This window comes from Cannabis sativa, chromosome 4 (genome assembly GCF_029168945.1).
Source record: "Cannabis sativa cultivar Pink pepper isolate KNU-18-1 chromosome 4, ASM2916894v1, whole genome shotgun sequence".
Classification (NCBI taxonomy): Eukaryota; Viridiplantae; Streptophyta; class Magnoliopsida; order Rosales; family Cannabaceae; genus Cannabis; species Cannabis sativa.
The window spans coordinates 23625644-23697732 of NC_083604.1; the positions used below are offsets into that span (position 1 = coordinate 23625644).

Consider the following 72089-nt stretch of genomic DNA (forward strand, 5'->3'; position numbering starts at 1 on the left):
AACCCTACAAAAGTGGTCGGCCCTACATAGTGGATTTGGGCCTCATTTTTGCAATTTTGCAGTTTTATCTTTTCTGCATCTGATTTTCTCAAAAACGCCAATTTTCTAATTCAACCATTTAAATGCCAATTCTAACTATTTAATAACTATAAATAATTATTAAATAATATTGTCATTTATCATATTTATTAATTGAACCATACAAAGTATCATAATTAACAAATATGCCCCTAAAACTCTTTCTTTACAATTTCGCCCTTACTTAGTGAAAAATTCACAAATAGACCTAGTCTAATTTGAGAATTATAATTGATTAATCAAAACCAATTACATGAGTCTTACAAGCAATATTATCTCAACTAGTGGGGGTACCATGGGTCTATATAACCGAGCTTCCAATAAGTAGATCAAGAATTTAGCACTAAAATTCACTAACTTATTAATTCTTTGTTGAATCCACGCATAGAACTTAGAATTGCACTCTCAATATATAGAATGCTCTATATGTTCCACCATATAGAAACATCATTAGTTATCCATTGTTATAATCCTAATGTGATCAATGATCCTCTATATGAATGATCTACACTGTAAAGGGATTAGATTACCGTTACACCCTACAATGTATTTATTCCTTAAAACACTTGACCCCGTATAAATGATATTTCAGCTTATGTGAAATGAGTACTCCACCATTTATGTTCGTTTGGTCAAGCTCGAAGGAGATCATCCTTTGCTTACTATTCGCCAGATAGAAGCTATAGATTCCATGTTTATGATAGCGCTCCCACTCAATTGCACTACCGTGTTCCCAAAATGTACGTATCACCGTGACCTAAAAGTAGGCTTAACTAACAAATCAAAGAACACGAATAGCCTTTCAAGATTGAGCCTAATCATAACAGGATTAAGAACATTTGATCTAGGATCAACTAGGGGATATTGACTTGAATAGATATTACGGTAAGTTTAATAAATCTAAGTCAAAGTTTAATATCGGTCCCTTCCGATGCATACTCCATGCATCCAACCTGAGCTTTACTTTAACCAATGCTTTGGAAAGAACATAGCACTTCTCCAAATGCAAGTAAACTCTGTTGTAGATTATCATATCAGTAAAACCCTATTCTGATAAATCTAGGAAACTTTATTCACATATTCATGTTTACTTTCCAATGTGTTGACGGCACAATAAACAGGATCAAGTATGTGAAAAGGGTTTCAGATGAATTTATACATTATGTACATATAATCATGAAATAAATCATGTGAACCATGCAACATTAAATGTTATTTCTGATCTATATTAATAAATAAATCTGATTATATTGAAATGAGTTTTATTTAGGGCATAAAACCCAACACATTTCGTGATGCAGCAACAATGCGTGGTCTTCTCCAAACAGATAATACCTTAGAAGATTGTTTGCAAGAAGCATCAATATTCCAAATGCCTAACAGTTTGAGACGGTTATTTGCAACAATATTGGTCTTTTGTAATCCTAATAATCCAAGATATCTGTGGGAACGATTCGAAAAAGACATGTCAATGGATTACAAAACATCAGAAGATTCCACTTCAAACGTAAGACTCGAAGCACTAAAGTTAATTGCTTTAGCAATTGAGTCAATGGGGAAAGATATTAACACATTCAATCTCATAGACAACCACATCTCATTTGATGATGAAGAAATTCAGACAAGAGAAGTCAACGATGAACTAGGTGTCGAAGCCCCAGAAGAAGATAAAGCAGCATCAGAATACTTAAATACCGAACAAAAAGAAATTTGCGATGCTATCTTAGAAAAAGTATTTGACAATAAAAGTGCTGCTTTCTTTATAGATGGACCTGGTGGAACTGGAAAAACATTCTTATACAAGGCTCTTTTGGCTAAAATACGATCAACAAATTTAGTAGCTTTAGCAACTGCATCTTCAGGTATTGCTGCATCCATTCTTCTTGGTGGGAGAACTGCACATTCAAGGTTTAAACTTCCACTTCATACTGGAGATAAAAACACATGTACTGTGAGCAAACAAAGTGGTCTAGCAAACTTACTTCGCCAAGCAAAATTAATAATATGGGATGAAGCTCCAATGACAAGAAAACAACATTTAGAAGCATTTGACCAAATGCTAAAGGATATTACTGATTCAGATTTACCATTCGGAGGAAAAGTAGTTGTTTTTGGTGGAGATTTTAGACAAGTTTTACCAGTAGTTCGTAAAGGTACAAGAGAAAAACAAGTTCAATCAAGTTTGGTATATTCATATTTGTGGTCTACATTAACCAAAGTCCGATTAATAGAAAACATGCGAGCAAGATTAGATCCAGCATTCTCAAATTATGTATTAGAAGTTGGAAACAGAATGCCTCCAAACACAGTTAATGAAATGATAAAAATACCACACCAAATGCTTATTCCATATGTTGAAGAAAAGATTTCCGTTGATCAACTGATAGAAGATGTTTTCAACAACCTTACTGATTTTTCAAACAATATTTCAACTATGATGAATCGAGCAATATTAACACCGAAAAATGATTTTATAGATGAAATAAACACATTGTTAATTAATAGATTCCCTAGTGAAGCACAACGGTATTATAGTTATGACGAAACCATAGATGTATTTGAACAACCTGTAATGGAAGACTTCTTACACAAATTAACTCCTAATGGACTCCCGCCACATGAATTAATACTTAAGAAGAATTGTCCAATAATGCTACTCAGAAACATAAATGCTTCAGAAGGACTATGCAATGGAACCCGCCTAATTTGAAGAGGTTTTGATCGAAATATCATAGACGCAGAAATTGCAGTGGGACATTATATTGGAAAAAGAGTATTCATACCAAGGATTTCGTTCTTACCTAATGTTGATGAAAATACTGGATTTCCATTCAAAAGAACTCTATTCCCAATTAGATTAAGTTTTGCAATGACGATAAATAAGTCACAAGGACAAACACTGGATTATGTTGGTATTTATTTGACTCAACCAGTATTCTCACATGGCCAATTATATGTAGCTTTATCAAGGGCAAAAACATCATCTACAGTAAAAATTTTAATACGACCAGTATCATCTCAGAAACTTGCAAAAAATTACACAAAAAATATTGTATTTACTGAATTACTTGAATTGTCAAGATTAAGTTTATAAATTCCCAATGTACATTTATTTCCAAATCAGACATATTTATCTTATTAATCTAACATTATAAATTTAATATTTGGTGTGAAAAATACTTTTGATTTCAACTAAAGATAAAGAAAATATGAGCCGGTGAATCTATCAAATTACGGAAAAGTTAATAAATAAGATCAAGAAAAATATGAGTTCTCCAATGTATTTTTCAAATAAAAATGATACATGACATCCACCCATAAATAATATTCACTGAATCAGTTAAAGCAACAACAACAGACAATTCACATCATGTGCAGTCACATTCAAATAAAGATACACTAGATCAAAAACAACATTTTAAATTTTCATATTTTATTCCATCAGAAAAAGTATACCATCTATGTCTCAAATGACATATTAGAATGTAAAATTAATATGTCAATTGAGAAATTATCCTCCATGATTTCTGAAGTCGAAATAAAAAATGACTAAGAGAAACATTAAATATAATATATACATAATATTATAATATATTATGTAGTTTTCCATTACAGTTTTACTAAACTAAGGTATCTAGAGAATCAATTTAATTTGTCTATTTCTAAGTTTAAGAAAGAAAATAGTAATTGGCTGCTGAAATAGAACAAAAGATATTTTCATATTGTTTCATAAACCCAGAGTTCAACATCACTCAACATAGAAGTGAGAAAGAAAAGAAAAATAAAAAAAGCGCTAAACAAAATTTCATTTCCATGGATGTTGAACAAGGTTCATGTACAATCATGCTTCAATTAAAAGCATTGAGTGATCAACATCAGTAAAATATTTCTTCGTAAAAGAAAGGAAAAAAAGTTACATGTGTCGATTCCGCGACGAAGAGAATATAAATCTCATGAAAAAAAATCACAACCACAAAAGTCACTCCTACTAGTGCACAACAAGACTTTTAAGACAGCCTCAATGCCATTTCTTGAAGGAGAGCCCGCTTCTGTGAAGCATTGATAACACTGTTGGTCTCTGCATTGTCAAGGACATCTGTAATTATGGCTGCTGCATGACCAAGTGGTTCCTCCACAGCCCTCTTCAACATGAAAGCCTATTAAATTAAGGCGCAAAATTATTTAATTAGGAGACCAGATATTTACTGGTAATAATAATAATAATTATATATTTTTTTTAAAAAAAAAATAGAACTACCAAAACTAGCTGAGAAACCAGTAATAACCATTTTTCTCGAAGTGAAATAGGTCAACACTCTTGCAATAGACAAGCAATAATGGAATAACAACTAGATCAAGATAAAAGAAATTATTTAATGCCAGAGAGAGAGAGAAAGAGAACCTGGCCATGATGAGATATAGCCAATGTACATGATTGCTGAAACCAGGGTTCCCCATCAATTTGAACAGGAAATGAAGCAAATAGCTGTATCTTGATTGACTGACCTTGTGCAAGCCTTCGAGCCCGACAAAGTCCCACTTGTTATCATACCAAGATACCAGTTGAGAAACATATCCAAGGCATCTGAATCTGGATAACAGAAATCAAGCTGGACAGAACAAAAACTATCTAAACCAATTGGAATAATAAAAGATAATAAGCTACCAAAACTTAAGCCTTGAAGCATCAAACAATCTTTAAGTTCAGTTAGACATACTGTGAAAGAGAAAGTTCAATCACTATTACTTGGATTGAAAAAAAATGAATGTACAGCATTAGATGGCTATTTATAGTACAAATAGTAAGGCGAAAATCAAGCAGACCAGGGGTTATACAGGCAATTAAAGAATGAATAATGCTTTATCTTCTCCAATGTTGGAACACCGAATTTATGTACCTGAACAGTGCTAAGCAATTATACATGACGGAAAGAGAACTTCAGAATAAAACACATACACATCATATTATGTTTACTCTTCACCTTATACAATTTAACACAGATTTATATCATGTATGAAAACAGAAGCGGTGAATAATATATAGCAAAGTAACAGAACAAAGACGAAAAATTCAAAGTAATATAAAATTATCAAAATCAGAAAATTGAATGTACATTCATTTTAAAAAACTTAGTAATATGAATTATTAGCATTTATGCACAACTATTAATCCATCAAGTAATTCATAACAGAAATAGGGTGTAAATCTACAACTATTTATGCTGAAATAATAATAATAATAATAACAATAATAATAATAATAAATATTACTAAGTGTGTTTTAATAATAATAATAAACAAGTATTTCAGAAGAATACCTATATTGTAACACAACTATTGATAGGATTTCCGTATCAATACCAAAATAATGTCGAAAATTGCAACAAACCGAAAAGTAAAACAAAAAAAAAATCCAAAAAGTTGCAAAAAAAAAATAATAATAATAATAAATCACAAAAAGTTATGTCTTCTCATTACTCTGAATAATTCCAACCATTACAACAATCCTAAATGGCATGACCATTCAAATTATAAAGAATTTCAATATAAAAGTCAATAACATACACAATATTTTACAACAAATTTAATAATATAAACAGCAGAAGTGGTAATTTCATGGAAGCAATGTTGGAAATTATTTTACCAGGATCTTAGATCTACTCACAAGTATGTTGATTAACACCCTAAATATGAACTTTCTAAAACGATGAAATAAACACATATAAAGCTTAGTAAACCTTACATTGGGTGCAGCGGAATAATATGACTCCTTCCGTTCAGATCTCTAACTATTGTATCCTTTCTGTCGCAGAGTATTATCAAGATCTGAACCTGGATCTTTTTCTCTCCTTCTTTAATGCTGAAACTCCTTCTTGCTGAAAGTCTTTCTTCACGATCTTCCTCACTATGATTGAGGTATCACTTGCTGTGTGTGGGCACTACTCTAACACTAAGAATTTCGAAATTCAAGGAAGAAGAGAGAGAAGAAGTGGCGGCTAAAGATAGGGAGAGAGAGAGGCTCAGTTTTTTCTGAATGAAAAGTCAGAAGAAAAGTGTAATTTTCCTGAAGCCTTCACTATCTATTTATAGCATTCCACTAGGGTTAGGTTTGAATTATTTGGCATTAATATCAGAGGGAAAACCCTACAAAAATGGTCGGCCATACAATGTGGATTTGGGCCTCACTTTTTGCAATTTTGCAGTTTTATCTATTCTGCATCTGATTTTCTCAAAAACGCCAATTTTCTAATTCAACCATTTAAATGCCAATTCTAACTATTTAATAACTATAAATAATTATTAAATAATATTGTCATTTATCATATTTATTAATTGAACCATACAAAGTATCATAATTAGCAAATATGCCCCTAAAACTCTTTCTTTACAATTTCGCCCTTACTTAGTGAAAAATTCACAAATAGACATAGTCTAATTGAGAATTATAATTGATTAATCAAAACCAATTATATGAGTCTTACAAGCAATATTATCTCAACTAGTGGGGGGACCATGGGTCTATATAACCGAGCTTCCAATAAGTAGATCAAGAATTTATTACTTAAATTCACTGACTTATTAATTCTTCGTTGAATCCACGCATAGAACTTATAATTGCACTCTCAGTATATAGAATGCTCTATATGTTCCACCATATAGACACATCATTAGTTATCCATTGTTATAATCCTAATTTGATCAATGATCCTCTATATGAATGATCTACACTGTAAAGGGACTAGATTACCGTTACACCCTACTATGTATTTTATCCTTAAAACACTTGACCCCATATAAATGATATTTCAGCTTATGTGAAATGAGTACTCCACCATTTATTTTCGTTTGGTCAAGCTCGAAGGAGATCATCCTTTACTTACTATTCGCCAGATAGAAGCTATAGATTCCATGTTTATGTTAGCGCTCCCACTCAATTGCACTACCGTGTTCCCAAAATGTACGTATCACCCTGACCTGAAAGTAGGCTTAACTAACAAATCGAAGAACACGAATAGCCTCTTGAGATTGAGCCTAATCATAACAGGATTAAGATCATTTGATCTAGGATCAACTAGGCGATATTGACTTGAATAGATATTACGGTAAGTTTAATAAATCTAAATCAAAGTTCAATATCGGTCCCTTCCGATGCATACTCCATGCACCCAACCTGAGCTTTACTTTAACCAATATTTTGGAAAGAACATAGCATTTCTCCAAATGCAAGCAAACTCTTGTTGTAGATTATCATATCAGTAAAACCCTGTGTCTGATAAATCTAGGAAACTTTATTCACATAGTCATGTTTACTTTCTTAAGTGTTGACAACACAATAAACAGGATCAAGTATGTGAAAAGGGTTTCAGATGAATTTATAAATCAAATAGACAAGCAATGGATAAGGTGAACCAAAACATACACAAATGAATGAAAAATACTTCTGTTTCTTTATTGATGTTGAATAAAATAGATTACATTGAAATGGAGTTTTATTTAGGGCATAAAACCCAACAAACTCCCACTTGCACTAATATAAAACTAATCAGTACATATCAATTAATCCTAAATTCTGAGGGTGCTTTTCAAATGCAGTCACGGCCAAGACTTTGGTGAATGGATCAGCTAAGTTATCTTCTGTGTCCACTTTCTCAACTAGTACATCCCCTCTTGCCACATATTCTCTGATGATGTGATACTTCCTTTTCAATGTGTTTGCTTCTCTTATGGCTTCGAGGTTCCATACTGTTAGCTATCGCTCCATTATTATCACAAAGTAGGACCAGAGGCTTTTCCATTCCAGGTACGACACCGATACTGGTGAAGAACTTTCTTAGCCAGACAAGTTCTTTAGCAGCTTCGGCTGCAGCTATGTATTCAGCTTCCATAGTCGAGTCCGATATCGCGGTTTGCTTTGCACTTCTCCAAACCACTGCTCCACCCCCAAGAGTAAACACCATCCCAAATGTAGATTTCCTGTCTTCAAGACTTGCCTGGAAATCTGAATCAGTGTAGCCTATGGGATTTAAAGCACCACCCTTGTAGACTAACACAAGATTCCTTATACTCTTTAAGTATTTCAGAATATACTTAACTGCATTCCAATGTTCCTGTCCTGGATTAGACTGATACCTGCTCACGATTCCCACTGCATAGCAAATGTCAGGTCTAGTGCATAACTTTGCATACATTAGACTTCCAACTGCAGAAGCATAGGGAATTTTCGCCATGTCCTCTATCTCTTGAGGATCAGTAGGAGACTGTTCCTTAGATAGACGAATACAATATCTAGAAGGCATGTTTGCCCCATTGGTGTTGTTCATGGAGAATCTCTCTAAAACTTTGTCAATGTAGGTTGTTTGTGAGAGAGCAAGAGATCTGTTCTTCCAGTTTATGATAATCTGAACACCAAGAACATAGGCTGCTTCACCCAAATCTTTCATATCGAATTGAGTGTTGAGCCATTCCTTGATGTGAGTCATTTTCTTGATATTGTTTCCAATAATCAAAATGTCATCAACATAAAGGTCCAAGAATACTACTACTTGGTCTTCCTTGAGTTGGTAAACACAAGGTTCATCTTCATTCTGAAGAAAGCCGTAGGTCTTGATGATTTCATCAAACCTTTTGTTCCATGAGCGAGAAGCTTGCTTAAGTCCATAGATAGACCTATTTAATTTGCAAACTTTCTTTTCCTGCCCTGGAAGAACATAGCCTTCTGGTTGCTCCATATAGATGGTTTCTTCAAGTACCCCATTAAGGAAGGCAGTCTTGACATCCATTTGCCAGATTTCATAATCGAAAGCGGCGGCTATGGAGAGAAGAATTCGGATGGATTTGAGCATGGCAACAGGACTAAAAGTTTCCTCATAGTCCACGCCTTCTCTTTGGGTATAACCCTTGGCTACAAGTCTAGCTTTAAAAGTTTCGACTTCGCCTCCAGCTCCTCTTTTCTTCTTGTAAACCCACTTGCATCCTATCGGATGATAGTCGTCAGGTTCGTCTACATATTCCCAGACTTTGTTCTTTTTCATGGAATTCATTTCTAAATCCATGCCAGCCGACCATCGTTTCCGTTGCGGACTAGCCATTGCCTGTTTATAGGTTAATGGATCGTCTTCAATACCGTCACCAACGACCATATTGAGTTCACCATCCAAGCCATAACGAGCTGGTTTTGTTGAAACCCTCCCACTACGACGAGGAGCGGTGATCTTCTGAACAGATGCTTTGGTAATAGATTTCTCAGTTGGTTCGACTGAGGGAGTGGGATTGTCCTCTTCTTGAGTGGAAGAAGACGGAACATTGGAAGGAGTTATATCTGAAAGCATTTCCTCTAAAACAACTTTACTTTTCGGTTTGATGTCTTTAATATAGTTCTCTTCAAGAAAAGTAGCATTTGTAGAAACAAACACTTTGTTATCCTTGTGACTATAAAATAGTCCACCCCTAGTCTCTTTAAAATTTCCGACAAACATGCATACTTCGTTACGTGATTCAAGTTTGCCTTCTTTCTTTCTTAAGACATGAGCAGGGCACCCCCAAATTCTGTAGTGGCGTAAACTAGGTGTACGACCATTCCAAAGTTCGACGGGTGTCTTAGGGACTGCTTTAGATGGAACAACATTTAAAATGTCATTAGCCATCTGTATAGCATATCCCCAGAAGGCCGTAGACAAAGTTGAATAACTCAGCATAGACCTAATATTTCCAAAAGAGTGGGATTTCTTCTTTCTGCAACTCCATTTTGTTGTGGAGTGCCTGGGGCAGTGTATTGGGATTCAATTCCAAGTTCAATTAAATGATCTTTGAACTGCATATCCATATATTCTCCACCCCTATCAATTCGCAAGATCTTTAATGATTTACCTAATTGGTTTTGAGCCAAAGCATGAAACTCCTGAAACTTTTCAAACGTTTCAGATTTCTTTTGCATTAGGTAAAGAAAACTATATCTAGAGTAATCGTCAATGAAAGTGACAAAATACTCATAACCTCCTCGGGCTTTTACATTCAGAGGTCCACAAACATCAGAATGCACTAACCCTAGGGTGTATTTGGCACGCTCTCCCTTTGCAGAGAAAGAACGCTTAGTCATTTTTCCTTCTAGGCAGGACTCGCATACTGGCAATTCACCTAAGACGACATTTTTTAATGGACCGCCTTTGGTTAGCCTATTGAGTCTATCAAAGCCTATATGACCTAAACGTAAATGCCATAGATAAGTTTGATCATCATTATCAATCTCTTTTCTTTTGAGGTTTCTAGGTTTAGCTACATTGAAAAGTTCACTGTTTAGTGAGATTAGTGTATTCGGTCTTAAAACATAAAGCCCTTGTTCCATGGTAGCAACACATATTTGAAATCCATTACGAGAAATTGAACAATTAGTACTCGAAAAATTCAATATATAAGATTGTGTTTGCAAACATGAGACACTAATCAAGTTTCTACTAAAGTTTGGAATAAATAAAACATTTTCTAAAATTAAAAATCTTTGTTGAAACTTGATGCGGGCTTTTCCTCTAGCTTTGACCGACACTGACTCGCCATTACCAACTTTAAGCTTTAACTCTCCTGGAAGCAGATTTTCCCAAGTTTCAAGCAGCTGCAGTGAAGAACATACATGGTTAGTAGACCCAGAATCAACAATCCAAACAGATTTGTCGTTCTCTAAAACACATGATTTAAAGACAAAAGCATTACCTTCATTTGAATTGTTTAGAAGCCGGGGACATCGTTCTTCTTGATGTCCCTTTTCATTACAATTTGAACATAGAAGATTATGTCTAATAATTGTACTTGAAGAAGCAGCTTTGCTAGAGCCTTCATGCTTAATCCTTTTCCTCTGATTATGAATTGCAAACCCAGGGGGACCCATTGCAATCAGATTCCGTTCATGGGCTCGTAATTCTGATTCGAGCTTGTCCATGTCGGAGGAGTTGAAATTGTTGATCGTGTAAGAAACAACAAATTCATTATACTCCGGAGGAAGACTATTAAGAATGAATTGGACCCATTGTTCTCTTGATAAATCAATTCCTAGTAGATTTGCCTTTTGGAACTTCAGATCATCATCAACAGGTGCGAGTTTATGCAACTACCAGGATGCATTTTCACACTATAGAGTTCTTTTGCTAAGATATTAATTAGGAGAGGATCGGGGTGAGGGTTATTCATATTGGCACTACAACACATCAATAAAACAGAAGTAAGGTTTTGGTTCATAAATTCATACACATGTTCAGAAAATAACAAATAATCACATATGTTATAAAAATACTAAATCTAACATAGTTTATTTTCTAAGGTCTTTCAACAAACTGATACAGTGTCCCGTTTAGGCGAGAGTCAAAGCATCATCCATTGAATAGAGTTGTCAACTCATCTAAAATGATAATCATTCTAGCAACCTTTTATTCAATCAAGATTTGAATTCAGCGTTGTCCCGTTTAGGCGAGAGTCAAGGCTATTCTATCTTATGAGCTTCCACCATTGTTTCATAATTTGCAAGTCAAATATGGTCGCCACCATTAGGGTGATCCATACCATATAAAACACTTACAAACTACTTATCTTTTGAGATTAAACGGTGCGAAATTGCTAATGAACGTTCCTCCATAAGGGAGGATTACTCACTAAAACAAATGCGATGTAAAACCAACAATGGAGATCGAATGTCTCTTGATTAAAGCTCATTATTTTAAAATATGTATTTTGTATAATCTTTTATTCCATATTATAATAATGAAAAATTACAAATTAAAGTTGGTTTAAATAAAAAATCAACTTTAATTAATTTTCAATTATTATTTAAATTCGAAAAATAAATTCGAATAAATATCGAACAAATTTGAAAATATCTTGTTTAAGTTGTTTTAGAAGAATCTAAAAATCAACTTAAATATCTTTCAAATTAGACTTAATTAAATTAAAATTAAGTTGTAACCACTTAATTTGAAAATATTCCATTTTAAGTTGATATTTGAAAAAATATCAGCTTAAAAAATATCTAAAGAATCTTAATAACCAATGCCTAAAATTCCTCAACTTAATTTTGAAATTTTAAATCCAAAAGATATTCAGATTTAAGTTGATTAGTTAGAAATAACTAAATATCAACTTAAGTAGGAATATTTAATGAAAAAATTAAATTAAGCTTCAGAAAGAATCTAGATGGTTATAATTCTATATTTAATTAAATGCAAGAAAATACATATAGTTTAGCTTAGAATAAAAATTCTTTAAACTATGGTTTTCTTAAATTAATTTCAAAATAAATGAAATTAATTATGTTGCTAATCAATTTTATTAGGTTAAACTAATTTAACCTAGTACAGTTATTCAAATCAGGCAAATGGGCCTTCACAATTGGGGTGGTTCATGTGAGGGGGGGCTGGGTTCAGTATGTCGTACCCACTACTATGGCTTCCAACTCTCACACAAGGCCCAAAAGAGAGGAATTTAACCTTAAAATGAACAACTGTTATTAATTGAATAGGCCCAAAACTAAATGGGCCTAGATAAAATCTATCAAGAACTATGATATTTTATTTAGCAACAACAACCTATATGCATCTATAATGAAAATTAAACACATAGGCTCACACAGGCACACAATTTGGATGGATCCTATCATGCTGCTAGGTCATACACAGATGAAAGAAGATTGTAAATATACCTGTTACAAATTATTTACTTGACCAAGGGAGCCATGAGTTAAAATCAGATCATTGGATCTGTCAACAAGTTAACCATGGCTATTTGCAATCAAGCAATAATAGGTTTTAAAAACTTACAAACAAGCTAAGAACATACACTCCTGCAATAAGGTTAGCTGGATAGTTGGATGTAGGATTTATTTAATTTTAAATAAATAATTTCGAAAAATTAATTAAATAAAAAAAAATTATTTTCGAAAAAAAAATAACAAAATAAAATAAAATTTAAAAATTTTCGAAATTAATATAATAATATTTTAAATTAAACTTACAATTTTGAAAAATTAGGTTTCAACCAACCTAAATATCATTTCAAAATTTGCTAACTACTTTTAAAAAATTTAAAGTTATTTTATAAATAAAAATTAAAAAAAAGATAAATAAATATCTTTTTCAGATTTTATAATTTAATTTAAATAAATAAAATAACAAAATTTAAAAGTTAGCAAAATATCTTATATCTATTTAAAATTACATGATTATAGTTATCTTATTTTATATTTAAATAAGGTCAAATTATTTATAAAAAAAATTAAATTAAAAAATTTAATATCTGACCTTAAATTTAAAAAATAAGATAAGATATAATCAAATTTTAAAATAAGATAGATAATTAAGCAAAAAGATAGATATTTACTATTTTCAAATTTAAATTACACTATTATCATGAATTAAATTAAAAAAATATATTAATTAATTTAATTATGATAATTAGAATTGAATTAGGAATAGTAAATGTATAAATACAGAACTACACAAAAAATCGGAAATTAAATCTTGAAAAAACATGAAAAATCGAAGAAAAACAAAAAAAACCGAGCTGTACGCATACTGTCCGCGCGCGCTCTAAGGGTTGCATGGGCGAGGAAACACGACTGCATGATTTCCGCGCGCGCGCGTGGTGCAGTGACATATTTTCGAAACTTCAAAAAATCATAGCTAATTCAAATTAAATCAAAATTGAGTTCTGTAAAAAAGTAAATTGCTTAATTTTTTCCATACTATCCAATAAAATAATTCCAGAAACAGATATTCAATTATTTTTCACGAAAATTCATAAACATCAATCAATCATCAAACTGTTGGGTTTTATGCCCTAAATAAAACTCTTTACAATCTGATTAGTTATCAATATAAGAAATTTGAAGTGATTGATGTTTGCATGAATTTTACATGCTAGTGGTTTAATATGTTTATTACTTTTACACACAGAATCAGTTAAATCCAGATCATATGTTTATTCACAATTACAGTATCGTCAACACAATGGAATGTGATTGTGATCATATGAATCAAAAGACTTGGTCCCTGTTTCATCAGTGTTATTGGATTTACACTAATGTGATAATCAGCGATGATGTGTACTTACACTTGGAGTAAGTGTTATGTTCTTTCCAGGACATTAGTTAAGTATACTAGTTTTGAATGTATGGAGTATACATTGGACTGGACCGATATTGCAACTAAGTTAAGATATTACAAACTTACCGTTATATATATCTTTCCAAGTCAATATCAGTAGTTGATCTTAAGATTAACAGAATCTAAATCCTGATATGCTTAGGCTCAACTCAGGAGTGCTATTCATGTTCTTTGATTTATTAGTTAAGCCTACTTTTAGGTCAGGGTGATACGTATATTTTGGGAACATGATAGTATGATTGAGTGGGAGTGCTGAACATAAATATGGAATCTATAGCTTCTACTGGTGTATAGAAGTCAAGTGATAATTCCCTTCGAGCTTAGCAAATAGAAGTAAATGGATGAGCTCTTGTTTAACTGACTAATCATTAGATCACTAAACACCATTTACAGGTAGCTAAGTGTTTTAAGGGGCAAAATACATTGAGGGGTGAGAACGGTAGAGAAATCCCATCTCGATGTAGATCATCTATATAGAGGATCTTTAAATCACAATAAGATTATAACAATGGTTAAATGAGATAGCATATTGATATCGTGGAACATATGATATGCTCTATATAAGTCTGAGAGTGCAATTCTAAGTTCTAAGAGTGGATTCAACGAAGAATTAATAAGTAGGAATTTACTTGGTAAATTTGGTTCACTTATTGGAAGCTCAGCATATAGATCCATGGTCTCCATTCTAGTTGAAAACATTCTACTTGTAAGACTCATTAATTGATTCGTGATTGATCAATTATAATTCTAAAGTTAGACTATGTCTAATTTTACGAATTTTCACTAAGCAGGGGTGAAATTGTAAAGAAAAGAGATTCTAGGTTTATTTATTTATTAATGGACTTTATATGTCTAATTAATAATTAAATTAAATGACAATATTATTTAATAATGTATTTTAGTTATTAAATAATTAGTTTTGGCATTTAAAAGGTTAGAATTGGAAAATTGGCATTTTTGAGAAAATAGAAATAAAATTTGATAAAACTGCAAAATCAAGTGGGGCCCACTAACACACCATGGCCGGCCATTATTTGTGGAGTTTCAAATTGATTTTTTCATTATTTTAATGCCAAATAATTCCTAACCTAAACCTAGTAGTTTCCTATAAATAGAAAGTGATGGCTCAGTCAAATCACAAGTTTTCATAAGCCTTTCTGACAGAAATTTCTCTCTTCACAAAAACTGAGCCTTCCCCACTTTCTATACCTGGCCGAAACCATCCCTCTATTTTCCCTTCATCAATTTCGTGACCCTAGTGAAAGAGTAAGTGCCCACACACAGCAAGCAGGAACTCAATCATAGATTGGAAGACTGTGAAGGATCAAACTTGAAGAAGAAGGACATTCGGGCTCAGATCTTGATTATACTCTGCTACAGAAAGGATACAAGGGTTAGAGATCTGAGCGGAAGGAGACATTAATTCCGCTACATCAATGTAAGGTTTTCTTAACTTTATATGTGTTTGAATTATCATTTTTAGAAAGTTCATATTTAGGGTATTAAACAACATACTTGTGAGTAGATCTAAGATCCTGGTAAAATAAATTCCAACACAAACAACACTCAAAACAACATGATACCATCCAAAACACAAACAAATCGTTTTAAGTCCAAATTTCTTGCAAGCAAATCAATTACCATGGCTCTGAAGCCAGTTATTGGATATTATTTTACCAGGATCTTAGATCTACTCACAAGTATGTTGATTAACACCCTAAATATAAATTTTCTAAAACGATGAAATAAACACATATAAAGTTTAGTAAACCTTACATTGGGTGCAGCGAAATTAAATGACTCCTTCCGTTCAGATCTCTAACCCTTGTATCCTTTCTGTCGCAGAGTATTATCAAGATCTGAACCTGGATCTCTTTCTGTGATTCTTTAGTGCTGAAACTCCTTCTTGCTGAAAGTCTTTCTTCACGATCTTCCTCACTATGATTGAGGTATCACTTGCTGTGTGTGGGCACTACTCTAATCACTAAGTATTTCAAAATCTTAAGGAAGAAGAGAGAGAGAGAGAGAGAGAGAGAGAGAGTGTTAGGCCAAGAATAGAGAGAGAGGCTCAGGTTTTTCTGAATGAAAAAGTGTTAAAGTTAAGTGTAAATTTCCTAAAGCCTTCACTATCTATTTATAGCATTCCACTAGGGTTAGGTTTGAATGATTTGGCATTAAAATAATGAAAATATCAGAGGTAAAACCCTACAAAAGTGGCCGGCCCTATACATGTGGATTTGGGCCTCACTTTTTGCAATTTTGCAGTTTTATCTTTTCTGCATCTGATTTTCTCAAAAACGCCAATTTTCTAATTCAACCATTTAAATGCCAATTCTAACTATTTAATAACTATAAATAATTATTAAATAATATTTTCATTTATCATATTTATTAATTGAACCATACAAAGTATCATAATTAACAAATATGCCCCTAAAACTCTTTCTTTACAATTTCGCCCTTACTTAGTGAAAAATTCACAAATAGACATAGTCTTATTTGAGAATTATAATTGATTAATCAAAACCAATTATATGAGTCTTACAAGCAATATTATCTCAACTAGTGGGGGGACCATGGATCTATATAACCAAGCTTCCAATAAGCAGATCAAGAATTTATTACCTAAATTCACTGACTTATTAATTCTTCGTTGAATCCACGCATAGAACTTAGAATTGCACTCTCAGTATATAGAATGCTCTATATGTTCCACCATATCGACACATCATTAGTTATCCATTGTTATAATTCTAATTTGATCAATGATCCTCTATATGAATGATCTACACTGTAAAGGGATTAGATTACCGTTACACCCTACAATGTATTTAATCCTTAAAACACTTAACCCCGTATAAATGATATTTCAGCTTATGTGAAATGAGTACTCCACCATTTATTTTCGTTTGGTCAAGCTCGAAGGAGATCATCCTTTACTTACTATTCGCCAGATAGAAGTTATAGATTCCATGTTTATGTTAGCGCTCCCACTCAATTACACTACCGTGTTCCCAAAATGTACGTATCACCCTGACCTAAAAGTAGGCTTAACTAACAAATCAAAGAACACGAATAGCCTCTTGAGATTGAGCCTAATCATAACAGGATTAAGATCATTTGTTCTAGGATCAACTAGGCGATATTGACTTGAATAGATATTACGGTAAGTTTAATAAATCTAAGTCAAAGTTCAATATCTGTCCCTTCCGATGTATACTCCATGCATCCAACCTGAGCTTTACTTTAACCAATGCTCTGGAAAGAACATAGCTTTTCTCCAAATGCAAGTAAACTCTTGTTGTAGATTATCATATCAGTAAAACCCTATGTTTGATAAATCTAGGAAACTTTATTCACATAGTCATGTTTACTTTCCAAAGTGTTGACAACACAATAAACAGGATCAAGTATGTGAAAAGGGTTTCAGATGAATTCATACATTATGTACATATAATCATGAAATAAATCATGTGAACCATGCAACATTAAATGTTATTTCTGATCTATATTAATAAGTAAATCTGATTATATTGAAATGAGTTTTATTTAGGGCATAAAACCCAACATGAACGCGTGCTGTCCGAGAGACATCCCTCGTGCGCGCGCGCGTGTAGTTGCACGACTCCGATATTTTTCGAAACATCAAAAAATCATAACTAATACAAATTAAATCGAAATTGAGTTCTGTAAAAAAGTAAATTGCTTAATTTTTTCTATACTATCCAATAAAAATAATGTCAGAAACAGATATTCAATTATTTTTCACGAAAATTGACAAACATCAATCAATCATCAAACAACACTCAAAACAACATGATACCATCCAAAACATCAAACAATCGTTTTAAGTCCGAATTTCTTGCAAGCAAATCAATTACCATGGCTCTGAGGCCAGTTGTTGGAAATTATTTTACCAGGATCTTAGATCTACTCACAAGTATGTTGATTAACAACCTAAATATGAACTTTCTAAAACAATGAAATAAACACATATAAAGTTTAGTAAACCTTACATTGGGTGCAGCGAAATAATATGACTCCTTCCGTTCAGATCTCTAACCCTTGTATCCTTTCTGTCGCAGAGTATTATCAAGATCTGAACCTGGATCTTTTTCTCTCCTTCTTTAATGCTGAAACTCATTCTTGTTGAAAGTCTTTCTTCACGATCTTCCTCACTATGATTGAGGTATCACTTGCTGTGTGTGGGCACTACTCTAATCACTAAGTATTTCGAAATCTTAAGGAAGAAGAGAGAGAGGGAGTGGGCGGCCAGATATAGAGAGAGAAGGCTCAGGTTTTTCTGAATGAAAAGTGTAATTTTTCTGAAGCCTTCACTATCTATTTATAGCGTTCCACTAGGGTTAGGTTTGAATTATTTGTCATTAAAATAATGAAAATATCAGAGGATAATTCCTATAAAAGTGGCCGGCCATGGCAGTATGGACTTGGGCCTCACTTTTTGCAATTTTGCAGTTTTATCTTTTCTGCATCTGATTTTCTCAAAAATGCCAATTTTCTAATTCAACCATTTAAATGACAATTCTAACTATTTGATAACTATAAATAATTATTAAATAATATTTTCATTTATCATATTTATTAATTGAACCATACAAAGTATCATAATTAACAAATATGCCCCTAAAACTCTTTCTTTACAATTTCGCCCTTACTTAGTGAAAATTCACAAATAGACATAGTCTAATTGAGAATTATAATTGATAAATCAAAACAAATTATATGAGTCTTATAAGCAATATTATCTCAACTAGTGGGGGGACCATGGGTCTATATAACCGAGCTTCCAATAAGTAGATCAAGAATTTATTACTTAAATTCACTGACTTATTAATTCTTCGTTGAATCCACGCATAGAACTTAGAATTGCACTCTCAGTATATAGAATGCTCTATATGTTCCACCATGTAGACACATCAATAGTTATCCATTGTTATAATCCTAATTTGATCAATGATCCTCTATATGAATGATCTACACTGTAAAGGGATTAGATTACCGTTACACCCTACTATGTATTTTATCCTTAAAACACTTGACCCCATATAAATAATATTTCAGCTTATGTGAAATGAGTACTCCACAATTTATTTTCGTTTGGTCAAGCTCGAAGGAGATCATCCTTTGCTTACTATTCGCCAGATAGAAGTTATAGATTCAATGTTTATGTTAGCGCTCCCACTCAATTGCACTACCTTGTTCTCAAAATGTACATATCACCCTGACCTAAAAGTAGGCTTAACTAACAAATCAATGAACACGAATAGCCTCTTGAGATTGAGCCTAATCATAACAGGATTAAGATCATTTGATCTAGGATCAACTAGGCGATATTGACTTGAATAGATATTACGGTAAGTTTAATAAATCTAAATCAAAGTTCAATATCGGTCCCTTCCGATGCATACTCCATGTACCCAACCTGAGCTTTACTTTAACCAATGTTCTGGAAAGAACATAGCATTTCTCCAAATGCAAGTAAACTCTTGTTGTAGATTATCATATCAGTAAAACCCTGTGTCTGATAAATCTAGGAAACTTTATTCACATAGTCATGTTTACTTTCCAAAGTGTTGACAACACAATAAACAGGATCAAGTATGTGAAAAGGGTTTCAGATGAATTTATAAATCAAATAGACAAACAATTGATAAGGTGAACCAAAACATACACAAATGAATGAAAAATACTTCTGTTTCTTTATTGATGTTGAATAAAATAGATTACATTGAAATGGAGTTTTATTTAGGGCATAAAACCCAACAAGCAAAACAATCAAAAGGTTAGTTAAATTCATATCATGATTATATATAAAATTAAGAGATAATAATAGCAAAAAAAAATTATTATTTGCTCTCGTTGACCGTTCATATTCAAAATAGATAAATTAATCTATTAGGCTTATAAATATATTGATACTGCCTTTATTAATTTCATTTTTCTTCAAAATTCTAACTAATTAGAAATTAAAATTCCATTCTATTTGTAAAGTTTAAGGTTTAGTTCCATTCTGGGACAAGAAATAATTATTTCATTTTCACTTTATTTTCTTTACTTTGTTTGAAAACTATAAATTAACTAAAAGACTTTTTGTGGTTGTTTTTTTTAAAAAAAAGTTATAAGAAAGAAAATACATATTATTTAAAAGGATCAAGATGAGTAGTTGTGAAAAAGATGAATATTAGGAAAAAAATTGATTACATTGTTTCCTAAGAACTTATAACCATAACCCTATTTTCATGTAACAAAAGAACATATGTTGAAAAATCATAGAAAAATTAAAATTCTATACCTGTGATTATCCAAAGATTCTCTTTGAAGATCACTCCATTAGTTTCCCACATTGTCCCAAAATTTGTAGCCTTCTTTCATTATTTGATTCCAAATAATAAACTTGAAAAACCCTTTAGAACCATAACCCTACCCGTTATTTGAAGAATAAGAAAAAAAACCTGCAAACCGTTCAGGTATAGCAAGAAGAAAAATAATTCTTCAACCATAAAAATTCTAGGTCTGCCGTGAGAAGAGAGGAGAAGAAGAGCTCATAATTTGGAATTTTTTAGACAAAATAATGGCTACCCTAAGTGATATAATAATTATATGGAAACTTACTTAGGGTTTGCCAATTAGGCCTTCTCCTTTCTTGGGTTGTTTTTACTTACTAGGCCGAATAAATAGTTTTTAAATGTACCATTTTTATTGTATGCCTAATTAATTAATAAGTGTGATTCTCTTAGTTTACTAAATTTTTATTGATCATTTTAATGGAATTTTCGGATTTCAACTTTATTAATTACTATTCAGATCAAAAATAAAAAATTTACTAATTACTACATGGTGTAACCAATCATTTATCTTAGTAAACAAAACAAATGATAAGAACAGGGAAACGAAATAAAAAAGAAAAACTAACAAATGCATAATATTCATAGTATACTTTTATAAGTATAAATTGGTACTATATTATTTCACATATATATGATTCGATTGATATATATTATAATATATAATAAATTTTATAAATTATATTATTATTAAATTTTTATGTTTCTAACACTATAGTTAATAAATCTTAAAAATTACAGAATTAACCAATATGGAGACTACAATAAACAATATCAATCCAACAAGTAACTGGAAAGCAAAGATGATCGTTGGTTATAAGTCATTGGTGCATACAAGTCCATACAAACATAAAAAATATCAAAAGTTAACTCTTATTGATGCAAAGCTAAATTAATTTATTTAATACTGTTTTGAACATTAAATATTATTTTTTAAATTTCATATATTTAATTGAAATTGAATACTTACTTTAACACAAGGAAATAAAGTAGAAGCTACAATTTTTGAATATGATATCGACACTTGGAAAGATACATTAAATATGTATCAATGGTATTACATCAGTAATGCACGTGTTACTAAAGCACATGACCATTTTAAATACAAAGATTATCCATATCAATGAATAATCACCTGTACAACAAAAATAGAAGAATCGACAAAAAATGAAGACAAAAACCAACAACCAGAGTACAAAATAGTCAACTTTAATGACTTAGACCCCTACATATCTTCTAAAGAAGACATTGGTAATTATATATTAATATACTTAATATATTTTATTTTTATGAATTTTTTTTATTAAATCTAAACAAAATTAATAATCAAAATGCAGATATATTAGCCGTTGCAATACAAGTCAAGGAACCAAAAGATGTAACAACAACCTATGGAATAAAAAGAATACAAGAAATATACTTGATTGATAAGAGGTAAAAAATAAACTTAACCAAACTAAATTTAAATTCCTATTAAAATAAATTAAATTTCTAAATTATATTATATAAACTTAATAAATATTTATAATGTTTAGTTGCAAGCCAATTTGTTTAACCATGTGGGGTCGCTTTGTCAATGATGAAGCCCAAAAAATATCGGACATGATTGATGGAAAACCAATCATACTTGTAACAAATATATCTGTAAAACCATTCAAAGGTGATTACTACAATTATATATATATTTATACCACAGGAAAATCACAGGCACAACATGTGCAATAGATTTATATTTATATATAATTACTTTTATATTTAAGTTATAAAATATGTAACTGTAAAATTTATAAAAAAAAAAAATTAATATAATATAATAAAAAGAAAGAAATATAAATTTTCGAAATAAGTTTTAGGAGTATTAATTTCACTATATATTATATCAAAGACTTTTATATATATTCAATGAAATTTATAAATATATATTAATAATTAGTAATACACTAATAACAGTAATTTATATAGAAATTTTAATTTATTGGGTAGATTTTATAGATAATAATTTATTCATTCATTGCTTTAATTTTATATAAGGCTTAACTTTGTCAACCATAAAAATGACTAACGTCATAATCAATCCACGACTACAACAAGCAACAACAATGAAAAAATGGTAAATTATCAAATAAACTAAATTCATTATATTATCGAATAAATCACTAATAAAAACTTACAACATATAATTACTTATAACAATATATTATTATAACATTTCTCAGGGCAGAGAAGAATAAATTAAAAATAAAAAATATAATTGCAACAAGTTGTACATATCCATCAGCCTCTTCATCATCAGTTGGAATTAGAGAAATTGTAAAGATCAGAAATATCCAATATTTAATGATAGCATTACAACCAACAGAGGTAAAATTTACTTTCCATATATTAATAATTATATCTAAAAATATTGCTAACTGTTATAAATATTAATAATTATGTGGATGTTCAAATCTTTTATTTATTACCATGAATTGTAATCAACATTCCTCTTTTCCTTAGTTTCCCTTTTTCTTAGTTTCTTAATATCTCACTCTTGTATTTGTATAAATAGGGGTTCACCCCATAGGAATAAACAACTCAGAAATTCTCATTCACTTTCTCTTTCTCTCTTCATCTTCTTCTTCTTCTTCTTTCTCATCTACTTTATATTATTTTATATTATTTTATAACACGTTATCAGCACGAGTCTCTGCCCAAGTTTCAAGCATGAATCTCTGCCTAAGACCCAATGTAAGTATTTAGTTAAAGTTCTTGAATTGTTTCAAAGTCACGATACACTAAATATATATTTATATATATATACTCATCTGACTGAAACAATTTCAAGAATCATTTGGTTTCCTTTTTCTTTTTTTATCTATATATCTATATATTATATATGTATGTATATGTTTTTATATATTTATTATTAATTTCATATATATATTATGTTCTTATCATTCATAATATTTACAATATATGTGTGCCTATGATATGATAGAGAAAATCTATATAAATTATACATATATCCAAAAGATTATGTATTATCGATAAAATATTGCATATATCCTAAAGATTATGCATCATCGATAAAATATTGCATATATCCTGAAAATTATGCATCATCGATAAAATATTGCATATATCCTGAAGATTATGCATCATCGATAAAAAATTGTATATATCCCGAAGATTATGCATCCTCGATAAAATATTGCATATATCTTGATGATTATGCGTCCTCAATAAAATCTTGCATATATCCTGAAGATTATGCAAACGTAATATTCATTATATAGTTGATGGATATATAATGAAAGAGATGAATACATATTTATATATATGTTCTTGTATTCTTTGAGGACAATGAAAAGTAATCTAATATCGATATAGATTTTGACAAACATTTCCTGAAGTAAATGTTTTATATTTGTCAAAAAAAAATGATTGTATTTATGTAAATACAACTAAAGAATCATTAAAAATGATTATTATTGATGCAATTTTATAGTGGGTTTTGAATACCTAAAAAGAATGTTAAGAAAATTGCATTGAAACATCAAAGTATAAGAATAACAATGAGCATGACTAATGTTATTTAAATACATGAGACATGTATTTATTGTTCATCATTCCCTGCAGAGAATGATACGAATTGAATTCAATTACTTTTAAAGGTTACTCGTATTAGTCATGTTATTATACATTGTTATTACTTGCAATGTTAGAAATTATTGAATCTGACATATATTAAAGATTAAATTTTGCATACATCTTGGAGACTATGCAAAAATTGCATTCATATATTCTTTGAAATATTGTTAAAGAAATTGCTGAGTAATTTCTTTTTATATATGAACAAGTAATAAATTTTTAAGAAATTTATAATAATGTTCTACTTGTTCAACGTCATTCCCCGAAGTGAATGTAATGATTTTAAATAATCAATGGCATTGTTTGCTACTCAAATATTTCCAGAAGAAATTTGAAACAACCAAAAGATGAACTACCACACACAATCAAAGTGCATAAAATCTATATATCATGTGTGGAATTGAATAATAGTAGTCGCGTACCTGTAGTACGGACACACTTATAATCAAGATAAAAGTATACTTGATTATTTAATAGAATGTGAATTGTACAAACTTATTGTACATTTAGAATATTTAAATATCATTACCTAAAGAGAATGAATAGGCATGAAATTCTATTTCAAAGAATATAGATTTCACATATATTGGTAATGCCAGAAGCAAATTAATATATACATATTTTATTATTTCTTAAAATCAATAGTTTCAAACTATTGTTGGTACAGAATATGTATATATAGTTACTATTTAATTCAGTTTGCATATTCCCAAAAGTGGATATATAATTTACTAATATTCGTTAGTGATTTAATATAATCAAAGTGATAAAGAATCACAAAATGATTATTTGAAAAGCTTCCTGAAGAAGTCTTACATACAATTGCTACTTGGAGTAGTAAAATATATTTGTATGTACCTGATGTATAACTTTTATCTAGTTATAAAAGTAATAAGAAATAGTTTATTGTATGTACTTGTTGTACATTTAAATATATAATATATCAAGTCATGATAATTAGACTGATGAATAGTCTATTAATAAATTAGACGACTTGTTAAAAAGATACCAGGAAAAATGAATGATATATTATGGTTATATCTATTTAACCATTACAATAACATGATGAAGTTGTCATGTATCTTTAAATTATACACATCATTAAATTGATGATAGTGATTCCTGAAGAAATATAAAGTTTGATAAACATAATAGTGACTCCTGTATATGTTTTGGAGAATAATATAATTATATTATTCGTGTATATAAAAATGAAACTTTTTATGATTACTTATATGTTGCAGTGATTTTACATTACCTTGTGAAAGTTTCATTGAAATACAAATTATAGTGAACTTGAAGTTCATGAATTGAATTATTTTGACATGATCAATTATATGCAATAAATTGTCAAAAAAATTTGACTAAATTTTGTTGAAGAACCAGAAGATTCTTCTCATTGTTAATTTATAAGGCTCAAAAGAAGAATGTGCATATATTTGCACATAGAAAATATTTAAATTATATTTTCTTAACAATCTTGAGCCATTGTTAGATTTTTATTGCAGAGTTTCTTATCGATGTGATAAGATTATATAATCATGCATTTACAAAATGTGTAAACTTATGTATTTCTAATTATACACGTATGACTCATTCTTAGAAATGAATTAAGTTCATAAGGATTGAACTTGAAACTGAAGTTTATTGAACCTGAAGTTCAATGTCATATAGTATATATGAGTTTAAACAAATATTGATTCATTGTGATATACTGAAATCCCTACAGGTATATTAATATTATTAGATATCACAATTTTTAAAAATTCTCTCGATCAGGGGGAGAGAAGCAGTTGGGATCGATGATAATTTTTGAAAAATGATCCTTGCAGAAAGTATATAAGAACAATATAGTTCAAAATGATATATACCAACTACAAATCAATATTATTCAAAGTTGAGATAGAATGAGTTGAAAACGCCTGAAGCGTAAATGAACAATGTAGAAATTATTAATAAATGTTCATTTGATTTGCCCTGAAGTTGTTAAATCTAGAGGTACTCATGGAGATACCTTAATGTTATAAAGCATTAAAATGATAACCGTGATGAAAACGGTACTCGAAAAGACTCCCAAGAGAAGTTAGACATAACACATTTGATCATAATTGAATCCCTGAAGTGATTCTATATAGGTACCTATAAATGATAAACATATTTGAAAAATATGTAATTTAAAGAGATCTCTATAAGTTATGTCAATATGGGAGGAAATTATCATTTATTAAAATTTTTGTCGACAATAAATATTGAATGTTTGCATATGCAATAAACTAACATGAGATAGTAAGGATCATGGTATTAGATTTGTCGAGAATCATCGACATACATTTTGATTTTTGGCCAAAATATTATGACGCAATCCAGGCAAATTTACTCACATAAAGTGAAGTAAGACCTGTAGGGTGTGCAAATAAATATTTCTAATGAGAAATTTGAATATATGTATTTGTACATAATGAATTGTTGTACAAAGTTTGCATAGACATGAGATTGATTGAAGTAAGGCTTAAATATTGAGAAAATATAATCATGATTTGATTATAGCCTGGAATATATTTTATGAGGATTTATAAGCGTCACATAAATGTTGCAACAAAAAGTTATTTATTTGGAGCTCCTAATATAGTGAGAATTTGAAATAAGCCTTATCTAAAAATTCTAAAAGAATTTAATACATGTCTTAAGTGATATAAATTCAAAGTCGCGCGCACTACATGACAAAGATCTTTGTATGAAATATAGACATGTAAGTAAATTATTATTTGAAAAATACCTATGGTTGTCTATGCAATATAAATACGTAAATTATACGTTGTGATAGACTCTTGAAGAGTTTTTGATTAATTGAAGAACAAACTTTTATTTCTTTTGTATTTCGAGAAATATTAATGTCTAAAGTTTGTTCATTAGTATTGAAGTCCTGAAGTACTTCATATGTATCAAGAATTATAGATATATGATCATTTGATATGGAAATTAAGATCATAAAACAAGATGGAATAAATATATGGTCTTGGAGTACCATCATTGTCACAAATGAAAATTTATAATACCATTAATGTGTTATGTTCATATCTACTTGAAATTTTAAATTTTCGTATGAACAAAGTTGTGTACACACATGAATGATACAATTAGTTGGATAAAGACTAATGTTCCACGAACCTCTCATCTATAATTTAGAAGTCCATACATACTCTGGAAGAGTTATAGAAAATATATGATCAAAGATTATATATGGTGATATTTTAAAAGTGATAACAATAATCTTATGAGATATATTATCACCAAAAGAATTATGGATCATATGTGCATGAGGGGGAGACATATTCATGTTGCACTCTTTTTCCCTTAGTTCAGGTTTTGTCCCAATGGGTTTTCCTGGCAAGGTTTTTAACGAGGCAACTTGCAAATAATTATGAATATGAAATATATATTGTACTGTTTTCCCTAGCTCAGATTTTGTCCCACTGGGTTTTTCTGGCAAGGTTTTTAACGAGGCAACTATAAATCATGTTAACATACTTGCATTTTATGAAGCAAGTAGAGAATGTGTGTGAGTGAGATCATTGGCATAGCATATTCGGGAAACATATGGATTGCACTCAATAAAGAAGTATCAACCCAAGCAATTCTCTATGGATAATACTGCTTGCATCGTTCAACTAAAAGGAGGTACATTGAAGGAGATAGAGTTAGAACACATTTCACGAAATTCTTCTTTATACGCTTCAAGAAAATGCATATTGGTGTTCAACATATTCAATCAAGTGTCAATCTTACAAACTTATTCACAAAGTTATTACCAACATCAACATTTGAGAAGACGGCAGACAAGATCGAAATTCGTCGATTAGAAGATCTCCACAAATGCCTAAATGAGGGGGAGGGAGTTAGTTTACACTATACTCTTTTTCCTTTGACCAAGTTTTCAGCAAGATTTTTAATAAGGCAACTATTATGGACATCCAAGGGGGAGTGTTATAAATATTAATAATTATGTGGATGTCCAAATCTTTTATTTATTACCATGAATTGTAATCAACATTCCTCTTTTCCTTAGTTTCCCTTTTTCTTAGTTTCTTAATATCTCACTCTTGTATTTGTATAAATAGGGGTTCACCCCATTGGAATAAACAACTCAGAAATTCTCATTCACTTTCTCTTTCTCTCTTCATCTTCTTCTTCTTCTTCTTTCTCATCTACTTTATATTATTTTATAACACTAACTATTTTAGATAATCTAATTATTTAGATTGCAAAATTCTGGATACAAGGAAAAGTTGTTATTACAAATTTATCACAATCATTTTACTACATGTCGTGTCCTGGATGTAACAAAGGAGCTCAAAAAAACTACAATGAAAGATTGCTTTATTTATGTGGATATGAATCAACAACTACACCACGGTACCTATCTAATTTAATAAATATAAATATCAAACATATATTTAAAATAGAATATTAACATATATATAAATTGTACTATATTTGCAGTGCAAGAATATATGCTCAAATAAATGACGATACTGGAAGTGTATCTGTAATTATGTTTGGTCATGAAGCAGAACAAGTTTTGGGTTGTTATGCAACAATAATAATAGAATATTCTGAAGAGGTATAGTTTCAATTTACACATATTTATTTCTTTATATACTAAAAAAAAATAATAAATAAAAACTAATACCAACTTTTATAATTTATTTCTCAGAAAAAGAATAAATATATTGAAAATGTTATAAACGAATTGACAACTAAGTATTAGATACTATAAATTTATGCTGACCAAGAGAAGATGAAGACTCAAAGATACAAAAATTTCAATGTATACTCAATTGAAGAAGCAAAAAAAGAAGTTGCTAATTCTTCATCTTAAATTATAAATAACATAAAACTAATATTTTATGAATTAGATATCTAATGTAATATTTTAAAATATTTAAACATCTTATGTAAAAAAAAATAGAACTTAAAATTTATGAATATGTAAAATAATATAATATGTAAATATATAATGAAACATAATGTGATTTGCTCGTAGTTGCCGCCTAGTATATATATATTTTTTTTATTTTTACGATAGGTTACGATTTAAGTTGCTCCGTTAATTGATATATGAGTTTGAGTTGCGATTTAAGTTATTCCATTAGTTGTTATATGAGTTGCTATATAAATTTTTATAAATATAATAAAAAAATTTATTTTAGAGTGTAAAAATAAAAAAATTAATAATTTAAGTGATATGGCCTCAAGTACCCCTCCCCATAACTTAGCTAGGTGGGCTTAAGTACCCCTCCCCATAACTGTTTTGGGTTGGTTGATGTTTTCTCCATTACTAGGAATGTATTTTGTAATAAGTTTTCTGTTTTAACGAATGAACGCCTTTCTTTTCAAAAAAAAAAAAAAAGTGGTCAGCCCACCGGAATTGAAGCAGACGGCGCCGTAGGATAAGTGAACACTCTGGGGAGTTTTTGCTACTTCGCAAAAATGGCGGTCTGTAATCTCGGGTGTCCATTCCTGTCGTCCTTCGCCCGAAAATCCACACCGTTCAGTAGGAAGCGGAGCAGTTGTAGAAGTACCATTTTATGTCTCGGTCTCAATCACTCGGCCAAGGTCAGCTCTTCTTCCTCTTCTCTGAGAATGAGAATCTAAATTCTGAGAAAGTTTTTGTGATATTTGAACTCCGTCTCGATAAGCAGTTTAGGAGGGATTACACGAGCGTAATGATAGTCCCGACGGGAGTCGGAGCATCCATTGGTGGATACGCCGGCGATGCTATACCCGTAGCTCGCACTCTCTCATCGGTTGTGGATTGCCTAATTTCTCATCCAAACGTAACGTAAATGGACTCATATCGTTTCATTCTTCCGTGCCTTTCTTAATTTGGGTTTCTCTCTTTTTACCTCTAAAGCTTTCCGTTCAGGTTCTAAACGCAGCAATGCTCTACTGGCCTATGCCTAACACATTGTATGTTGAAGGTTACGCTCTTGATCGCTTTGCAGAAGGCTTATGGGCACTTCAGCCTGTTCACCAGAATAGGGTCGGTCTTTTATTTATTTACTTTATTTTATTGTTGAATTAAACTTATTATTAATGTGGTGAATAGTGATAATTGAAAAAAAAATTTGCGTTGGCGGAGCAGGTGGGGCTGGTTCTTGATGCTGGAATAGAGGAAGATCTTAGGCTTCGCCATTTACAAGTGGCTGATGCTGCAAGGGCTTCTCTTGGCTTGAATGTTGTGGAATATGTTGTGACTGATACACCTTTAGAGGTATTTATATATTCATTTTATCTGTCAAAAAAGAATAAAAATATAAAAACAGAGCACGCGTTTATTAGAATTCTAGTTTCAAATGAATTCATGTTTTTGAGATGAATGTAAACTAATAATATATGAGCTGGTCTTATTGTCCAAATTAATTGACTGATTAAACTCTATAAGCTTTATTGGATAACTTGTAGATAACTGACACTGATTTTTAGTTCATCCATCATTATATGTATTTTGTTTATCCATCTATAGAATTGGATAGTGATAGATGTCAGCCTGTATTTTGTTTATTTATTTTTGATAAGAAACAAAATAGTTCTTATAAAAATGAATTGCAATTGGAGAAAACGGTTCTCAACAAATTACTACAGATTAGATGCCAAATCCCTAACGAACAAGTCACAAAACATATTTCAAACTATTTTTGGAAAGATTATCCATAAAGTTGCCCGATTCCCGGTTCTATGTATTCTTCGTTTCTCCTTTCTTGTCATATCATTCACAAATTGCTAAGTTAGCTGAACTCCAAAGCTTCTTATTCTTACATTACGATAAGGAGCACTGATGCCAACTAACTAATAACTTAGCTTTCGGTGGAGTGAATACTTTCCAGAATAGATGCTGGGGACTATCTGTACAAAAGAACCCACAAGCTAAAAGTGATGGAATTTCAATAGTGATTTTAAATGGAAGCAATTTTTTTTTTTAGTGTCCCAGTCTTACTGTCCTCCAAACCATCGCAAATCTGAACTGCTTTGAGTAGAGACAAGATTTGTAGCTTGCATTGTCTCCCTCTTTTCATTCAGATTTTGTAGTACTTGAAGGTTCATAGAGTGGGAATAACCTAAGAATAAATTAATTTAATGTAGCTAGAAATTGTTCACCCTTGAATGTTGAATGTCGTAAAAAGCAGAAATTACATCTTTAAAAGCTACTCCTAGGAAGAAATCTTCTTAAAAATCTCACTTGAGATGCTATTTGATAATTTATTTTTTCAGACAATTATATGATTTAAACTTCCACCACTTCTGGTGAATTGTGGGATTGGAAGACTGAAAGACCAATTTAAGTCTCAAGAGGCTTTATTTTTATGCTATTAAGCCAATCCTTTTTGAACATAATCGTTTTGGTCTACTAAAAACAGGAGTCATATCCAACTGGAGTGACAAATCTGTGACTAGACATTAAGAATGAAATTCCAATTCCTCCTTTTAGACTGCACTTCAAGAGTCATGGCCTACATGATTGATAACATGGTTTACTTGATTGATAACTAACATATGGGCTTTTGATCTGTAGAAGCTTTGACAGGACCTAGTGTGATATAGCGTAGCACAGAGAAATGGAGTAGTAGTGTCATCAATATGGACTATGGAATAGATCTGCTAGTGTGATATAGTGTAGCACAGAGAAATGAGGTTATTAATTTTTTTTTTCCTGCTACTACTGCAGTAGATTGAAGTGAACTAGTTTTACAGGTAGAAATGTGGGTTGATCCAAAGGGTGGGCAATCTACGGGGAGGATTAGGCACCCTGATTCACTATTGAGAGCTGTCCAAAATCTAGTTAATCGATCAAGAGTGAATGCCATAGCAGTTGTTGGACGCTTCCCGGATGAAGATATTGAAGAAACAGATGACTATCGACAAGGATTGGTATGCAATCTTTTTTATATAATCACAATTCAAAAGCATGTGAAGATTTTTATGCTGCACGGACCAAGCCTTGTGATTTCCTTTCATTAAGTACACACAAGGCCTTCTATTATGGTTACATGAGTTACTGGCAGATATCTTTTATTACGTAGGGGACTTATATTTTGTTTATTAAATGTTGTACCACAAAATTCATATCTAATACCGTCTTGCAATATCTCTCTGCAGGGAGTTGATATTTTAGCAGGAGTCGAGGCAGTTATTAGTCATTTAGTGGTGAGGGAATTCTGTATCCCTTGCGCGCATGCTCCTGCTTTATCACCTCCTTCCCTTTGTCCATCTCTTTGCCCAAAATCAGCTGCTGAGGAGGTTAGTAATCTCTTAAATTAACTTAGTCTCTTTGCCTATTAGAGTAGAACTTATTGCTTGTAGATGCATTAGTGTTTGCTGTGAGAATTGGAAAACAACTTGAATAGCATTAGCAGTATTTATGGTTCTTAGGGGTGTTTGTTATGGGGAGAAGTGTTGGGATGTGGGGCTTTTGAAGGGAACCTCTTATTTGGTGCCTTTTTTCACGTGGGAATGTGGTGGGTCCTACAAACTTTTAGTGGGTAATATAAATACATTTCTACACTTGAGTTTCATAATTCCTTTATCCACATCCTCATGCAAATCAAAACTTATAACAAACACATCCTTAATATTTGAACAAGTCTACATCCAACTTTTTCAAATGTTTTGCTTATTAACGCAAGTCATACTTGACATTCTTCTTCTTCTTCCTTTTTTTCCCCTCAATGGTAGTTGGGATACACATTCTTACCATGTGTACTTGCTGGGCTTATTAATGCACCACAATACTTAGAAATGAACTCTGCGTCATTAGAGAAGGGCTGTATTTTGGCAAGTGATGTTGATAGTGTCATCCTTCCAATAGATGCTTGTGGAGGAGATGGTGCTCTAGCTTTTGCTAGAAACAAAAGAACAAAGGTAAGTATCAAAAAATATTTTGTAATGTTTTTTGCTTCCTAATGGATTATTTTTGTTTTATCTAGCATAGCAATTTACCTGATATCATTTACAAATTATTAGAGTTTTTGTTGCAGCCACTTATAATTGCTGTGGAGGAGAATGTAACAGTTCTTGATGATACACCGGATAATCTTGGGATTGAAGCGGTATGCAATTCTGCACATTCTATTTATTTATTCAAGCAACCTATAGGGAAAGTCCATAATAGTTTTTCACTTGTTGTATAAACATTACATTTATTTAACCTTTTACTGTTGAAACACTCTTATCTCGAAACACAATTTGCTTGAAATTGTATATTGTAGATTTAATGAGACACTAAAAATAAATTACCTAATAATGTAACGTGGTTCAAGGAAAACTTGCTTATGTCCCAAGAGATTATCAGCAAGTTTTTCACTAAGAAACAATATCAAAATACACTTCTAGTAAACCTAGAGTTATTTTCTCTGATTTTCTTTCCAAAACCCATGTATCCAAGCTCTCCAGAGCTTATTACACTAGATTCGTTTTTTTGAAGGTGTGTACTTGGTAATTAGGATTGATAGGTGTTATTGGTATTCCTGGACAACTGATACGTGGCAGTCACGGAAGGACACCACCGGGTATTACTCACTGTTGACGTGTACCCTTCGCTTGTTAGGTTCGCGGAAGGAGTGTTCCTAGAGAAACCGGGGATCCTCTATGTTAATAAGGACGTGGAAGGCTGTAAAGTCCCTTCACAAAGGAACTGCAAAAAAAATTTGATTTTCTTAATAGCAAGCTGGCTATGGAGGATATTTTCAGACCAACTTAAGGGAGTGTAGGAAAATCAGTATATATATATATATTAGGAATAAATCTTAAGTTGTAATATAGTAGGAATGGGATCATTTTACTCTTTATTCTTGGGTTTGTTTCCTTTTTTTTAGACTCTTATCTTTATATACACGATCAGTATACAGAAATCATAATTAGAAAATACACCTTTCCTATTTTTGACTGCTGATGTGGCAGCATAGGTCAAAGAAGCGAGTCAACAGTAGTGGATTGGGTATAAATAGTGGTTCGAGCACACCATACTAATCCTAGGGTCTAACGGTGGTTCGCTTGCATGGAATGCCCCGTTCTATCGTTTCTAACCGTGACGAGGTCTCCTTGAGCAAATTTTGGTCTGAACTTTTCCGTTTGCAGCTGAATCATAGCTCTTCGTAGCATCCCCAAAGCAATGCCCGGACGGAGATGGTTAATAGGAGCATTGATGTAACGCCCTGATACTTAGGCGTGCTACAGTGATTTTCTATTTGATGTGCCTCTTTTGCTAATCAAAGGGTTTTTCTCGAAAATCGTGTTAGGTTAAAACTTTTAATTTAATTTAAGAAACTTGATAAACATATATTAATTTATCTATATAAACTAGGATTCTGTATTTAAACTTTTACAAGTAATAGCAAAATATTTTTACAACTTGTCGCACAACGACTACAAAATATAGCCCAAGATGTCCTGAGATCGAACACTCCAGGTCACGCCGTCTTGACATGTACAATCATCGCCCTAGCTCGGAACTCACTCCAATTCAGCTTCCGCCTTTCCTTTACCTACACATGAAAGTAGAATTTGTGAGCCAAGAGCCTCAGTAAGAAAAGCATACAACAATTAATATATTGGCGACTTGCATCTAGGCGCCCATACACCTATCTGCAATGCTTATCAGATGATTAAGAATGATCTTAACAATTAGTACTATTGACCATGATATCACCCACTACCATTACTATGATCGCATTGCGGGACCGACACTATGTTCGTACCGCTATGATAGTATCAATAGTACTTAAAAGTACAATTGGCTATGATATCACTCTTAACCAGTACTATGCCCGTACTGTCGAACCTTCACAATGGTTGTGCCGCTATGATAGCACCAATCAATACTTTCTTGGGTGAATATCACTCTTAACCAGTACGGTGCCTGTACTGCCGAACTGACACAATGATTGTACCGCTATGATATCACTCAAAACATATACAATCACAAACACAACATACATATATAATGTGTTCTATGCTAGTCTTACCTCATTTTCAAATTCAAGTGTGCCTGTCGACTTGAATGGAAAGTTACGCGCTGAATGGAGGCCCTATGTCACAACATAAAATTGATAAGTGTTTACTCTACAACACTTCTCTAATGCTCGAAAAGAACTTAGGATTTTTCTACTGAACTGTGTGGTGAAGACACCCTAAAATAAAATACATAATTTGGCTCTAGTTTATTTACACTATAGTAGAGCTCGTCATAAGCTTTTAAACGGTATATAGAACGTCTAAAACGGACACCCGAGTGAAAAGTTGTGGCCAAAATACGAAAATTGGCCTTCTCCGATACAGTCTAACTGGAATTTCGGTTGGAACAGCCCTGAACTAATTAGAATTCCGGTTGTCTGGGCAGATTCAACACGAAAATTCTCAAACTTTAAACCTCCAAAACCTACTCAAATCTTCCCCAATCACCACCAAACTTTCCAGAGCATCAACATATAGCATATTAAACATATTTTACAGCTTAAACACAACAATTACACCAAGAATTAAAAAGTGCCATTGTTGAGCAAGCTTTGAGTTCTTGAACTCAAACTTTCTCAACCACACAATTAAACAATAACAACTCAAATTCTAAAACATCAAACCTAACCTACAGACTACAACTCCAATCGAAATCTTAGCATAATAATGGCTAACTCAACATTTCATGTATAACTTTAAAACTTGGAAAAACATATTCGTTTTAGGGCTCACCTTAGCTTTTCCCCTTCCAAGACTTTCAATTGCCCTTGAAGTTTTCAGCAAGATTCAACAAGGAAAATTGAGGTTAAATTTCTGATTTTGGGGCAGCAAGAAAAAGGAGAGAGAGAAAGAGAACCAAAGCCAAGTAATTGTGTTTTCTTCCTCTTTTATTAATTAATTCTTTTAGATAAACCTAGTTTATCTCCAAATATATAAATGGCCAGCTGTCCCCTTTACCCTTCAGCCACCTAACAAAACCTAACATTCCAATTTTACCCTTTAACCAAAGCCTACCACACAAAATGGCCTAGGGGTAAAATGGTCCAAGGCCATAACCCCGCCGAAACTCAACATTCAAACTTAATATACTATAATTCTCTATAACAAAAGGTTCTATGTTTACCCATGTGACAAAAATAACCCTCCATTGTGTTTTCCATCGCTACCGAGCTAGAATCACAAGAATAACATATTTTGCATTTTAACATACATTCACATATAATTATTAGTAATAATAAAATTAGTATTTATAACCCCACTAATCCATATCTAAAACATGCGGTCATTACAATTGACATCTATCTTCGCTGCTTTGTGTGTGACAAGCCGAAGCAATGGGCTGCTTGGATTCCTGGGCAGAATATTGGTATAACACTACTTTTCATTCTTCCCTTCAGACCACTCCATTCAACGCTGTGTAACATCAAGATCCCCCACCCTTGCTGTGTTTTGAGGTTAGTTCTAGACCGCTGTCCAATGTTGACCAGCAACTCCAAGAGTGCGATTCGATCTTGGCCACCCTCAAGTACCACCTTTTGCGGGCACAGCAAAGGGTGAAGTATGCGGTTGATCTTAAACGAAAGATGTTCTGTTTGAGTTTGGGGACATGGTGTATGTCAAACTTAAGCCTTATCGTCATTGATCTCTTGCCCAGCACAAGAATGAGTTCTCTCCCTGGTATTTTGGTCCTTATTCCGTGGAATCTCACGTTGGAGCTGTTGCTTACAAGCTGTCATTGCCTGTAAGTGTTCCCATGCATCCCGTCTTCCATGCTTCTTTGTTGAAGTGCGCTGTGGGCACTACCACTCCGACCCAACCTTCTCCCATTATCCTTCAGGTAGATTTAGAGTTGAAAGTTTAACCTGAACCAGTGGAAGATCTCCCTTACAATGCAAGGGCCTGCTGGAAGTCCTCATCAACTGGCAACACCTTCCATCATTTGAGAATTCTTGAGAGAACTTCGAGCTTCTTAATGCCTTTGATAAAATGTACCTATGTGAGGAGAAACAAGTTTTGTGTGGCACGGTGTGCTGTTTGGGTTAGAATAAATATTGGGAAAATAGGAGTTGTTGGATTATTGGGAAATTGGTATGATTTAGGGGGAAACCAGGTTCTCTAAGACCTCGAGGGTGTTCTTTATCAATTGTAATGTCTCTCTATTGAAATAACACAATCACTCTTGCTGGAGATTACTTGAACTCCAGTAGAGAATTTTCTTATCTTTTATTAAGAATCCTATTACTGTCCACCCATTATAATTTTTCTAATTGACATCTGCATCTTCACTGTTTTCATTGCTTGTTGTACGCACTTATAATTTACTCCATATAATGACACAGAGGAAAGGAAGATTAAGTAATATGCTTCATCATTCCTTTCTGAAATTTTGACACGAATATAAAATTTATTAAGGAGCTCTATATGGAACTGAACAAAATATCTGAAAGGAAGCCAATAAAAATATTTGTAAGGACATGGATAAATTAACCTAAGCTAATTTAGAGCTCCATAACTCCAAACATTATCTGTTCCACATAGCTAATTACTAGAGCATTGCAATACTGCTAGATTATAACCAAAAGAGCAGACCCAATAGTTATAGTTCTTTCATTCATAGAATCTTGAAACAACTATTCTTGAAATTAATGTGCTAAACTAAACATATTATCATTATTTTTTTAATAAAAGAAGATACTCGTTCTGAGTGTGTTCATTTCCTTGAGAAGTAGGCCCAGTCAAAATTGCATCAGAAGATTCTGAACATACCCACAGTACAGTAGACAATTGGTTAGGAAAACTGAATCCGAGTTATTGATTTTTTTTTTTTCATGCAGGTAAAAGTAGCAAACTATTGGGAAGCCATTGGTGTTGTAGCAGCTCACAAGGCTGGAGTAAATCCCCATTCTCTTCGAAGAGACGGGATCAAAAATCTTCAGGGCAGTTCTCTTAAACCTGCTAATGGTTATGCAGTTTCAACTGCCAAAGTGGTTCTTTGATTCATGGAAAAAGCCCAGTGCTATTTTATATTAGTACATTAATTAAAATTGTAGGGCCATTTTTGCGATAAAATATTCAGTATGGTTGTTCATGATTCCTTGAAAGAAAAGAAAGTGTATATATTCACATGCCCTCCTACTAAATTGGTGGATTTTACCAACTGCTATGCCATTAAATTGGGGGTTAAACATGCTGAGTTTTGCAGCCACTTTTAATTGGCTGATCAGAGGAATCTGAGTTGGCATTGCCATGATGAAATATTATATATTATTACAGCTTCAAAATAAATTAAAATTCAGGTAAGTTTATTATTATCATTATTATTTCACTTTTTTATAAGTAAAAGATGATGGAACATAAACCAACAAGTCATATCTTGTTTTTCAGTGACTAATATTCATCTTTTTCATCAGATTGAAAAGGTCAGCTTCTTTTGAAGAGGATACAACTTGGATAATTGAATAGGATTCTTCTTAGTATAAAGTTTTTGCATGTGCGAGTGATGTAACAGTTACTTTAAGAATGCTTGCTTGCTTATTCGTTCCTGTCCTTAAAATTATCTCTACTTGAAGGAGCAAGTATGAGGAAAAGAAAATCTTAACTACTGTGATTCTTATTTCTTCTTCTTTAAAATAACAACTCTTAGGTGGCGTTTGGTTAGCGGTAATGAAATAGAATAGAAAAGAAAGGAAACAATTTCCATTCTATTCCTTTGTTTGGTTGTATATTAAAGTGTTAGAATGTCATTTTAATAGAATGGTCTTTCTACCATTTTGGTATAATGACAATTCCATTTTGAAATAGAAGGAAAGACTATTCCAATGCATGATGAGAAAAAATTTAATAATTTTTTTATCAATTTTTTTTATGCATTTTAAGTTTTATTTCATTCTTATTCTCATTCTCATTTTTATGTTTTCATTCTTTCCAACCAAATGCTATCATAGTATTGAGGAATTACTTAGAATGATCTTTTTTATGGATGGACCTACCTGTTAAACAATAATTTTTATTTATTTATTTATTTTGAAAGGGGCTGTCAAATAGCATTTAAGAATTATTATTATTATTTATTATTATTAATGTTATTGTTATTGTTATTATTATTTTGTTTTGATGGAATAGTCAGCAGTTGTTTTCTTTTTGATAAATTTCACACCAAATTAACATTTAATCATGTACTTGCGCAAACCTCAAAAGGAAGCTATTTGTGATAATTTGATCAGGGCGTGCGTCTGCATCCTTAATACAAAAATATTCACTTCAAAGTTTGTATTAATCTATTACAGGTCTATATAAAGCTTATCTGATATTTTATATTTTAACAGAGAAATTTGAAAATATGTGTACATTAAAAGGTAATTAATTTTTTAAAACTTATGTGTATATATACTTCTCAAATAGATCAATATTTGTTATTTTTTCTAAAATGCTCTCTCTATTTACATCCCTCCGCTCTCTCTTCCCTCTCTTTTTCTCACTGAAACAAATGCTCCCCTCTCATTTTTTTCATCCCGAGCTCTCCTCCACTATACACGAAGGAACACTACATTCCCTTCTCTTAACTTATTCTCTTCACTTCTCTTCACTACACTATAAGTTATATTACATTATATCACTCAATTTTGGACAGAGCATCATACACGAATTCAATGGGTAATAATTTTTCTTTGTTTAATCTTGTGGTGGTTGTTATATTTAGTTTAAAATGTTATTTTGATGCTTGATCTGTTGTTGAATTTTATTGTTTTGTGTGTTAAAATAGTTGTTGTCTATGAATATTGTATTTTTTTTTCTGCATTTTTTCTCGTCTAGTTCGATAGGGCTTGATGATAGTTCGGTATAGTGCTGGGTTCCAAGGATAGGGATGATGGCCCGATTGACCCAATAGTCGGGCTGATGGTAGTCTGATATAGTGTTGGATTCTAAGTTAGAGACGATGGCATGATATGACCCGATAGACGATTGTTTTTCGATGTCATATGGATCCGATTATCTGGTTTGATTGTTTCGATGTTGTATCCGATGTTAGCCTGATTATCAGCTAGGACTTTAGGTCATGGGTGATGTGCTCGATGGGGCTCGATGCTTGACAAATTTAAGTCATTTAAGGATTTTGTATCACTCTTCTACTAGATTTTTGTTTTAAATTTTTAGTAGTATTTTTTAATGTTTGTGACAGGTTCAACTGTTTTTGCGCTCGTTATGTATAATGGTATTTGAGAGCTTGAGAGTAGAGATTGGGTTTATGATCGAGCCAGAAATTTGACATTTGAGATTGATATGAACGTAAGCTACTCATGTTTGATTGATCTTTTATACGAAGAACTCACTATTGACAAAGTACAATATTACTTGAAATTAGAAGTGAATTACAAGTACATGAACGACTTAATGTATCGCCCTAAAATTAGAAATGATAAGCGTGTAAGGTTATTTTTGTCTATGCTTGTGAAGAAGGCAGATGAATCTACTCCCTTGTTTGTGAATTTGGTAAAGAGAAATGTTTGTATCGATCGTAATTTCACACCAAGTACATAAAAAAGAATGCCCCGTAGAGAAAATTGTCAACCACCTGGTACTAGTAGTAGTTGTCCAGACGAAACTAGTAATGATAGAGGAACCACTGAAGATAGAGGTCCTAGTGATGCTAGAAGAACCAGTGAAGCTAGAGGGACCATTGACGGTATAGGTCCTAGTGATGCTAGAGGGACCAATGATACTGGATTTAGCAATTCATTTTCTTCTTCAACAAGTTACGGTAAATTCAAGGAGAAAATATTTACAAGAGAAGACATCGAGGATCATAGTCATTATATATTTATGGGTGGCACACCAGGCGAAGAGTTACATCTAGGAAAGTTTTTTAGAGACAAAGAGCATTTAAAGATGGTTGTTGGCTTGTATGCAGTGAAGAAAGGGTTCGACTACTTCATTAGGAAGTCTGATATTGCTGTTTGGTACGTTACATGTAAGGACACAGATTGTGGGTGGAGATTAAGAGCGAATAAGAATGTACTTTCTAACATGTTTGAGGTGACTACATTTCAAAATGTACATACATGTTCCCTTGATATTTGAGGAAAAGATAACCGTCAAGCATCACCTTTGATAGTTGCCTACCTAATTAAAGATAAATTCGCAACTGACGACTCAAATCATTTGGCCTTTGATGTAAGGAAAGATATGTACACTTGAAGATTCATACTCGAAATTACCTGGTTACTTGCACATGTTAAAGTTGAAAAATTTAGGTACCATCACAAATTTTATGGTAGAGGATGGTCGCTTCAACTAGGGTTTCTTCTCTCTGGGTCATTGTAGACATGGGTTTAGGTTTTGCTGGCTGTTATATATGTTGATGGGTTTTTCTTGAAGACTAGGTATATCTTTTCAAAAAAAAAATCAAACTAATTTAAAATATCTATGTTTATTTAAATTATTTTATCTAATTAAATTAAATATCTAATAAGATAAATGATTTAAAAATAACCAAATAGATATTTTCAGTATCATTTTCTGATCTTATAATTTAATAAAATTAAAATAACAAAATAAACTAATTTTAAAATAAATATGGCTAGGCAATTATTATTTTAAGAATAAAATAATAAACAAATCATAATTTTCCAAATCATATGTGAAAATATCTGAAATTAAGCATTTTCCAAATATCTACAAAAATATCTAGGTTATTTAAACATTTTAAATACTATTTATAAATTTCTGATAAGTGAAATGATATAAAATATAATTTTTTTAACTTATAATTTATAAACAAAATTAATATTTCACAAAATAACCTACTTTTGAATTTTAAAATATTATGGTTAGAATGTCTATAAAAATATCTTGGTGTTATACCCGAAATTCGGCTGGCACTTCAAAGGAGGACACATGTCAACCTGGAAGAATACGAATCAACGAATATAATAATTATTATATTGGAAGATATTGAAATAGAATAACTCATTAAATGCGGAACTGATAGTGTAATCTATAACTCGTTGACAGTAAAGTCTTAAGCGAGACACGGATGTACCAACAATTAATTCACATATTTGCGAGAAACCATTTCGTATATGGAGACACGATCATTAGGAGCGTATGAAGAGATATAAACGAGACATGTTGACTGTTAAAACACGTAGCGTATAATGTACATTATACAAACTAAGGATAACAGCTGAATGAACTTGAACAACGAATAACGAGGCATCCATCTCACTATAGGGAGGCATACTCATGGTACCGTCACTAATCAACTTCAAACATCTTTCAATGAGATTCATTGCTCCGTCGAGTCAGCTCTCTCAGATAGAAGCTGACATTCAAAATGATGTTGACTGCTGAAGTTCACCTTGTCACCAAGAACTGCGATTGTCAGATGGAGCGTTATGTCCTCAATAGTAGAAACAACGGTATTTACATTATCAACCTTGGAAAGACATGGGAAAAGCTTCAGCTCGCTATCGCGGCTATTGTAGCTATCCCAGCAAGATAACTCTACGAGATACACTTTGGAGCGTGTTTAAATCCACGTCAACATTGACCCGGTAAAAGGAGATAAATCACAGTTGTGTATTTTCGAATAATAAGTGCAATTAATTTACGTGGGATGTAATCAAATCTCTCAATTTCAGGGGGATAATTGTTGTGAAAAATTAATCTGATTGTAATTATTAACTGCCCTTCTATGTAACTATAAATAGGAGCAGGGTACACTGAAAAAGGGACGGAAAATCCTTTAGAAAAAAAGCCCAAGTTTTGTATCAGAAATCTAATAAGATAGACTCGTGGACTATGCAAAATTTTAATTGCAAAACTACGTCAAAAAGCTTGGTGTTATTTCTTTTCCTTTTACTATTATTATTTCTGTGCAAATCCATCACGAAATAGGCTTTAATTTAATTAGCGAAAATCTGCATTAACACTAGGTTAATTTCAAATTTATTAATTATTTAATTTATCATATAATATAATTTTAATATTGTTAACGTAGATTTTTCTTTAACCAAATTTCAGCGTAATAGTGACAATCTCACACAGAAAAAATAAAAGCTATAAAAATAAAAGTATGAACACACACGATCTTTTACGTGGTTTTACAGTTAAAATTCTGCATAGCCCATGAGTCAATTTTATTAGATTTCTAATAGTTTTCTAAAGGCCTTTTTCATATATCATTTTTTCGTCCCCCTTTTTGGTCTTACATGCCACTATTTATAATCACATAGTAGGTAGTTTATTACAAAATTGACTGTAATCTGTACAACGACTATCCCCTCAAATCATGGGATCTGATTACATATCACGTTAAGTAAATTCAATTTTTATTTGAATTTCACACAGCTGTGAATATGCCTGTAACACCCTAACTATCTGAGGCGTATTACGTGATTTTTAAACGTACTGTGCAGCTCGTTGCTAATCAACGAGGTTTATGGAAAAACGTGATTAATTAAAATTTTGCTTTTTCATTAAACTTATAAACCATTTTACCAAAAAGTCTCGGGATCCCGATTTATAAAAATATTTACAAACGTTTTTACTATTCAACTTTTACATCAAAATGAGGTCATCTAACGACCGTTACAAAAATCTCAGCCCTGCTGTCCCGAGGATCGTACGCTCCAGGCCTAACCGCCCCGACATGTACAATCCCATAAGCTCGCTCACGGTCCATCAGCAACTGCCTTGCCTTTACCTACACATGAACGTAAGCTGTGAGTCGACAGACTCAGTAAGAAAAGCATACTAATATCATACATAAAATCGATCCGCCGTGTCCAACCCGATACTGAGTCCCGCTACTGCCATGTCCAACATGGTACTGAGCACTACTGCCATGTCCAACATGGTACTGAGTTTTGAACGTTCAGGGGACGGTACTATTGACAAGTATCCTCCTGATCGGTCGAACCGGTCATACTCCGGCTGCTGGTCATACTCCAGCCTGTACCGACGGGATAGGTCAATAGCACTGAACCACCAACCAGTGTCAGCCTGATCGGTCGAACCGGTCATACTCCGGCTGCTGGTCATACTCCAGCCTGTACCGACGTGACAGGGTTGGATGGTTCGAAGCCTAAATACATATCTAATGTAATCTAGCAGGCTTCCTACATGCACGCTAAACATGTAAACTACATATGCATACTGTTATACTAATCTTACCTGGATTCCGATTTCAGGTGTGCCGGTCAACCTGACTGGAACTGAAGCTGAACGGCGGATTACTGGCTCCTAAACCATAAAAATCACAACGCTATAAGTGACACGCTAAATCACTTCCCGGGGACTAAAACTCGAAACTAAAAGTTTCCCTATCGATAAAAAGCATGGCAATACCCCTAAAAACCCAAAAACGAGGAAAACTAGGGTTCGGAAAAATTCCCCAACCGGTAGACCGGTTGCCCAACCGGAATTCCGGTTCTGGGAATTACTGGACACCCATCCGGAATTCCGGTTGCACAACCGGAATTCCGGTTCCTCGCAGGAAATTTTCAAAATTTCACAACTCATTCAAATCTAACCCAAATCATCCAAGACTTTCCAGACCTGCTCTATAGGTCCCAAATGACCATTCCAAGGCCTCAAACCTACCCAGAAACCTCACAAGCAAATTTCACCATTGAAGACCAAGCTTTGAGTTCAAGAACTCAAACTTGGTTAAACCCACTAGCATGCACCCTAGCCTAGTTAATTCTACTTAACTAAGCATTAAAACACCTCTGCAAACTAACAATAACAACCAGCAATAACACAGAAACTAAACATAGCATTTTCTCACAAAAATCATCAATTTTCACATATAATTTAAAAGCTTGAACAATCTAGCTACTCATGCTTCACACAACTCATTTAACATCAAAAATCATGCTTTGAATCCATAAATTAACAACAAAATCACAGCAGCAAAAACATTTCACAATCACATGCATTTCATCCATTTTCATCATTTTTCTTGAATAAAACACAAAGGAAAATAAAAGGAATCAAACCTAGACTTGAATTACACTTAGAGGAGGAGAAAATCACAAGCTTTGAAGAGGAAAAATCTCTGCCCTAGCAGCCCAAGATTCAGCCGAAATGAGGGAGAAAGAGAGAGCTTTGAGTGAGTGTGTGTGTTGGAATTTCTTTTCAAAAATGGCTAAGTGTTGGAAAAAGAAATTAATATCATAATATACCATCTTTTAAAATCCATTTCAGCCAAATAATCACATAATTAATTATTCATTTTCCATTTAATAAATCATATAAGACAAAACACTAATGGGGCAAAAAGACCATTTTGCCCCTCCACCATAAAATCACATAATTCATACTAAAGGGGTATTTTTGGGACATTCTAAATTCCCGGCCATTCCCGACATTCCCAATGTCTAAAACCCGTCCCCAAAATACTAACATACTAAGTTGTGATTTCTACTGAGCCAAACGCCGCGTTCCAAAATACCGGACACCGGAAATACGAAACATAAAAGCTACTGATGACATAATTATGCATATCTGAATTCCATAAATAACAATGATGAATTATTTAAATAGCTATAAATAATTTCCTGATTAACATAAATAACAGCTAATTTCCAAATTAACTAAGCGGGCTTTACAACTATTCCCCCCTTAAAAGGATTTCGTCCCCGAAATCTAACCTGAATAACTCTGGATATTGAGCTCGCATATCTGACTCAAGCTCCCAGGTGGCTTCTTCCACCTTACTGTTTCTCCAGAGAACCTTGACCAACGCTATGGTCTTATTCCGAAGGACTTTATCCTTTCTATCCGGGATCCGCCCGGCCGTTCCTCATAAGACATATCCGATCGAAGCTGAAGGCCCTCATAACTGAGTATATGAGAGGGGTCTGAAACGTATTTTCTCAACATTGAGACATGAAATACGTTGTGCACTGCTGATAAGGCTGGAGGCAATGCTAACCGATATGCCACTTGACCTATCTTCTCGAGAATCTCGAATGGTCCTGTAAATCTAGGGCATAACTTGCCTCTTTTCCCGAAACGTTTAATCCCTTTCATCGGAGATACTCGTAAAAACACATGGTCCCCCACTCGGAACTCAACATCCCTACGTTTCGGATCTGCGTAACTCTTTTGTCTGCTCTGGGAGGCAAGCATTCTAGCTTTAATCTTCTCTATTGCCTCATTGGTCCGCTGAACTGACTCTGGACCTAGGTATTTCCTCTCCCCTGTCTCATCCCAGTGGATAGGGGATCTACATTTCCTACCGTACAACAGTTCGTAGGGTGCCATCCCTATCGTACTCTGGTAACTGTTGTTGTACGAGAACTCCACTAACGGTAGGTATTTACTCCATGAACCCTCAAAGTCCATAACACAGGCTCTCAGCATATCCTCCAATATCTGAATTGTCCTCTCGGACTGACCATCTGTCTGAGGATGAAATGCTGTACTGAATTTTAGCTTCGTACCCATTGCCCGTTGCAAACTCTGCCAAAATTTGGAGGTGAATTTCGGATCCCTGTCCGAAACAATAGACTTCGGTACCCCGTGAAGTCTCACTATTTCCCTGACGTACAGTTCTGCCAACTGATCCACTGTAAACGTTGTTCTGACCGGCAGAAAATGAGCAGATTTCGTAAATCGGTCCACCACTACCCAGATGGAATCAAACATACCCGTGGTCCTAGGTAATCCGACCACAAAATCCATAGTAATATCCTCCCATTTCCACTCTGGTAGGGTTAGAGGCTGCAACAACCCTGCTGGTCTCTGATGTTCAGCCTTGATCTGCTGACAAGTGAGGCATCTCGATACGAATTCTACCAAATTCTTCTTCATACCGCTCCACCAGAAGTACGGTTTCAAATCTTGGTACATCTTGGTGGTGCCGGGATGTAGAGAATATGGAGTAGAATGAGCCTCCTCAAAGATCTCATTCCTCAAGTCCACACTGTTCGGGACACAAACCCTGGCTTTATACAAAAGCATTCCACTGTCTGTCACTGAAAAGTCTTTGGCTTGACCAGCCAATACTTCATCTCGGATCTTCACTAACTCCGGATCTGTTGTCTGAGCAACCTTTATTCTTTCTAACAGATCAGATTGCAGCGTTAAGTTGTGAAGCTGACCTACCACAAACTCAATGCTGGACCTAACCATATCCTCTGCTAGCTGAGGTGAGATCTGAACCATGCTAGCTACTTGCCCGGGACCCTTTCTGCTCAGGGCATCGGCCACTACATTGGCTTTCCCGGGATGGTAAAGGATCTCACAATCATAGTCCTTCACTAATTCCAACCAACGCCTTTGTCTCATGTTCAAATCTTTCTGAGTAAAGAAATACTTGAGACTTTTATGGTCGGTATAGATTTCGCACTTCTCACCATACAAGTAATGCCGCCAAATCTTCAGTGCAAAAACCACTGCGGCCAATTCTAAATCATGAGTCGGGTATCGCTGTTCATAATCCTTTAACTGACGGGAGGCATAAGCGATAACCCGATCGGCTTGCATCAATACGCACCCCAAACCCTGTTTGGATGCGTCACAGTAGACCACGAACTTCTCCTCGTCCGAAGGCAAAGCTAGTACCGGAGCAGTAATCAATCTCTGTTTCAGCTCTTGAAAACTAGCTTCGCATTTATCTGACCAGATAAATCGCTGATTCTTCTTTGTAAGCTCGGTTAGGGGCATTGAAATTTTGGAGAACCCCTCCACGAACCTACGGTAGTACCCAGCTAATCCCAAGAAGCTTCTAATCTCAGTCACTGTCTTCGGTCTCGGCCAATCCCTGACGGATTCGATCTTCCCGGGATCCACCTTGATCCCGTCATTACCTACAATGTGTCCTAGGAAGGACACCTGAGACAACCAGAACTCACATTTCTTGAACTTGGCGTAGAGTCTATGTTCTCGAAGTCGTTGCAGTACCATCTGAAGATGTAACTCATGCTCCTCTTCTGACTGAGAGTACACGAGGATGTCGTCGATAAACACAATCACACAGATATCGAGGAAATCCTTGAATACTCTATTCATCAGGTCCATGAATGCTGCAGGAGCGTTGGTTAGTCCGAATGACATAACCAGGAACTCGTAGTGTCCATACCTAGTGCGGAAAGCCGTCTTTGGAATGTCCTCCTCTCGGATCCTCAACTGATGATAACCCGAACGGAGATCAATCTTAGAAAAGACCGTCTTCCCCTGAAGCTGATCGAACAAGTCATCGATCCTAGGTAATGGATATTTATTCTTCACCGTCAGCTTGTTCAACTCTCTGTAGTCGATGCACATCCTCATAGATCCATCCTTCTTCTTCACGAACAAAACCGGGGCTCCCCAAGGTGACACACTGGGCCGAATGAACCCTATGTCAAGCAACCCCTGGAGCTGAATCTTTAACTCCTTAAGTTCAGCTGGAGCCATCCTATACGGGGCTTTAGAAACCGGATCCACCCCTGGTGCCAAGTCAATCACGAAGTCAATCTCCCGTTGAGGTGGTAACCCTGGAAGTTCTTCGGGAAACACGTCCAAAAATTCCCGAACCACACTGATGTCCTCTGGCCGAATGGTGTCTGGCCGAGTGGTGTCCACCACCACGGCCAGAAACCCTAAGCACCCACCGTGCAATAATTCTCTCGCTGACATAGCCGAGATCACCGGGATCCGAGATCCCTGAACCGAACCCACAAATACGAACGGTTCTTCACTTTCCGGTTGGAAGACCACCATCTTCCTCTTGCAATCAATGCTCGCCGAATATTTAGATAGGAAATCCATTCCTAAAATAATATCAAATTCGACTAAGCTCATCTCTATCAGATCAGCGCTCAACTCTCTACCATCTATCCTGATCGGCATAGACCTAATCCACCTATTGGAGATAACCAATTCTCCGCTGTGTAACGGGGTTCCAAACCCTGATTCATATCTATCAAAGGGTCTACCCAACTTACTAAAGACTCTGGCCGCCACATAAGAACGTGTAGCCCCAGAATCAAACAAGATCGAATAAAACGAGTCGTTAATAAGAATCGACTGTAACAACCGATGGGCCGGCATCCGCATCGGCTGCGTGATCGCGAATACCCTGGCTGGAGTGGGCATCGCTGGAGCTCTCGGTGCCTCTGGTCGGAGCTGGGGACATTCCCTCTTGAAGTGCCCGGGCATGCCACAATGAAAGCATCCCTGCCCCTTGCACTCTCCCCGATGGTGCCTCTTGCAGTTAGGGCACTCGGGATAGGAGAAGCGAGTCTCATTACCACCAGGACGACTCCTCCGTTCGGTTCCCCCGAACCTCTTGTTCTGACTCGAGCCGCCGGAAGCAGTGGGTGCCCTCTTCCTCTGATCAATGGCCGAACCACTACTCCCCCTGCTAAATCCTGATGCAGGAGGGGTAGGAGCTCCGCCACCAACCGGAGTACTGGCTGAATCTGACATACATCCCACTGCGCCCTCAGCTCGCAATGCCTTCTCCACCATCTGAGCGTAGGTGGTGCTGTCGTCGGTGGTAATCATCAGGTCATGCCTGATCTTGGGATTCAACCCGTCCAGATACTTCTCCTTTCTGCTGAAGTCGGTCGGCACAATTCCCGAGGCTAACCTCGCCAACCGGTCAAACTGAGTAGTATACTCAGTGACACTCATGTTCTCCCGCTGGGTCAGGTGAACGAACTCTTTCCTCTTGGCGCTTCTAACCGCCTCATTGTAGTACTTCGCGTTGAAGAGTTCTTGGAACCTCTCCCAAGTCATGGTGGTGACGTCGTGAATCTGAGACACCATGTCCCACCATACCAGGGCATCCTCCTGGAACTGAAATGTGGCGCACACCACTCTGTCGTTGCCGGTGACACCCATAAAGTTCAAGATTCTGGTGATCACCGTAAGCCACTGCTCGGCTTTCGACACATCTGGACCTCCCAGGAATACCGGAGGTGCTTGCTTCCGGAACCGCTCATACAATGGTTCCAATCTGTGGGCCGCCACCACTAACTCGGCACAGGCGGCGGGGCGGTGCCACCGGAACTGCGGCACCGGAACCGGCAGTGAGCACCCTGCTGTCTCAACCTCTGAATCTCGAGGTCTTGCTCTTCGATCCGGGCTTGCATCTCCGCAAACCGCAACTCCCAATTCGGGGCTCCCTGATCGGCTGGGGGAGCCTGGGCAGCCTGTGGCGGGTTCTCATCACCCCGACCACGAGCCCTGCCTCGGGGACCTCTACCTCGGCCCCTAGCAGGTGGGGGAAACCGAGCTCCCTCTCCCTGATTCGACCCCACTGAGTTGCCTCGACTCCTGGTATTCCGCCTGGCGTCCATCTAGTTAGAACCGCCTGCGAAACCAAGAGTTGGCATATCAGGTCGTATTCAAGGCGAGCTTACTAATGCCGCTTAATTTGGAAATTAAAAAATGAAACATGCGCCTATTCTACTATCAGGCTACTAACATGCTTCCTAACAGGCTTTTCTTTTTCATAACTGAATAAAATAAACTACTAAAGCAATAAAGGCTTACTGAACCGTGAACCGAGCTAACTGCTGATGATGATTGTACATGTCGTGACGATCTTCGGAAGACAACCTGGCGGCTCTGATACCAAATTGTAACACCCTAACTATCTGAGGCGTATTACGTGATTTTTAAACGTACTGTGCAGCTCGTTGCTAATCAACGAGGTTTATGGAAAAACGTGATTAATTAAAATTTTGCTTTTTCATTAAACTTATAAACCATTTTACCAAAAAGTCTCGGGATCCCGATTTATAAAAATATTTACAAACGTTTTTACTATTCAACTTTTACATCAAAATGAGGTCATCTAACGACCGTTACAAAAATCTCAGCCTCGTCGTCCCGAGGATCGTACGCTCCAGCCTAACCGCCCCGACATGTACAATCCCATAAGCTCGCTCACGGTCCATCAAGAATCGCCTTGCCTTTACCTACACATGAACGTAAACTGTGAGTCGACAGACTCAGTAAGAAAAGCATACTAATATCATACATAAAACCGATCGCCGTGTCCAACACGATACCGAGTCCCGCCATCGCCATGTCCAACATGGTACTGAGCACTACCGCCATGTCCAACATGGTACTGAGTTTTGAACGTTCAGGGGACGATACTATTGACAAGTATCCTCCTGATCGGTCGAACCGGTCATACTCCGGCTGCTGGTCATACTCCAGCCTGTACCGACGGGATAGGTCAATAGCACTGAACCACCAACCAAGTGTCAGCCTGATCGGTCGAACCGGTCATACTCCGGCTGCTGGTCATACTCCAGCCTGTACCGACGTGACAGGGTTGGATGGTTCGAAGCCTAAATACATATCTAATGTAATCTAGCAGGCTTCCTACATGCACGCTAAACATGTAAACTACATATGCATACTGTTATACTAATCTTACTCGGATTCGATTTCGGGTGTGCCGGTCAACCCGACCGGAACCGAAGCCGAACGAGCGGATTACGGCTCCTAAACCATAAAAATCACAACGCTATAAGTGACACGCTAAATCACTTCCCGGGGACTAAAACTCGAAACTAAAAGTTTCCCTATCGATAAAAAGCATGGCAATACCCCTAAAAACCCAAAAACGAGGAAAACTAGGGTTCGGAAAAATTCCCCAACCGGTAGACCGGTTGCCCAACCGGAATTCCGGTTCTGGGAATTACTGGACACCCATCCGGAATTCCGGTTGCACAACCGGAATTCCGGTTCCTCGCAGGAAATTTTCAAAATTTCACAACTCATTCAAATCTAACCCAAATCATCCAAGACTTTCCAGACCTGCTCTATAGGTCCCAAATGACCATTCCAAGGCCTCAAACCTACCCAGAAACCTCACAAGCAAATTTCACCATTGAAGACCAAGCTTTGAGTTCAAGAACTCAAACTTGGTTAAACCCACTAGCATGCACCCTAGCCTAGTTAATTCTACTTAACTAAGCATTAAAACACCACTGCAAACTAACAACAACAACCAGCAATAACACAGAAACTAAACATAGCATTTTCTCACCAAAATCATCAATTTTCACATATAATTTAAAAGCTTGAACAATCTAGCTACTCATGCTTCACACAACTCATTTAACATCAAAAATCATGCTTTGAATCCATAAATTAACAACAAAATCACAGCAGCAAAAACATTTCACAATCACATGCATTTCATCCATTTTCATCATTTTTCTTGAATAAAACACAAAGGGAAATAAAAGGAATCAAACCTAGACTTGAATTACACTTAGAGGAGGAGAAAATCACAAGCTTTGAAGAGGAAAAATCTCTGCCCTAGCAGCCCAAGATCCAGCCGAAATGAGGGAGAAAGAGAGAGCTTTGAGTGAGTGTGTGTGTTGGAATTTCTTTTCAAAAATGGCTAAGTGTTGGAAAAAGAAATTAATACCATAATATACCATCTTTTAAAATCCATTTCAGCCAAATAATCACATAATTAATTATTCATTTTCCATTTAATAAATCATATAAGACAAAACACTAATGGGGCAAAAAGACCATTTTGCCCCTCCACCATAAAATCACATAATTCATACTAAAGGGGTATTTTTGGGACATTCTAAATTCCCGGCCATTCCCGACATTCCCAATGTCTAAAACCCGTCCCCAAAATACTAACATACTAAGTTGTGATTTCTACTGAGCCAAACGCCGCGTTCCAAAATACCGGACACCGGAAATACGAAACATAAAAGCTACTGATGACATAATTATGCATATCTGAATTCCATAAATAACAATGATGAATTATTTAAATAGCTATAAATAATTTCCTGATTAACATAAATAACAGCTAATTTCCAAATTAACTAAGCGGGCTTTACAATGCCGGCCAAAATGAATGTGTATTAACGATATATGGTAAGCCTTATCGTATTGGAATGCCTCGCTGGGAATACAGTTGAGTTAATCTTGATGGCGAGATGGATCTCTTCATATGTCTTTCCAAGGTTGATAATGCTTTTACTTTAATTTTGACAACTGCATTTTCTAGTGACGAGATGATCTTTTTTGCGTGCATGCCCTCCTACGGCGAGGTAGACGTCTTGCTATCTCTCGCTTTGGTTCACCCATCTATTATACTTAGTTTGTATACCATACATTATACGCTAAGTATCTCCATTGTCATTATATCTCCTCCATGTGATGAGGTTAGTGCCTCGTCTTGTACACCTGAAGTTACATGGTTTCTCATCGAGGCACAAGGTAACAGTTTGTACATTTTTATCTCGCATAAGACTGTTCAGTCAGTAGAGTTGTAAACATACTCTGTTAATTATGCTTTTAACGAGTTATTCCATTTCAAGTGTAATTATAGTTAAGTGTTTGAGTTATTTATTCTTCCCAGCTTGACATGTGTCTTCCTCTGGTGTGCTAGCCGAATTTTGAGTGTAGCAATTGCCCCTTAAAAAGTTCTTTTTTAATAAAAAATGCTTTTTAATGATTACAAAGGGTATTTTTGTCATGATCCCTTTTGAAAAGACGCATGTCCTCTGAGTTTGGTGGTTGTGCGGTTTCGAGGTACATCAGCATTAAATGACCATCTTTTTCACTTCCACTTTGAATTCTATCCGCAGGATCAAACATTTTCCTGATCTGACGAAGCCGATATTATGAATATAAAGTAAGAAAAAGGAACAACCTTTACATTATTTCTTCCATTTTAGAAAGTCTGAGAAATTCTTAAGCTTCTTCGATAAGAATCATCGTTGAGTATGCTTGAGGATTTGCATGCCATCCCTGTCCTTGACATTTTTTCTACGAGTTTCCTCCGACTTCATCTTCTCAAAGCAATCCTTACTACATTCAAAGATTTGCAGACCGAACAACCATTCATTGCCCGAACCCTAACTTCAAACAGTAAGTTACTTTCCTCCTTTACATGCTTGTTACATTGTGTTTAATTACTGCTTAGTTTGTTTGTATCGTTTCCATCTCATTTGGTTTTGGTAGTTTTTTAGGATTAAACTGCATTTACGTCGATACTAGGGTTCACGCAGTACGTAGGTTTTCTCAGAATATCCGACTCACCACATTCAGTTTGATAAAATTCTCTCCAGGGATTGGGACTACTTTCTGCTTGCACCAATGTCCTACTATGGTTCAAGAATTTACCGTCCAGAATATTTAGAATTTGAGTTTCCTACAGAATTAGCCATCCCATATAAACCCAACCCCTCAAAACCCACCTCCAAATTAAAATTGAATGATGTTAGGGTTAGGGAACACGTAGTGAGAACCCACCAGGAAGATAATGTTGGGTTTTATGCCCTAAATAAAACTCTTTACAATCTGATTAGTTATCAACATAAGAAATCTGAAGTGATTGATGTTTGCAGGAATTCTACATGCTAATGGTTTAATATGTTTATTACATTCATACACACAAAATCAGTTAAATCCAGATCATATGTTTATTCACAATTACAGTATCGTCAACACAGTAGAATGTGATTGTGATCATATGAATCAAAAGTTTTGGTCCCTGTTTCATCAGTGTTATTGGATTTACACTAATGTGATAATCAGCGATGATGTGTACTTACACTTGGAGTAAGTGTTATGTTCTTTCCAGGACATTAGTAAAGTGTACTAGTTTCGAATGTATGGAGTATACATTGGACTGGACCGATATTGCAACTAAGTTAAGATATTACAAACTTACCGTTATACATATCTTTCCAAGTCAATATCAGTAGTTGATCTTAAGATTAAAAGAATCTAAATCCTGATATGCTTGGGCTCAACTCAGGAGTGCTATTCATGTTCTTTGATTTATTAGTTAAGCCTACTTTTGGGTTAGGGTGATACGTATATTTTGGGAACATGATAGTATGATTGAGTGGGAGTGCTGAACATAAACATGGAATCTATAGCTTCTACTGGTGTATAGAAGTCAAGTGATGATTCCCTTCGAGCTTAGCAAATAGAAGTAAATGGATGAGCTTTTGCTTAACTGACTAATCATTAGATCACTAAACACCATTTACAGGTAGCTAAGTGTTTTAAGGGGCAAAATACATTGAGGGGTGAGAACGGTAAAGAAATCCCATCTCGATGTAGATCATCTATATAGAGGATCTTTAAATCACAATAAGATTATAACAATGGTTAAATGAGATAGTATATTGATATCGTGGAACATACAATATGCTCTATATAAGTCTGAGAGTGCAATTCTAAGTTCTAAAAGTGGATTCAACGAAGAATTAATAAGTAGGAATTTACTTGGTAAATTTGGTTCACTTATTGGAAGCTCAGCATATAGATCCATGGTCCCCATTCTATTTGAGAACATTCTACTTGTAAGACTCATTAATTGATTCGTGATTGATCAATTATAATTCTAAAGTTAGACTATGTCTAATTTTATGAATTTTCACTAAGCAGGGGTGAAATTGTAAAGAAAAGAGATTCTAGGTTTATTTATTTATTAATGGACTTTATATGTCTAATTAATAATTAAATTAAATGACAATATTATTTAATAATTTATTTTAGTTATTAATTAGTTTTGGCATTTAAAAGGTTAGAATTGGAAAATTGGCGTTTTTGAGAAAATAGAGATAAAATTTGATAAAACTGCAAAATCAAGTGGGGCCCAATACTACACCATGCCCGGCCACTTAAATAGGTTTTTCAAATTAATATTTTCATTATTTTAATGCCAAATAAATCCTAACCTAAACCTAGTAGTTGCCTATAAATAGAAAGTGATGGCTCAATCACAAAACATGCTTTCATTAGTAATCTGACAGAAATTTTTCTCTTCAGAAAAACTGAGCCTTCCCCACTTTCTATACCTGGCTGAAACCCTCTCTCCTCTTTTCTCCTTCATCAATTTTGACCCTAGTGAAAGAGTAAGTGCCCACACACAGCAAGCAGTATCTCAATCATAGATTGGAAGACTGTGAAGGATCAAACTTGAAGAAGAAGGACATTCGGGCTCAGATCTTGATTATACTCTGCTACAAAAAGGATTCAAGGGTTAGAGATCTGAGTGGAAGGAGACATTAATTCCGCTGCATCAATGTAAGGTTTTCTTAACTTTATATGTGTTTAATTTATCGTTTTAGAAAGTTCATATTTAGGGTGTTCAAATAACATACTTGTGAGTAGATCTAAGATCCTGGTAAAATATATTCCAACAACTGGCCTTAGAGCCATGGTAATTGATTTACTTGCATGAAATTTGGACTTTAAAACGATTGTTTGTTTGTTTTTGGATGGTATCATGTTGTATTGAGTGTTATTTGATGAATGATTGATGTTTGTAAATTTTCGTGAAAAATAATTGCGATTCTGTTTCTGGAATTATTTTTATTGGATAGTATGGAAAAAATTAAGCAAGTTAGCCTTTTATAGAACTCAATTTCGATTTTATTTGAATTAGTTATGATTTTTTGAAGATTCGAAAAAATCGGAGCTGTGCTGAAATTTTCCTGCGATCGCGAAAACTGTCCGTACAGTTCACAATTTTTTCGTTTTTCTTCGATTTTTGAATTTGAATAGAATTAGTATCTATCTTCTTGCTTAAAAATCTATCTTATTTTTAAATTTGATTATATCTTATCTTATTTTTAAATTTAAGGTCAGATTTTATATATATTTTTTAGATATTTTGACCTTATTTAAATTTAAAATAAGATAATTATAATCATGTAATTTTAAATAGATGTAAGATATTTTGCTAACTTTTAAATTTTTTTATTTTATTTATTCAAATTAAATTTAAAATCTGAAAAAGATATTTAATTAATCTTTTCTAATTTTTATTTATAAAATAACATTTAAATTTTTAAAAGTAGTTAGCAAATTTTGAAATGATATTTAGGTTGGTTGAAACCTAATTTTTCAAAATTGTAGGTTTAATTTTAATTTTTTTTTTAATAATTTCGAAATTTAAATTAATAATTTTTTTTTTTTAAAATTTCGAAAATAAATATTATTTTATTTTATTTTTAATTTTCGAAAAAATTAAATTATTTTTAAATTATTTTTTTTTAATTATTTTTTTTTCGAAATTATTTATTTAAAATTAAATAAATCCTACTTCCAACTATCCAGCTAACCTTGTTGCAGGAGTATGTGGTTTTAACTTGTGTGTAAATTTTTTTTAAAACCTATTATTACTTGATTGCAAATAGCCATGGTTACTTTTTGCCAGATCTAATGATCTGATGGCTCCCTTGGTCAAGTTAATAATTTGTAACAGGTAAATTTTACAATCTTCTTTCATCTGTGTATGACCTAGCAAAATGATAGGATCCATCCAAAGTGTGCCTGTGTGAGCCTATATGTTTATTTTGTTTTAATATAGATGCATAGAGGTTGTTACTAAATAAAATGTCACACCATGATAGATTTTATTTAGGTCCATTTAGTTTTTGGACCTATTCAATTAATAACAGTTATTTATTTTAAGGTTAAATTCCTCTCTTTTGGGCCTTGTGTGAGAGTTGGGAGCCATAGAAGTGGGTACGACATACTGAACCCAGCACCCCCTCACATGAACTACCCCAATTGTGAAGGCCCATTTGCCTGACTTGAATAACTGTACTAGGTTAATTATATTAGTTTGACCTAATAAAATTGAATTAACAACATAATTAACTTTTAAAATATATGAAAATTTATTTTCATTTTAATATTTTAAAGTTAATTTTAAGAAAAACACTTTTAGTTTTAGATATTATTTCTAGACAAACTATTTGTATTTTTCTTGTATTTAATTAAATATAGAATTTTAACTAACTAGATTCTTTCTGGAGCTTGTTTAATTAAATATTCATATTTAAGTTATAAATTAGTTGTATCAACTGATTTTTCTTATCTAACTTAAATTTGAATATTTGATTTAAATTTTAAATCAAGTTGAGGAATCCTAGGCATTAGTTATTAAAGATTCTTAAGATATTTTTTAAGTTAATATTTTTTCAAATATTAAATTAAAATGGAATATTTTAGATATTTTTTAGGTTAATATCTTTTCGAATATTAACTTAAAAAGATATCTTAAAATTAAGTGGTTATAACTTAATTTTTGATATTTAATTAAATCTAAATTTGAAATTATTTAAGTTTTAGATTTTTTCTATCAAACTTAAATTAGATATTTTTCAAATTTTTTTGAAAAGATACTTAGTCAAATAAGATATTTTCTAGATAGTAATTTCTAGACTACTTATTATTTCTAATATTTAAATAGGAAAATAATATACTTTGTGAAATTAATTATTTAAATAATTAATTTTGGTACAATTTTATTAAGTATATTTTTCCTAGTATTAAACTAAAAAAAATTAATTAAGCCTTCTCTACACTTAATTAATATTTCTTGAATTTAATACATTTAATTAACTTGAAGAATCTAAATATCTAAGTTGATTTTCATCATGATACTTAAATATTTATTGATTTTTCATGACACTTAATTAAATAGAAAATTATTTTTAGGTTGAAATTTAATTTTTTTAACTTAAATTTAAATAATTTTCAAAATATATATTTTTCTTTATTTTATTAATCAATTTCGAAATTTACATTTTAATTATGCAATATTTTCGAATTTTTTATCTTGAAAAATAGATTGAGTTGTAAATTAATTATTTATTTTAATTAATTCTTGGACCAACTCAAGTCAATAATTTTTTCATTTAATTGATTAATTTCAAATAAATGAATTTAAAATATATATATTATTAGAAATTGAATTACATAGTCAAAAGAAAATCTAGATAGGTGATATTTTGCTTGAAGTATTTCTTTTCTATTTTTATTATTTTCGAAAATTGTATTTTTATATACTTTAAATTTTCGAATTCAATAAATATATTCTCAAAGGAAATTTTTAAGTTGCTAATTATTTAATTTAATTCAACTTAAATTAATTTCCTTAATATTTATATTTAAGATTATTACTAAGATGGAAATAATTAATTTTATTTCAATCACCATCTAAGTATAGTTTTATAAATATTATATTAAATTCTTATTTTTGAATTTTAATTCTTAATTTCGAATTTAATGAGAATTTATTTATTAGAATAATAAAGAAAATACATTTTAAAGAATGAGCTTTATTATTATTAAGATATTCGATCTCCATTGTGGGTTTTACACCGCGTTTGTTTTAGTGAGTAATCCTCCCTAATGGAGGAACGTTCATTAGCAATTTCGCACCGTTTAATCTCGCATGATAAGTAGTTTGTAAGTGTTTTATATGGTATAGATCACCCTAATGGTGGCGACCATATTTGACTTGAAAATTGCGAAACAATGGTAGAAGCTCATGAGATAGAATAGCCTTGACTCTCGCCTAAACGGGACAACGCTGGATTCCAATCTTGATCGAATAAAAGGTTGCTAGAATGTTTAACATTTTAGATGAGCTGACAACTCTATTCAATGGATGGTAACTTTGACTCTCGCCTAAACGGGTTACTGATATCAGTTTATTGAAAAACCTTAGAAATTATTTAGGACTGAATTTTTAAGTATTTTCTCATATCATTCCTACTTGCTATGTGCTTATAATTTCTGAATTGATTTTGTGTTAAACCATTATTAATTTCTATTTGTTGATTTCTATTATTTTGTAGTATCATGTTTTGTCAAAATGAATCCCATGTTATCACTGTTGACTGAAAACAAGCTGAATGGATCTAACTTTAATAAGTGGAATGAGAACATAAATATTGCTCTCATAGGAGAAAGTGCCTTGTTTGTTTTAACTGAGCCGTCACCTGAAGTGCCTGGGGATAATGCATCCAAAGCTGTGAAAGAAAAGTATGAGCGTTGGCAGAAAGCAAATGACAAAGCTCTATACTTTATGCTTTCTAGCATGGTTGACACCCTCAAAACTCGGTTTTCTAAAACTGAGAAGGCTGCTGAAGTTATGAAGAAGTTAAATGAGCTATTCGGTAAGGCATCACTTCAGTCACGCTTTGACGCGACTAAGAAGTACATTAATGCACGGAAGGAACCTCATCAAAACGTGCGTGACCATGTTCTCCTAATGTCTAGTTATTTCCAAGAAGCCCAGGATCATGGTGCTGAAATGGACAGTGCTACTCAAGTTAGTCTTATCTTGAATAGCCTGACTCCAGCATTTCTACCATACACATCAAATTATGTCATGAATAAGAAGGAAATTGACTTTCATGAATTAGTCAATGACCTTCAAACTTATGAAAATTTGATAGGAGGACCCAAGAAGAAAGGGAGTAAACCTCATAATCCTAGAAATGGTAATGGGACGATAAAAACCTGAAGCAAATATTGCCTTTGCTTCGAAGCCCAAATCGAAGAAGAAGTGGAAGAACACCAAGAAGCGAACAAAAGCCATTAAGAATAAAAAGGCTGTTCCTTCTGGTGATGCTACACTTAAAGGAAAGTGTTTCTACTGCAATGAGAAAGGTCATTGGAAACCCCAATGTCCTAAACTTCTTGCGAAGAAACAAGGTATTTCCATTTATAAACTTTAAGAGTTTAGTGAATTGTTATCCAATTGGATTTATGATTCTGGACTAAACTTTGTTTATTTGTTTTCTTCTTCTTATAGGCCAAGCTACTTGAACTCAATTGAGTTGGATCAGAAAGCTGGACCAAGGGTGATATCGTCCAGATGAAGATGAAGCTCTTCAATTTTTTTGAATTAATTGTTTTAGTTTAAAGACAATTTGGATTTCAAAATTTTACTTAAGGATATTTATTCCTGTTTTTCTCATATTGTTGCAATACATTTTTTTTTATTTTATTATTAATAAAGTATTCTTCTATTGCAATTTATGAGATTGAGCTTCATTTAATTTTATCTTCATCAATTATTACCACATTATATTTGTATGTTTGTATGTGTAAGTGTTTTTATTATTGATGCAAATTCTATAATATTTACAACTCTTCATAGAGTTATATTATATAAACACTAGAAAATATTTCTATGTTTATTAATAGTTGTTCATTCTAATACAATTATTAAGAATTTGTTTAATAAAAGGATCTTATGATTTGATAGGGGTGGAGAAAAGTTAAGAAAACTATACAGTTCAACGATCTTTTATATCTAATGAACTCTGGATAGTATTCAACTCCACATAAACTCTATCACACTAAGAGAATCATGATCTTTACAACCTTTAGGGGTGGATCATAATCTCTATATACTTAGGGGTGGAGGTTATCCATAGTACCCTATATGTATATTCTTAGGGGTAGAGTCCATTCCACAATTCCCTATGTAACACATATCTTCTTTAAACATGGTAGTAATATAATGAGTTAGCTGTTGTCAATATAAATTCTTGATCTTGATTGTATGTTCCATCTCGATTTTACTGTTGTAAGTAAAAGTTTGATACCTTTTTAAAAGTTCTTTGTTAAAGTTTCATACTACCTTAATTGAGTGGGAGAATTTTAAAGTTCTATACCCATCTTCATTAGGTTGATACTTGTGATAGGTACTTAAGAACACTACTGAAAAGCAAATCTAACCATTCACATGGATAGGAATAGCTTATCAGAATTATGAGAATAAGATAAAGAACTCTAGTTCAGTCCATTCGAATGACTTGAACTTAGAATTCTTAATCCTCATAAAATTTGATGGTATCTTAATTTTGATTACTTTATCTCTGGCATGTATTTTTCACTTCAAAATACTAGTCTGCTATGTTGATGACTTAGTCTTAACTTAAAGTTTCAGACTAATACAAAAGTCACAACTGGGTAACTCTCTAAACAATCAGAGGTTAAAAGTATTATTTAACCAGACATCTGCTATTGAGTGGGAGCTATCTGAGATGTAATCAAATAGGGAACATTAGAAGATATTCAAGAAAGATTTATGAAAGTGATCTATATGTTAGATATTAAGGAACTGTGTATCAGTTGTCTTTATATCACACCATCTAATTTCGAAATTCTTGAGATGGTGCTTACTTTGGGGGTAAAGGAATTATTGTATAATAATTCAAGCTCTACCAGAGAAGAATTATAACTTTGTGTATTCGAAGTCCAAGAAAGTTATATCACTGAAGAAAAGTCTACACTGTATTATCTCAATTACATATTTTAAAATATGAGAGATATGTCTTCTGTTAATTCAGATGTACTTTTAAAACAGTAAAGATTTCAGTATCCCTTGATGAGTAAAGCATATAGTAAAGGATGTTTCATAAGTGTATTTATGAACTAGTTTCCAGAAGTTTGGGTGGATTCAAATATACTACAATTGATCTGAAGATCAAGACATCAGATTGACCTATTTGCACAGTTTGTTTTATATTAGTGCAAGTGGGAGTTTGTTGGGTTTTATGCCCTAAATAAAACTCTTTACAATCTGATTAGTTATCAACATAAGAAATCTGAAGTGATTGATGTTTGCATGAATTCTACATGCTAATGATTTAATATGTTTAATATGTTTATTACATTCATACACACAAAATCAGTTAAATCCAGATCATATGTTTATTCACAATTACAGTATCGTCAACACAGTGGAATGTGATTGTGATCATATGAATCAAAAGTTTTGGTCCCTGTTTCATCAGTGTTATTGGATTTACACTAATGTGATAATCAGCGATGATGTGTACTTACACTTGGAGTAAGTGTTATGTTCTTTCCAGGACATTAGTAAAGTGTACTAGTTTCGAATGTATGGAGTATACATTGGACTGGACCGATATTGCAACTAAGTTAAGATATTACAAACTTACCGTTATACATATCTTTCCAAGTCAATATCAGTAGTTGATCTTAAGATTAAAAGAATCTAAATCCTGATATGCTTGGGCTCAACTCAGGAGTGCTATTCATGTTCTTTGATTTATTAGTTAAGCCTACTTTTGGGTCAGGGTGATACGTATATTTTGGGAACATGATAGTATGATTGAGTGGGAGTGCTGAACATAAATATGGAATCTATAGCTTCTACTGGTGTATAGAAGTCAAGTGATGATTCCCTTCGAGCTTAGCAAATAGAAGTAAATGGATGAGCTCTTGTTTAACTAACTAATCATTAGATCACTAAACACCATTTACAGGTAGCTAAGTGTTTTAAGGGGAAAATACATTGAGGGGTGAGAACGGTAAAGAAATCCCATCTCGATGTAGATCATCTATATAGAGGATCTTTAAATCACAATAAGATTATAACAATGGTTAAATGAGATAGTATATTGATATCGTGGAACATACAATATGCTCTATATAAGTCTGAGAGTGCAATTCTAAGTTCTAAGAGTGGATTCAACGAAGAATTAATAAGTAAGAATTTACTTGATAAATTTGGTTCACTTATTGGAAGCTCAGCATATAGATCCATGGTCCCCATTCTAGTTGAGAACATTCTGCTTGTAAGACTCATTAATTGATTCGTGATTGATCAATTATAATTCTAAAGTTAGACTATGTCTAATTTTATGAATTTTCACTAAGCAGGGGTGAAATTGTAAAGAAAAGAGTTTCTAGGTTTATTTATTTATTAATGGACTTAATATGTCTAATTAATAATTGAATTAAATGACAATATTATTTAATAATGTATTTTAGTTATTAAATAATTAGTTTTGGCATTTAAAAGGTTAGAATTGGAAAATTGGCGTTTTTGAGAAAATAGAGATAAAATTTGATAAAACTGCAGAATTAAGTGAGGCCCAATACTACACCATGGCCGGCCACTTAAATAGGTTTTTCAAATTAATATTTTCATTATTTTAATGCCAAATAAATCCTAACCTAAACCTAGTAGTTGCCTATAAATAGAAAGTGATGGCTCAGTCATAAAACATGCTTTCATTAGTAATCTGACAGAAATTTCTCTCTTCAGAAAAACTGAGCCTTCCCCACTTTCTATACCTGGCCGAAACCCTCTCTCCTCTTTTCTCCTTCATCAATTTTGACCCTAGTGAAAGAGTAAGTGCCCACACACAGCAAGCAGTAACTCAATCATAGATTGGAAGACTGTGAAGGATCAAACTTGAAGAAGAAGGACATTCGGGCTCAGATCTTGATTATACTCTGCTACAGAAAGGATTCAAGGGTTAGAGATCTGAGTGGAAGGAGACATTAATTCCGCTGCATCAATGTAAAGTTTTCTTAACTTTATATGTGTTTAATTTATCGTTTTAGAAAGTTCATATTTAGGGTGTTTAAACAACATATTTGTGAGTAGATCTAAGATCCTGGTAAAATATATTCCAACAGATAATGCTAGTCGTTATAGGCGTTTCTTGCAAGAAATCTCTAAAGGCAAATGCCGATTCTTGCGAGATGTGGCATGGCCAGAACCTCCCAGCGTGTCCTTTATTCCTTTGGCAAAGCCTTTGTTTTTACCCAAAGTCACGATTACTTTTGAACCAGGTGACTTGGACTTTGAAATAATGCCTCCCAAGCCACATACATCAAAGACTCCAAGGACCCCAGAGTCACCTTTGAAGCTGAGTTGATATAATCGAAGGTGCGATCTATCTCAGGCTACATAGGTGATATACTGAAGACCTGTGGAATCGAACTTGGGCGATCATGCCAAGTTAGGTCAGTGCTAGAGGGTGAGTTCAGTTGTTTCCCCCTTGCGCGCTTTTCAAGAGGTACCCTAGGGGCCAGTGGTGAGACTAGTACCAGTGGCTCGACTGGCATGGGCGCCTGGAGCTTGGAGCATATTAGTGCAGGGGCCATACTCCCTCTTCGAGACTACTTCAAGGATTACATAAATCACCTTGGGGTTGTCCCATTGAGTATCTTTATTCGGTTAAGGCTATTCCAGTGAGGAAAAATGCTACAAGGGGCTTCTATTATCTTGGTACTCATTCCAGCGAGCCTAAAATCATTGTGGACTTGCCAAACAAAGTGTCTTTCAAAGACAACTTCTTCTGGACATCTAGTCTTTCCCCAATCGGCACAACCACCTTTCCCAGACTTCGTAAGCGATTATTTTCCTCTTGCTCAGTTACATTAATCCTTGTCTTTCAGTTTTCTGACCAATGTTTTGTTTATTTTTTACAGCTCTCTTGACGAAGCCCATCCGTACCCTCGAGATGGTCAGTCGGCACAGGCGCTTGATGACTCTTCCTTACGGCCTTAGGTCATGCGACTTCCTTTTGAACGAGGCCAATCTGAGATCGGTGGGCCTTCTTGTCGACAAGGAGTATACTTGTGATAATAAGTTTCCCAAGTATTTTTCGTGGCAGCAGATTACCGTTCCAGAGGAGGATAAGGCATGGGATCGTCTGGCTCGAGCATAGTATCTTCAAAACACTGCCCCTCGGGAAGCCGGTGAAGGAGCGTCCCGAGGTAATCAATGTGGTTGGTCTCCCACAGTACTTAGGGCTGAACGTAACACATTAGTCACCTTCCGAGACTCCCACCTTTATTTTTATATTTGGGTTTCCCTTCTCGTAGACCGAGTTGCTCATAAGTTTGACAGCTGGTACCCTAGATTCCACGTCCAGATTAACTGTCACGAGACATATTATGGTATAGCTGAGCAATATGGCACTATGACAGATAGGGAAAGTCATATAGACGCGAGCTGAGATTTAGAACCCATCGAGCCCTTTGATATATTCAAGATTACATGCTGTAGGGATTTTAGTGGATATTATGGTCCTTCTACCCCCTCTTCTAGTGATAGCTCGCCTTCTAGTGATTTAGGTAAATCCCTTAGGCGGAAAATTGTACTCCCCTCCTCTTTTTCCATCTGCCTTTTTAATAAAAGTAACACTTTATTTTGTTTTGCAGACATGGGAGGTTTTGAGGATATCATGGATCGGAAAGGGAAGAAGAGGGGAACCAATTCAGCGGTCCCCACAAATACTGAGGTGGTACCTCCCAAAGGGCAAAGGAAAACCACTGCCCGCAAAAAGAAGTCATTGTCCGAGCCTATTGATCTCGAGGTCTCTAATACTGAGATTCAAGAACAAGTTCCTCCTCTAGTCGCTCCCAACACTAACGCTCCTTGTCTTGAGACAGCTCATGCTTCTGCCTCCTCCAGCAAGGCCATTGAGACCTTATCGGCCGCAGCGGGGGAGGCTGGATCTGAATTTTCCCAGGCGTATGGGATTGCTTGCTGGCACAAACTTAAGGCCCTCCTTCCCCATATTGGGATTTAATCAATCTTGGGAGTCCAGAAGAGATGCTTTTGAAGAACTTGGACTACAACTTCATGGTAAGTTGGCCGTAATTCTCCAGGCCTCTTTCATTCTCTTTTGCTTCCAATCGACGACTCTCGAAGCGGCTCAAATATCTGGAGGGCGAGGTCTAGAAATTACTATCCCAATGCAGGGTTGTGATTAAGCAACAAGACGATGCCTAGCAGGAAATAACTCGCCTCAAACAAGAAGCCGAGAAGTCAAAAGAAGAAGTCGAGAAGACCATCAAGGCCCAAGCTGATGAATTTGAGAAGAAGCTCGCTGAGAAGGAGGTCGAGACCACAGAACGATGCAACAAGGTTGGCCTTCGTACTGTATATCGAGCCTGGATGGCAAATCCCAATATGGACACAAGCTTCTTGGAGGAGAAAGAAGAGGAAACTCTGGCTTTCTGCGAGAAGTCTAGGAAAGAGGAGGAGGAGGTCGAGGCAGAAGAAGAAGAAGAGCTATCCAGGTCTCCCACCATGTAGACTTGGTTTTTATTTATCTTCATTTTTTTTTATTTTTGAAAATGGCCTTTCGGCCGAGACAATCGTTTGCCCCTGTTGGCACTTTTTGTAAAGATAGATTTGCAAAGTTGGATGGCCATCTTTGCTTTTTAATACCTCACCCTTTTAAGTTTAGACTTCAACATGTGGTTGTTTGCTTGCGTTTCATTCACAATTTAAACAATCATTGCATAAAATTTATTAGAGGTATCCATTGCTCGTATTTCTCTCTAACGTTAAGTAGTTAACAACCTAATTTACACGCGAGCAACTTATCTTCTACCCTATCCTCGATTTGCGAGCAGTCATTGATTCCGCCTCGCGATCATTAGAAGGGATCTTATTTCAAGCCAAAATATATTTTCAATGACCTTGTCACTTTGTATATATCTTTATTGCTTACATGAGTAGTTAGATCTTCTACCCACGTGTTAGGTTTAAGTATTTTTCCAAGACACTTTGATGTCTCGTTTGATACTTTCCTTTAGCACGAGCCGTTAGTATTCAGCTTTATGCGTGAGTTATGAGTTACATCTCATTTATAACTTTTGATTTTCCTTTCTCGTCAGATTTTAAACCAAAAATTATAGTTGTTTGATCCCTTTCTCGTCAGAAAGGTTTGATCGGGGCGTTATAACGATTCGACCCCTCTTTCATCAAAAAGGTTTGGTCGAGGACCTTTTAAAAAACTTTCAATTTTTTTTTTCAATTTTTGAAGTGATGGGTTTGCATTGTATTATGTATTTCGAGATAAATTCTGGTTGATCATACATATATGCCCCTAAACTAATTTTAAAGAGTTATGCTTTGCAATTACTTGTTGAAAGAAATGATTACTTTATTCACAACTGAAGTTCAAAATATTACATCAGTGATGTGATTTACAATCATTAATCTCATAAGAACTTCCCCGGTTCAATTATTTATTTTATCAATCTTCCAGAAGCATCTGGTATCGATAGAACGGGTTTTGATGTTCAGGGTCAATCCCTAACATATTCCCACAATTGTTTCAATATCCAGGGTCAATCCCTGTCATATCCCGGGGTTCCAGGTGAACTAATCCTGGCTCTAGTTGTTTGTCTTTAACAGCTAGTGGTTGACGACTAGCTTTCCACGTGGCAGCTTGATACGACAACCATAGCGAGCCGATATTTACTCACTTCGCAATACTTTTACGTGATTGCTTTACCAGATTAACTGTCCATTGTCTTCTTGTGACACGTTCCCTTTTGAGATAACCGAGGTATCCCTTCCTCCTACAAAAGAAGGTTATGATCCCTGGTCTCTTGAGTTACTGAGCAGATCAGACTGATCATGGGCTTCGTGCTGCCCCTTTACATATTGTTGAAGGTGTCCTCGCGCTATGAGACCTTCTATCTCATCCTTCAACTGACGACACTCTTTCGTGGTATGTCCAATATCTCCATGGTATTCACACCGTTTTGTTGGGTCCCTTTTACGTCTCTCGTGTCTCATAGGTTATTGCTAGCTAAAAATGACTTCTTGTACATGTGCGAGGTAGATATTTTCCCGAGTTTCATTAAGCTCGGTATATTCAGCATAAAGGGGTATATATTTATTGTGTTTCTTCTATTTCTTATCCTTAGGCAACCTTTTGGAATCGTCTGCCCTCTTTGATCCTGAAGCTTTCGACTCAAATTCTTCAACATAATCATACCCCGATTGCCTTCCGGGTTCCCTGACTTGATGCCTTCTGATCTTATTCTCCAACTCGTCTATTCGCAAATGGAATAAAACCCTTCCTTTGGACCAAGTCGTTGACGAAGATCAGGTTTTTTCATAATATTTAATTTTAATAGATTATTATTAATTTCTGATATTTTGACGTTTAAATTTAAAAATTGATTATTTTATTTTTAATTATAGTCAGATTTTAAAATTTGTTAATTTTTTTTAATATTTATATATTATTTAATTATAAGGTTAGATATTTTAATATTTGGTATATTTTAAATTAAAAGACAGCATTATCTTTTATTTTGAAATATTATATTTGTTATACCCAAAATTCAGCTAGCACACAAGAGGAAGACACGTGTCAAGCTGGGAAGAATAAAGAACACAAACATGTAACTATAATTACACTTGAAATGGAATAACTCGTTAAAAGCATAATTAACAGAGTATGTTTACAACTCGACTGACTGAACAGTCTTATGCGAGATAAAAATGTACAAACCGTTGCCTTGTGCCTCGATGAGAAACCATGTAACTTCAGGTGTACAAGACAAGGCACTAACCTCGTTACATGGAGGAGATATAATGACAATGGAGATACTTAGCGTATAATGTACGGTACACAAACTAAGTATAACAAATGGGTGAACCAAAGCGAGAGATAGCGAGACGTCCACCTCGCCGTAGGAGGGCATGCATGCGAAAAAGATCATCTCGTCACCAGAAATTGCAATTGTCAGAATTAAAGTAAAAGTATTATCAACCTTGGAAAGACATATGAAGAGATCCATCTCGCCATCAAGATTAACTCAACTCTATTCCCAGTGAGGCATTCCAATACGATAAGGCTTACCATATATCTTTAATACACATTCATTTTGGCCCAATAAAAGCGGGATATTCACAGTTGTGTGAAATTCAAATAAAAACCGTGTTTACTTAACGTGATATGTAATCAGATCCCATGATTTGAGGGGATAATCATTGTACAGATTACAGTCAACTTTATAATTAACTGCCTACGATGTGATTATAAATAGTGGCAGGTAAAACCAAAAAGGAGGACGAAAAAATAATATGAAAAAAGGCCCTGAGAAAACTATCAGAAATCTAATAAGATTGACTCGTGGACTATGCAGAATTTTAACTGCAAAACCACGTAAAAAATCCTGTGTGTTCATACTTTTATTTTTACAACTTTTATTTTTTCTGTGTGAGATTGTCACTATTAGGCTCAAATTTGGTTAACGAAAATCTACGTTAACAGTTTGGTACTTTCATTAAGAGCCTTCGTGAAAAAAAGCATAGAAAAAAGCCTCCTAACATAAAAGTAATGAATGACAACAAAGCAGATAATCCTCACGAAGGAATCAATCATTGTCCTCGAAAAGAGCCACTAAGTCCTCAAGGATCTATTGATTCATCACCTGAACAGGCTGCTAGCTTCGGGAAAACCCAGTATTGGGGTCTCAGGCTCGAAGGACTTAGGATAAACAACGGTCCTTCTTTTCCTAATCAGGTTGATGAGAATGGCACCTACGACCCAACCAGGTACATACCTATTGTTGCAATTAGAAAACCTCCATCTTAGGCGCCGATTGGAGGAAGCAAATTGGCGTAACGCCGAACTAGAGCGTGAAATAGCTGCAGTCAAGGCGGCACAGGAGGATAGTTTCCAAAATCAACCTGACCTTGGAGAAAGAGATCCACGAGGCAAACCTCGCAACTCGCAAACCAAGGGGCAGGAGACAACCCAAAGATATTCCTAGAACTTTCAGGGGAGGCAACCTCAGGAAACTGAGGGAAGTCTGGGGACACAACCTGGGACATGTGGAACGTCAGTCGTAGATCGCCAGTGCTCCCAACTTTCTTAACTTGTTCTTCACCATATTTTTGTTAATAAAAAACTTTAACTTCAGTTGCAGAATAAACAAGAAAAAGAATTTAAAAATAATATTTTTGAAACATCACTAAGTTTTTTTTAAAAAAAATAATAAAAAAATGAATAAAATATGATAAAAAAAATAAAACATATCAAAAACTTATATATTTAAGAAACAACCACATTAAAAATCACCATTAATTGGTGTGCTTAATGTTTCGAATGGTAAACACAATTTTTCAAAAGAAAATTATAGATGAAGTAGTTGATGATAGTTGAAAAATGTTAGGTAAAATCGTTAGAATAGTTGAAATACAATGTTTAACTTGAATAAATTGTGAAAACATTATACAATATACGTGATTTTAATCAAACAGTCAAACATGCATATAGGCTAATCAAACAGTCAAAATAGGAATGTATATCCTTTGTAATTACCTAACAAAATGTTTGTCCAAATTATTCAACTACAATTACAAGGATTACTCTCGTAGCAAGTTTCTAGTAATTAAATTGTAATTAATATGATTCGATCTAAAAAGACTTTATTTTGGTAACTTGTCTTGGTCTATATAACTGAGCTGCAATATTTGGGATAATGAGTGTTTTGATTCCTCTACCAAAATTAGGATAACGACTGAGTCATCATTGCATGTTGCGAATTGAATAGAAAAATCTATATGTGAAACAAAATTTAAAATGAATATGCATGATATTAATATATCTATATATTTATATAGAAAATGTTTATGATCGAGACATTAGTTTTATCTCTATAGTAGGGATATTTTTTTAAGAATAATTATATAAGATACTATTTTTTTGTAAAATATTTATATTTTTACGTTCAAAAAATATATATATTTTTTTTTTTACATTTTTACGGTTTTCCAAAAAGTAACACGAAAACAACATAAAATTAACAAGAAAACTATATAAAAGTAACATGAAAATAACATCAAAATAACAACAAAAAATAACATACAGATAACAAAAAATCAACAACAAATTAACAAGATTACAACATAAAAAGACCGTATTTTCTGTAAATAAAATAAAAAAAATCGTAAAAATATTTAAAATTCCGTGAAACCGTATTTTTGTAATTTTTTTGTTGTTTTTATATTTTTGTGAAATAATCCCATTATTTTAGTTCTTAATTGTTGATCTAATGGTAATAAAGTTGAGGAAATATGATAGTAATAGTGGAACTTAGTTAGTAATATTTTTACTCCTTATTTGTCTTTACACTATTATCTTCCCAAAAAAAAAACTAAATTCAATAGTTATTTCATTTTACTTTTTAGTACATTTAACTAGTAATTTTTACTTTTTCATATATATTTTTTAGTATGTTGATTCCAAAAAATATTTATTTTAGTAAGTTTATTGAGGATAAATCGTTTTTAAAATTTATTTTATGTATTTTTCAAATTTGTTTTTTTTTTAATAAAATCTAATAATTGATAATAAAACATAAATTAATGAGCCACTACAAAAAACTGTTATTTTTAGTAACAACCTTTTTGTCACAACATAAATTTTTTGTGACTAAATGTGACTTTTAGTCACAACAAAAACTTACTTGTGACTAAAACATAATATTTAGATACAAACTGTCACTAATTTAGTTT

General features: G+C 33.8%; 2 protein-coding genes and 2 long non-coding RNA genes across 7 annotated transcripts; 2 read left to right on the forward strand and 2 right to left on the reverse strand.

Moving 5' to 3' along the window:
* The first annotated feature begins 1384 nt into the window (after positions 1 to 1384).
* Positions 1385 to 2788, forward strand: LOC133036868 (uncharacterized). The gene has a single exon (XM_061113631.1). It carries the CDS (start codon positions 1385 to 1387, stop codon positions 2786 to 2788), a length of 1404 nt encoding a protein of 467 aa, XP_060969614.1.
* Positions 2789 to 3860: 1072 nt separating this feature from the next.
* LOC115713433 (uncharacterized) lies at positions 3861 to 6008 on the reverse strand. Its single transcript, XR_009687291.1, has 2 exons — positions 4481 to 6008; positions 3861 to 4235 (listed from the first exon to the last, which is right to left on the reverse strand). It is a non-coding gene; the product is annotated as an uncharacterized LOC115713433 (long non-coding RNA).
* A 23507-nt stretch (positions 6009 to 29515) lies between these two features.
* On the forward strand, positions 29516 to 39080 carry LOC115714661 (uncharacterized). Of its 4 annotated transcripts, XR_004011095.2 has the most exons (10): positions 29521 to 29830; positions 29917 to 30051; positions 30141 to 30257; positions 30360 to 30488; positions 31967 to 32143; positions 32372 to 32512; positions 32948 to 33133; positions 33250 to 33321; positions 38059 to 38520; positions 38635 to 39080. XR_004011095.2 is itself a non-coding variant. In XM_030643412.2 (9 exons), the coding sequence occupies exons 1-9, from the start codon at positions 29705 to 29707 to the stop codon at positions 36779 to 36781; spliced, it is 1314 nt and encodes a 437-aa protein (XP_030499272.2). In that variant the 5' UTR covers positions 29516 to 29704; the 3' UTR covers positions 36782 to 37495. The 4 variants fall into 4 exon arrangements, 2 of the variants coding, with proteins under 2 accessions (XP_030499272.2, XP_030499273.2); XM_030643412.2 differs by lacking the exons at positions 38059 to 38520; positions 38635 to 39080 and adding an exon at positions 36551 to 37495 and having other exon boundaries at positions 29516 to 29830; XR_004011096.2 differs by lacking the exon at positions 38635 to 39080 and having other exon boundaries at positions 29519 to 29830; positions 33236 to 33321; positions 38059 to 38136.
* On the reverse strand, positions 34545 to 36113 carry LOC133036715 (uncharacterized). The gene is made up of 2 exons (XR_009687292.1): positions 35957 to 36113; positions 34545 to 34755 (listed from the first exon to the last, which is right to left on the reverse strand). It is a non-coding gene; the product is annotated as an uncharacterized LOC133036715 (long non-coding RNA).
* Positions 39081 to 72089: the final 33009 nt, after the last annotated feature.

Coding starts and splice junctions, on each gene's coding strand:
- LOC133036868 (XM_061113631.1), top strand. CDS start 1,385: ATGCGTGGTCTTCTCCAAACAGATAATACCTTAGAAGATTGTTTGCAA.
- LOC115714661 (XM_030643412.2), top strand. CDS start 29,705: ATGGCGGTCTGTAATCTCGGGTGTCCATTCCTGTCGTCCTTCGCCCGA. Junction 30,052..30,140: donor GCCTAATTTCTCATCCAAAC/GTAACGTAAATG, acceptor CTTTCCGTTCAG/GTTCTAAACGCAGCAATGCT. Junction 32,513..32,947: donor CAAAATCAGCTGCTGAGGAG/GTTAGTAATCTC, acceptor CCTCAATGGTAG/TTGGGATACACATTCTTACC.